This window comes from Corylus avellana, chromosome ca9 (assembly GCF_901000735.1).
Source record: "Corylus avellana chromosome ca9, CavTom2PMs-1.0".
Lineage (NCBI taxonomy): Eukaryota > Viridiplantae > Streptophyta > Magnoliopsida > Fagales > Betulaceae > Corylus > Corylus avellana.
This window is the reverse complement of record NC_081549.1, coordinates 4,670,232-4,738,644: the sequence shown is the minus strand read 5'-3', so window position 1 is coordinate 4,738,644 and position 68,413 is coordinate 4,670,232. Positions and strand designations below refer to the sequence as shown.

The 68,413-nt window shown below is 34.0% G+C and overlaps 5 protein-coding genes and 1 long non-coding RNA gene across 9 annotated transcripts; 3 read left to right on the top strand and 3 right to left on the bottom strand.

The window, feature by feature from the left end:
- Window positions 1–9,836: 9,836 nt before the first annotated feature.
- Window positions 9,837–10,479, bottom strand: LOC132162570 (uncharacterized). Its single transcript, XM_059572822.1, has one exon. It carries the CDS (start codon window positions 10,268–10,270, stop codon window positions 9,944–9,946), a length of 327 nt encoding a protein of 108 aa, XP_059428805.1. The 5' UTR covers window positions 10,271–10,479; the 3' UTR covers window positions 9,837–9,943.
- Window positions 10,480–15,349: 4,870 nt separating this feature from the next.
- On the top strand, window positions 15,350–18,356 carry LOC132191992 (zinc finger AN1 and C2H2 domain-containing stress-associated protein 11). Its single transcript, XM_059607163.1, has 2 exons — window positions 15,350–15,747; window positions 17,328–18,356. Exons 1-2 carry the CDS (start codon window positions 15,649–15,651, stop codon window positions 18,090–18,092), a joined length of 864 nt encoding a protein of 287 aa, XP_059463146.1. The 5' UTR covers window positions 15,350–15,648; the 3' UTR covers window positions 18,093–18,356.
- A 2,347-nt stretch (window positions 18,357–20,703) lies between these two features.
- Window positions 20,704–33,219, top strand: LOC132191888 (protein SEMI-ROLLED LEAF 2). Its single transcript, XM_059607009.1, has 20 exons — window positions 20,704–20,818; window positions 20,977–21,285; window positions 22,432–22,506; window positions 24,130–24,245; window positions 24,384–24,498; window positions 24,647–24,775; window positions 26,588–26,635; window positions 27,756–27,958; window positions 28,051–28,247; window positions 28,379–28,671; window positions 28,990–29,139; window positions 29,239–29,667; window positions 30,312–30,461; window positions 30,721–30,796; window positions 31,128–31,255; window positions 31,538–31,738; window positions 31,849–31,989; window positions 32,071–32,196; window positions 32,293–32,529; window positions 32,698–33,219. The coding sequence occupies exons 2-20, from the start codon at window positions 21,139–21,141 to the stop codon at window positions 32,860–32,862; spliced, it is 3,126 nt and encodes a 1,041-aa protein (XP_059462992.1). The 5' UTR covers window positions 20,704–20,818; window positions 20,977–21,138; the 3' UTR covers window positions 32,863–33,219.
- Window positions 33,220–34,147: 928 nt separating this feature from the next.
- On the top strand, window positions 34,148–36,382 carry LOC132192268 (uncharacterized). Its single transcript, XR_009441330.1, has 3 exons — window positions 34,148–34,257; window positions 35,557–35,657; window positions 35,983–36,382. It is a non-coding gene; the product is annotated as an uncharacterized LOC132192268 (long non-coding RNA).
- A 1,463-nt stretch (window positions 36,383–37,845) lies between these two features.
- Window positions 37,846–41,923, bottom strand: LOC132162539 (leucine-rich repeat receptor-like tyrosine-protein kinase PXC3). Of its 2 annotated transcripts, XM_059572782.1 has the most exons (3): window positions 40,862–41,922; window positions 38,750–40,402; window positions 37,846–38,532 (listed from the first exon to the last, which is right to left on the bottom strand). In XM_059572782.1, the coding sequence occupies exons 1-3, from the start codon at window positions 41,088–41,090 to the stop codon at window positions 38,207–38,209; spliced, it is 2,208 nt and encodes a 735-aa protein (XP_059428765.1). In that variant the 5' UTR covers window positions 41,091–41,922; the 3' UTR covers window positions 37,846–38,206. The 2 variants fall into 2 exon arrangements, with proteins under 2 accessions (XP_059428765.1, XP_059428764.1); XM_059572781.1 differs by having other exon boundaries at window positions 38,750–41,923.
- Window positions 41,924–58,801: 16,878 nt separating this feature from the next.
- On the bottom strand, window positions 58,802–60,012 carry LOC132192186 (protein PXR1-like). 3 transcript variants are annotated; one of them, XM_059607445.1, is made up of 4 exons: window positions 59,979–60,012; window positions 59,860–59,910; window positions 59,645–59,705; window positions 58,802–59,535 (listed from the first exon to the last, which is right to left on the bottom strand). In XM_059607445.1, the coding sequence occupies exon 4, from the start codon at window positions 59,482–59,484 to the stop codon at window positions 58,915–58,917; it is 570 nt and encodes a 189-aa protein (XP_059463428.1). In that variant the 5' UTR covers window positions 59,485–59,535; window positions 59,645–59,705; window positions 59,860–59,910; window positions 59,979–60,012; the 3' UTR covers window positions 58,802–58,914. The 3 variants fall into 3 exon arrangements, with proteins under 3 accessions (XP_059463428.1, XP_059463427.1, XP_059463429.1); XM_059607444.1 differs by having other exon boundaries at window positions 59,860–60,004; XM_059607446.1 differs by having other exon boundaries at window positions 58,802–59,530; window positions 59,860–60,004.
- Between the last annotated feature and the right edge of the window lie 8,401 nt (window positions 60,013–68,413).

The window sequence follows — 68,413 nt, the reverse complement described above, 5'->3', positions numbered from 1 at the left end:
GAAAGTGAAGTTTGTCAAGGTCCCTAAACCATCATTGTCATCACTAGGTTCAAAAGACAAAGTCTTTTGCTTCTTAAAGCTATTCAACTCCACAAACTTCACACAAGCAGTTAGATGCCTACTAAGGGTGGAGGTAGTACTAGATTTCCCTACAGAAAACAACCTCTTACACCAATTACACTGAGATTTTTTTACACCATTTATTTCAATAGAAGAAAATTCATTCCAGACTTTGGAAGTCCTTTGCCTTTCCTTCCTTTGGAAGGCAACTGACCCACCTTCACCCGCAGCCCCATCCCTAGGACCAGCCCCATCCCTAGATTCAACAATAGCAGGAGAAACCAGATTAACATGTTCATCTGGTGTGCATTCAGTGCAAGCAGACACACCAGATCCAGGAGTAGGGTCGGCAGTGGGTGAATCATCACCCAAATCAACATCATTGAGTTGAAATGTATTGTCCATGATAACTGTTAATAATTTGTAAAATTAAAAAACTCGATAAATAAAATAACATAATACATTAATGGAAAATAAAAAATCAATTAACAGAAACTATATTAACAGAATACATTATACATAACAGAATAACTTATGTTTTTGCTTTAACATAGACAGTGTGCATAACTTAACAGAACTTAATCAAATGCTGAATGCATAGCTTAGTTAGGCACATTAATGCATTATACTTGTACATAACAGAATATAACAAACATTTTCATCATTAATCAGAGAGCAAAAATCAAAGCATAAATTTTTTAGATCATGAATTAATGAGATGGGCAAAAATTCATCACATTGAGAATAAATGCATAACTTAACAGAACTTAATCAAAGGCTCAAAGCATAGCTTAATTAGGCACATTAATGCATTATACTTATACATAACAAAATATAACAAACATACATTACTACTCGGGGATAAAAAACATAGCATAACTTAATTAGGGTTTCCTATTAATTTAGCATAAGTTGTTAAAAACCTGAGCCTCCGACAGACAACTGAATATGTTGCAACTTGGAATAGGGTTTGTACTTTGCAAATACAAGTATACAACCCACCAATTCAAGGAGGCAGTGTGCATAACTTCCTCTCTGAAATGATAAAAACACACAACATAATTAGAAATTAACTAAACAAGTCACAACCAAATCAGAAAATAATTTAAGAGACCAAACAAGGTATGATTCAGGAAGTTAGGAGTTAGGATAAACATAACTTAGAGAGTTAGAGTGATAGAGTCTGCAAGCTTCACTCTTCAAAAGAATGAACAAGTTTGTTTTCTCGAATCGATAATAAAGGATAGAGCAAACAAAGTTACAGAGCACGTATAAAAAGGGGATGGGAATGAATAAAAAACAAAGCAAGAGACTGGAACTGGAAGCCCAATACTCAAGTTCCATATCCATCAAGACCATCACCGTCAGATCAATAGCCATCGGAATGGTATATGCTACGCCTAGGGGCTAGGGTTTGGAGAAGAGAAACCTGCCACACCACAACACACAGTCAGGGGCATAGGGCACACGGCCCACATTAGAACCACATGTTAACAAAAAAAAAAAAAAATCAGAAATCAATTAAATAACTCAAATAACTTAAATAAGCAAAAAAAAAAAAAAAAAAAGAAAGGGGGAATTGGCGGTGAGATTGGACAGCATAGCCGCATAGGTGATTCAGTGAACAATTGGTACTCTGGTAGTCTCTGGTATACACAAACTCAAGTCTTCTAGTTTGAAATGGAAGACTGGAAGAGATTCACGCGTTACCTCAAGAGTTTCTCTCAAAAATATCGTACGAATGGCTAGAAGCCATTAGATGTAGTGGAGAAATGATCAATCAACGGCTGGGTAGGCTTGATTGGGAAACTGGAACAAACGGGTTGTTGGGTGGGGGTTGAGAAGGATTGAATACGAGCATTCAATTCTTCAACCACGATGGGAGAGGGTTGAGACTGGCATTGAATGCTCACTGCAATGACTTCATAGTTCCTGTAGTGACCATTGCGAATCTGCAAATGAGATCGCTTTCTCCGGTTCTCCCTCAGTCCTTCTCCCTCTCGTCTCTTCATCTCCCTCAGACTCAGTCCCTCTCCTTCTCGTCTCTTGATCTCCCCGCCCCAGGCAGACGATTAGTTTTAGGGTTTTTTTTTTCTCAAAACGATTCCTAGCCGTTGAATCTAATAAATGTTTAAACAAAAATAAAACATAAACGGTTGGATTTAATCCAAAAATTTTGATTTTGTCCTAGCCTGCCGCGTGTCCTACTTTTAAGTTTTAAATTTTTTAATCCAATATGGTCGTGACTACTGCAATCCCGTGCAACCCTTTAATACAATCCGTAGATTATATAGAATATTTTATTTATATTATTTTAATCGTTCGATCAGGTGATTATAGGTAGCTTACTCTGTCTCGCGGAACACCAAATCACTCTCACGTTGGGCGTGGTTTACAGTTGTCCTCCATTTCATTGATCCAACGGCTGTAGTTTAATCTCAAAACAATGGACGGCTGATATGTGAGTCATAATTGAAGGCTCGTTTTCCCGTGCGTACGTGAAGAACGAGAAGTGGATAATTTATCCACCGCGTGCGTGAGTTGGTGAATCTGGTGCCATATATGCAAAATATTCCATCTTAACCGCTTAATCTAAAATTTATTTTTTGATTTCTTTTAGACGGTTGGAATAGTGAGCTCATCAGGCAAATCGTAACACCAGATAACTACCACGTGTAGGCGTGCGTGACAGTTGGCTTCCAATTTCTCAATCTAACGGTTGACGTTTAATCTCAAAAAAATGGACGGCTAGAAATAAATGTTGCATAATGGAGGGGCGTCAGTCTCGTTTCCAGTGTGTTGCGTGCGAAAAGAGAGTACCGGAAGTAATTCTCTACGGCGTGACTTAAGTGAATCCGGTTTCATTTGTGAACGTGATTTTTTTTTACCGTTGATTATGATCTTAAAATTTTCATTTAAGTTATGGCCATTCGATTAATAAGCCCATGGTGTTAGGTGAAACACCAGATAAATATCTCTGCGGGGTGGTATACAGCTGTCGTCCTCTTTGCAGATTGAACGGCTACGAAATAATGGAAATTAATTGGACGGATAAGATTAATCTAGGTAAAAGTTCAGATTTTTTCAAAATTCAAAAAAATTGAATTATCCCATGTGCACAATTATATGTGAGCTCGCCTCTCCGTTTTCCCATAAATGATGTAAATCATAGATCTTTAATAAAATTTCAATCAATTCTACCACAACCGTTTATTTAAGTTAACAAGTTGTTCGTTTTAGTACCCTAAAAAAACTCTAAACGTCTGTTTGGGATTTTTTTTTTTGTTCTAAAAAACGTGTGTTGTAAGTTGTAACTTGTGTTTGGTAGGATTAGTTTTATAGTTTATACTTTATAGGAATTATAGCATTATATTTATTGGCATTTATTTTGCAATACCATTAGACATTAGTTAACAAATTAAAACAATACTTAAAAGGTAAAAACTTAAATACTACTTAATACATTTTATTGCATTTAAGTAGTACCATATAATTTAATTTTTTAAATAGCTTATTAATTGGACATTAAACCTAATACCTATAAATTATTATTATTATTATTATTAAATTTATAAATAGCTTATTAAATCTTAATTAATTAACTGTACATACATTGAACCTATGATTATGATGATTGCTATTATTATTATTTTTAACTAATTAACTGGATATTAGACATTAAACCTAATACCTATAAATTATTATTATTATTAAATCTATAAATAACTTATTAAATCTTAATTAATTAACTGTACATACATTGAACCTATGATTATGATGATTGCTATTATTATTATTTTTAACTAATTAATTGGACATTAGAAATTAAACCTAATATCTATAAATTATTATTATTATTAAATCTATAAATAGCTTATTAAATCTTAATTAATTAACTGTACATAAACCTATGAATATGATGATTGCTATTATTATTATTTTTAACTAATTGATTGGATATTAGAAATTAAACCTAATATCTATAAATTATTATTATTATTAAATTTATAAATAGCTTATTAAATCTTAATTAATTAACTGTACATACATTGAACCTATGAATATGATGATTGCTATTATTATTATTTTTAACTAATTGATTGGATATTAGACATCAAACCTAATACCTATAAATTATTATTATTATTAAATCTATAAATAGCTTATTAAATCTTAATTAATTAATTGTACACACATTAAACCTATGAATATGATGATTACTATTATTATTATTTTTAACTAAGTAATTGGACATTGGACATTAAACCTAATACCTATAAATTATTATTATTATTAAATCTATAAATAGTTTATTAAATTTTAATTAATTAATTGTACACACATTGAACCTATGAATATGATGATTACTATTATTATTATTTTTAACTAAATCATTGGACATTAAACCTATAAATAATAACATTGTCTATACTATATACAATGTTAGTTAACTTAGTTGTACACTTATAGTATAAGTTATACTATACCCTTATATATTAATTAATTAATTGTACACACATTGAACCTATGAATATGATGATTACTATTATTATTATTTTCAACTAATTAATTGGACATTAAACCTATAAATAATAACATATTCCATATAATGTTAGTTATACTATAACCTAGTTAATTGTATACATATTGAAGCTATCAAGCTATGATTATTATTGATTAATAACATGGTTAAAATTTTTTTTTAGTGACATTGTCGTGTGGGTTGGGTCGGGTCAGATGATAAAACGGGTCGAACTCACGAGCCATAAACGAGTCGAGCGAGCCGGGCAATTATCTAATTAAACGAGTCGATCTCACGATCCCTAACCGAGTCGAGCGAGCCGGGCGATTAACTAGTCAAACGAGTCGAGCTCACGATCCCTAAACGAGCTCGGGCAAGCCTTTCGATCCCGAGTTAAACGAGTCGAACTCACGAGCCCCCGTCGAGCTTAATCGAGCGAGTCGGGTATGTGTCATTAGCTAATCGAGCGAGTTTCAACAGTAACGAGCGAGTTTTAATAGTGTCGAGCTCGAGTTCGAGTCAAGCTTAGTCGAGCGGGTAGCGAGCGAGCTGTCGAGTGTGTCGGCTCATTTACAGCCCTAGTCACAAGCTGCATCTCTTCACAAATCACCTCACTTGTCTTATTCAAATTAAAACACAACATCACATGCGGCTGACACTTCTATAGACATATACGTCCACATCTCACCACCAACCTCTCTTGTCCCACACAACAACACATCCTAATCCCAGATGTTCTTCCTCAACACAAGCAATTTCCCTCCTAATCCCTTCCTTTTATTTATATGCAAGCTATAGTACTCCACCGTCATCAGAAAACACCCTCAACCCCCTTTGATTCTTCTCTCCCAACACTCAAAAATACAGTTTCCATTTCGAACCTCTGCTCCGTACAGACCATTACTATGCCTTTTAAAGAGCTTCCATTCATCTCTTTGTAAAATCATATGAATGTTTAAGAGATGAGGGAAGCTTTTTAAAAGAGATAGTTATGGAAACAACATCGGCCGGCCGGGTGCGGAAGATATTTTTCTAGATTTTACAACATCCCACTTCTCTTCCACTCATATTCCTCTAGCTCAAAAATTCACTCGAGACATAATTTTTCATCCCTTTTTGTTTTTTTAATTTTTTGGTTAAGATTATGTAATGTTTTTTAATATTATTTTTTATGGCATATTGGTTGTTTTGATTGGAACACATGAGTACTTGAGCATATCAAAAAATTTTAAAGCCGAGACCCACTAACCCTTCTTCGTTCCATCCCTACATATTCGTCTTCTACATTGATCAAAGTTTGCCTGTGTACGTGGATGATTGTTACATTATGATTTAAGTGACCATCGTAGTTTGTTGTGATTTCGCCAATTTTTGCTGTGATTAATGGTTAAATTCATTTGGTAATTTGACAATAAAAGTTCAGTTCAAAGCTTTTAAGTTTTAACTGCCTTAGTTGGAGCATTTTTTTTTTTTTTTTAATTTTAGTTATTGAAACTTTTGTAGAACATCTATTCCAACTCTCTATTTTTTTAAATATTATTTTTTATCCTTACTTTTTCTTCCTTCTCTCTCCTCTCTCCTCCCTCTCTCCAAAACTAAAGCAACACCAAAATCATTGTAATCACCTGCCATGCATTCCACCAAAATCACCACCCAACATACCAAGAATTAATCAAGTAACCACACTTTCTTTTCTGTCTTTTCATTTTCTAGAAAACATTCCTGACCCTCCTTTTTTTTTTTTTTTTTTTTTTTTTTTTCTATTAATCATTCTTTGTTTCTGTTTTGAGTTCATGTTTGAATTCTAATGCTTTTGGTGCTATTTTCATGCTTGAATATCTGTTATGATTGGGAAAGAATTTGTGGCGGTGGGTTTTTGGTGGGTTGGTCGGAGCTTTTAGAGAGAGAGCTAGAGAAGAGAGAAAAGTTTTGAGTGTTTTTTTTTTTTTTTTTTTTTTTTAATACAGAAGATTTGAGCTAATGATTTTTATTTTGTAAGGCGTAATTTTCTGCCGATTGAACTACGTCAGAACAAAAGTTTTGAGTTTTGAGAGGGGGGGGTGAGAGAAAATAATAAAAAAACCCTAAAATGTGCTATTGTTGAAAAACTCTTTTATTTTAGATGATCTGCTAGAGGATGAAAATTGGATATAATAGCTAAATTTAACGTTAATCACCTATTTAAAAGCCGGAGGTGCCCTACAGGCTAATTAGATTGATTATCATCAATGTTGAATCAATTAAAACCGATTTGTGTATTTGTGACGACAATTAATTGGGTTCTTTTCAGTATGACGTATGGAATTTTTTACTGGATTTTTGAATACAAGCAAAACAGTCTTTCTTGGTTTTGTTTACCTAAGAGAGAAACGAAGCATGAGAGAATGACCTAAACAACCTTGAAAAGGGTGAAATAAGGGTCTGCATGTTGAAATCAGATTGGAGAAAGAGAGAGACTTGTTTTAAACTGCAGCACTGAAGCCAGATCCTCCCTCTTAACGTTTGGATCTGGGCTTGTAGTGAAGCAGATTCAACAACGTCATTCGACCTCCATGCGGCCCAATAGCAGCCCACCGTGTACTTCTGGATTTGGAGCGAGTACACGTCAATACTGGTCCGGCTTCTACAGCATAGATGCTGTAAACAAAAATTGAACGGCTTAGTTTTAATCACATTGCCTTTAACCTAAACATTTCGTTTTGAACTCAAAGTTTTCCCCATCGTCTTATTTGTTTTCACCAGCGAAGATGGAAGGGAGAAGTAAGAGGAAGAAGAAGCAGTGTTACCCAGTAGGTTGCTTCTGGTTTTTTTCGCTCTCACCATTCTTGTTCATTTTCTTCTTCTAATTATAATTCGAAAACCCCAATTCAGAGACCTAAATCCCTCTCCAAGATCCCCTAATCAGCCCCTAATGCAAGGGTTTCAAAGTTATCCAAATATAAGCCCTCGAGGGGAAACAAACTCTCAAAATCAACTATTGAAGAAAACCCATATCACAGAAAGCTCATAAAGTCGATAAAAACCCACCTTGCCTGTACCAGTGGCAATCTGGAAAACCCCGGTTCAAGAAACTGCGGAAAAGTTGAAAACTTATGCAGTTCTGAAAAAACAGTGGCTTCTTGTTTGAGGAGAGAGGGATGCTTGAGAGGGGAAGAGGGGGGAGAGAAAAAGACGTTAAAGAGAGGAGAAATATGATTAAATCTCAGCCGTTCAATTTCTACGGCAAAGCGGATCCCACTATACTATAGTCAATAGCGGCTCAATATTAAATTGAGGCGGAGGATAAAAAGTTAAAATGAAGCATTTTTAATTATGATATAATAATATAATGAGTTTTTATATTAAATATCAAATATATTATTTGAAAAAAAGCTTCTGTGATGATGAAAAATATATTATTAATGAGATTTTTGTATTCAAGATTTAATTAGGGATGATATAAAAAATAAAAAATAAATAAAAAAGTGATGCATGCTTTTGTTTGAAATATTGTGGGTTTTAAACATCACAATTCACATGCCACTTTTTCTTTTTGGAAAAATTCATTTTCCACTTTATCTTATGAAGTTTCGAGTGTTTTTTAATTCAAACTCCAATATTTAAAAATTGACAACATACTCTTAATGTTTTTAAAAATTTTAATTCAAACCCTAATCATCTCACGTGAGATTTTGATACCCTCTATTCTAATTTTATCCTCATTAAAATTTATGAGATTATCTAATTATCTTCATTAAAACTTATGAAATTGAGCGTAATTAAATAATTTCATAATTACCTAATTAGGTAATTTCATAAGTTTTAATGAGGACAAAATTAAAAGAATGTTGTATTTTAAGCAAAGAGGTTGCATGAGAAAAATCAGCAACCAGTCTTTCAAATCCCTAGCTCAAAAGCAAAATTGGGGCCAATGGTGTGAGTAGCCTGATATGGTTTCAAGCCATGGTGATTCGGCCACCGCCAAGGGCCCAACCATCATGGCCCTCCGAAGCCACACCCAGTGGTGGCCGGCCACCCCCTAGGGAAAAATGGGGTGGCCAGCCATAGATCAATTTTTTTTTTAAAAAAAAAAAAAAAAAAAAAAAAAAAAAAAAATTGGCTTTTGGGGGTGGCTTGGCCACCCCAGACTGGCCGGTCCAGGGTGGCCGGCCATCCCCAAGGTGGTAATGGGGTGGCCAGCCACCCTTTAGTTTTTTATTATTTAGTTTTTTTAATTTTTTAAATTATAAATGATATTTTATTATTATTTTAGTAGTGAGACATGTGTCTTATTTGGGACTTTAAAATTTCTGAAAAGCAATCTTAACTTTTAACTGGATATTCTCCAGTCTCTTTAGGACCGGAGAGGATCCGTTTCCAAGGCAAAGGTCTAAGTTGCCTATACTATTGAACCGACCCTATTAAATGCGAGATGAAGAGTTGCAAGATAATTTTTTAGAGTAAAAAATTATTTGGAGAAGAGCCGCATTCTAGCTATAAAACACATTTTAAAGTATTAATATTCGACTCTTTATTTTGTGTTTCTCAAAATAGTTTTATTTCATTTAATTTTTAAAAAAATATGTTAATATTAATTTCATATACACCGGTATCTTAATCACAATGAACCGTTGAAGTTCCGTTAATTTCCATCTAGTCAACACGATAACACCTATGTTGGATTTTGATCCCTAAAAGAAAATATATATTTAGTATTTCCAAGTAACTGTTTATGCAACTTTTATTCTTTCTCCTATTTTGTATAGCATATAGACACGTATAAGCAAGTCGGCCTTTGGTTAGGTGGAATATGATAAATGATTCAAATAATATAGAAAATAATTTTTATTTTTTAATGCATAATCATATGGTATTGATCTAGCTTGCGCATGTAATTCTTTCTGACAAAAGGAGTCGGCAACGGTTACTTCTTGAAAGCCTTTGAAAAACCAACGAGAAAGCTTGCAAAGGAATAGCTTTTGAAAAGCAACGTTTGGATTTGGTACGTTGCTTTTTCAGTAAAACTATGATGTTTCACCCACCATGTTCGTGGAGGACTGATCATGCAATGATTTCCCATGATCATCTATGGCATGCTTAATTAGATTATAAAACATAGAGAAAAAATAAATAATTAATTTGGTCATTAATCAGCTAATAGTTTTACCATAATGTTCTTTGTTAGTGAAATAAGTAAATTTTTATATTGGTGGAACTAGAAAGTAGAAATTTAGGACAGTAAAAAAAGATTAATTATAACTGAGAATAAGGAGCTACCACACATGATTAATTGCTTATACAGTCAATTACTATCTAATACTAAAATTACATGCTAATTACCAATTCAATCATCTCCATTTTTTTTTAATTTTTTTTTTTTTTTTACTTTTTTGCTTCTTCTGCTGCTGGCGGTGCTGCCGCTGGTGGCTTAGGCTCCACTGCTGCAGGCGGAACTCCGCCATCAATGCAACTCCTACACCTCCTTTCTACCCATCCTTCTATGTCGTTCTCCCCATTGTTGCCGAAATGCCGGCCGCCACACAGCCGGGCAATGATGCCTGCAATGACACCCACAATGGTGATCACGGCTAGAACTACCACCAGCGTCTCGATCGATCGGTGGCTGTAGCGGTTCGGCTCCACCGTTGGCGGTGCATCATCAACTTGTGGCCCCAGCTCGCCCGGTAACCATGGCTCTTTACTCCCCATGAACGCGGCCAAGATGATCGCGCGGTGCTGAAAAAATGAGACCCTGATGAGAGTGAAAATTTATGGAAATGGCAAAGAAGGAAGCAAGCTGTGCTGTGAATAGTGAATACTGTGGAAAGGCTGAGAGAGAATGGAAGCAAGTTGTTTTGAAGGTGGGAGAAAACTGAAAGAGGATTCCAATGTAAAAAAATACAAAACAAAACAATTGATTGCTACTCTAATTATTTGGGTCTTCTTTGGATCTTCTTTGCCTAATTATTACTTCTCTATCTTTTTGTTTGCTTCGCCTACTTTTGGCATTTCTATTTTAGTAATTGGTGTGGTTTTTGAGGCCCAATACTTAAATGGCTGAAAAAGATATATTGAAATGCTTATTTTATGAGTAACGGTTCTTATAGATGTGTTTTGGGTGTTATTTTTTCTATATATTTTTAATCCATATTTTTTAAAAAAAATTTATTATTGAATCATGACTTATAAGTTGGTCTTATTACATATTTAATAGTGAATTTTCATCAATATCTCATGAACTTGTAATTACTAATTCGAATCATCTTTCTCTTTACGTCATTTTATGTGAACGCGTCAAAAAAAAAAGAACAAAAGAATGAAACCAAATATTTATCGTTCAATAATTTTGATGTGTCAGTTTCAAATAACAATATTATTAAAAAAAAAAATTAAGATTTAGTTGAGACCTTCGTATCAATATTGTTTACTTGAAATAATTATGAAATAAAAATTATATATGTAACATTAGTCTTATTTTAATACTGGATAAAAGTTAAGAGGGTACTTGTAGGTTGTCAGAAGTGTATCTTGAATTGCTGTGTAGCCCAAGGTGAAAATGTTTTGATTTATTTTCCCAATTTGTCCTTAGTGATATCACATGTCTCTGTTCATTTTGTGAGCCCGAGAACCAGGTCTTGGAGACCTCTGTCCCTCGCACAGAGAGTGAGCGGGTTGGGTAATTTGTCAAGTTGTAGAGATATTAGACATGATGGCATGGATGCATCTGGAGACTACTCCACCCAGTACTGAGAGGACCTTTCACAGAACAGCCCTGACTAACCTGCCTGGACACCATTTGTGACTCTACGTACCCGAAAAAAGAAAAAAACTTCTTTGACTAATATTGAATTTTTCATAATTATTTTATAGGAAAAAGAACAATTATAAAATCAGTTTCATAGTTGTATAAATTTACAATAAGCATAAACGACAAATAACTCTTTATTTCGTCCGAAATTGATTAAAATTGTGGTCGAACAACCTCTCCAAATCTTTGAGAATGATTGGCTACCACTTTGACCAATTTGTGGTGATCCAGCTACTTTCTAACTTTTTTTTTTTTTTTCATTTTATATATTTATATTTAGATATAGTTTTTTTTTTTTTTTTTTTTCATTTTTATTCTTTTTAATATAGGAAACATGTTGTATTTATTATTGTTGCTATTGTGTCTAACCGAGTCAAAATTTTAATCGAAAGTTTTGGTGAAAAATTATTTGTCATTTATGCTTATTACATAGAGTTGTAAGTCACTTCTAGCTCTTTCTCTAGAGTGCCACACAGGTAAGGTAAACTCAGGTTTGGGGAGAAGGGTCGGCTATTAGATGCCTCCCTCCTCCCCTTACCCCCTCCGCATGGTGAGCTAGCCTATTTACTTGATGCCCCTAGCTTCGTTGCCTCCTCCTTCTCCCTTCGGCTTGTGCGGTTTTCCTCCTTCTGTGCTGCCCATTTCCTTGTTGTCCTGTTCTCTAGCGTTTTGCCCTTCTCCCTTTGTTGCTATGCTCACATAGCTGTTCTCCACTATGCCGTCTTTTTCCACCTCCATCTATCTCTGCCGCGCCTTGTCTAGATAGGGCTTGGCTTTGGATCGGCTTGCCTTGGCTCGATCTCCTTTCCTCCGTCTAACCCACCTCAACACGTGCCCCGCCTTCCTGCTCTCCGAATCCGTCAGTGTCCATCCCACCTTTCATATTGGATCTGTCGCTCTGGCTGTGGTTTGTTTCTGTTATGTTTTTGTGGCTTTTTTCCTTTCCTGTTTTTGCATGTTATTTGTCGTTTGCTTCTCATTGTGTTTGTGTTTGTTTCTTGTTGTTTTTGCTTGTTTGGCACACTTTGTGAGTGCCGCTCTTGGGATTCACTCAAACTCTCCCCCCAGTCTCTTTGAGTGCACCGCCAATCTCCTCCACGCCTACTTTGCCTTCCACCGTCAACTATCAAGTCTTTTCATGCGTCCCCCCGCAATGAGCTTCTAACGCCACCCTCCACGTCGGTTTCTGGCCAGCATGCGATCGGCCTTCTTTCGGCTGCTGTTTTCCGTTTTGTGTACTTCTCCTGTTATTTCACTGTATTGTGGGCTTTCTTTTGTTGTATTTCCGTTTTCCATGTATTTATTTTTTACTTTCTTGTTTTATTTCTCTGTACGTTTTATCTTTCCTTTTTTTTGTTTGCAATAAAGCTCTGTCCTTCCTTTATGATTTGCTCGTTTTGCTTTTGGTTCAGACCTTTGGGTTGTGGATGTTAACGTTATCCTAGCTGTCGGGTTGAGGAAGATGAGTTTCAGCATGGGGGTTTTTTGCTCTTAGGGTCGAGGAATATGCGCTACCTATGCATTGGATGGTATCTATTTGGTGCAGATCTGATCTTAAGCCTGATGAATAGTCATGGGTTAGCAGATGTTGTTACCTTTATTTGGCCCGATTAGTTGATGATTGTAACTTTAGCTTCGGCTATGATTTACTTCAGAGCTTTTTGCTCTGTTTGTAAGAGCTTTTGCTTGCGACCTTTTATCAGTGAATGAGTATGGAATGTTTTCCTTTTCCAAAAAAAAAAAAAAAAAGAGTTGTAAATTGGTACAACCGCAAGGACCCGTTTACTCTCTTTTTTTCTTTATTCTTATATATATATATATATATATATATATATATATATATATATATATGGAGAGAGAGAGAGAGAAGACTAAGAACATGTTTGAGATTGCGTTTGAGAAATAGAGTTTTTAAGTCAAAAATAGCTTTTGGGCAAAAACTTCAATTTTAAGCTTTCATCAAAAGTACGTTTTAACCATTTTTAGGTTTTTTTGGACTCTTAAAAGCACTTTTAATTCTTTTACTAAACGAATATTTTTTTATTCAAATGAATTTTTTGAGTGTTAAAATCACGTTTAAACCCCTTAAACGCATACAAAGAGGCCCTTTGAGACACATGTGACATATGCATGCAGCCAGAAATTAAGGGGGCAAAAAATTAATTTTTAAAGGTCAATTTATATATATATATATATATATACCCCCAAGACATAAGTTGGTTAAGCCCCTGTGCATGCAGCATGCATTGGGATTCATTGCAGTCTTATGCCTAGATTGCAATCTATCCAACTACAATTATGAGAGGCATCTGTTGGGTACTTCTCCCCATATTGAGCAAGTCTGTCTCATCCAATACTTGTCACAATTGTCTATTCAATTCAATTGCACTTCAATCGAGACAAACAATTCCAGGAAATCTCAAATCTGGATGCTTCTTTCTTACACACCCACACATGCATAGACACACAAGGAGCCATAGAGAATAGGACTCAATTGTTTCCCAATCCAATGTGGCATGTTAAAAAGCAAGCAAACATCCTACATTTATAGGATGACTATCAATCTTTATAATCTTATTGTTGCTTTCCAGACTCTCCAAATATTATGATGCTTATCTAACATTGCTTCATTAGTTTGTGTACCTCTTAGCTTTATTATAATTTAAACCAAACTAGACTTCGGCAGCATCTAAAAACCTTAAGCAAACCTTAAGCCCATCTCAATATTTGCTGGGTCTTCCTAGACCAAACAAACAAGCCAGTCAGCCCGCACTAAGCTCCAATCAACCCTGTAACCAAATATCACCCAAATCAGGGGGCGAAACTGAATCTTTGATGGGGAGGGACGAACTTATATAAATATATAGGCATACATTCATGTGAGTTAATGTAAAAGTAAAAGGTTAATGTAAAAGTAAAATCAGATGTGTCTTTTAAAAACAAATGATTGTATCATATTCCACATGTTCGCTCCAAAAATACATTTAAAAAAAAAAAAACAAATAAGTACAAGAAAAAATTGAGACTATTATAATCTATGGCCTTATTCTAGACTATTATACTCCTCTTGCCTGTGAAATATATGGAACTAAAATCCTAATGTTGAGAGAGACTTTCCTAATGTTGCAATTAAGTTTTGGTATCATATCAAATTAATATTTAATTTAAATGAGAAATAAACTGACAAAGTCAGAATTTGAATTTAGGATAATTGAGGGAAAATTGAGTCAAGAAAATATTATTTAGTTTTAGTTTAATCCCCTGCGGAATTTTAATTTCAACAACTATTGTTTGGACAGAGATAATTGAGAGATTATAAGTATCTTTGTGTTGCATATTAGGTTTTAAGGGTTTGGGTTTGGCCTGTAATCTTGTTCTTCTGATGCATAGGGTATATAGGTGGATGTAGACATTTGCATTCGAGTGAGGGAGCAAATGGGAGGCAATAGTACACCACGAGTTGTATCCGGATAATGTTATGCCAAATTATCTTAAATCTTTAATTTTCTCATATTCCTCATCACTCTCCAAAATATGCAAATTTTAGAAAACTCCCCTAAATTTTTAGTCATTTCGACACTAATTCCAAAGTTTAAAAATTATCAATTAGGGGTATTGAACTTTTAATTTTTTTCAATTATTCAATTCCACTAGGATTTTCCGTTAATTTTTGTCAAAATACCCAAAATAGTCATTTTTTTTAATAAAAAATTGCAAAGATGTTGCAAAAATATTTTTTTTATAAACAAAAATAAACATCTGAATATTTACAATTTTTTTTTATAATAAAAAACATTGATATTATAATCAATTTAATTAAACAGGTCACCTTTAACCTTATTAATTTTATATTAAATTTATGTATATTTACAAATCGTCATAAATCAGAAACATTGCCCGCATAATTTCTATTCGTTTTAACAACCAAAAAAAAAAAAAAAAAAAAAAAATCCAAAAACCGCGTAATATTTTCTGTTCGAATGGGTTGGAAATTTGGGACGACTTTGACTCACTTTTCTGTCTCTTCCCCCTCTCAAAATTTCGGTTCGGCGGTCTCTAATCTCCATCTAAATCCGCGGAATCCGAAAGCCTCCGGAGTCAGTCCGGACATTTAATCCCTTAATCCCGCAACAATTCCCGGGAAAAAAAACTCAAGCTTTCCGTCCCTCCGCGTATCTATTTGTTTCTTTTGTACGCCGCGACTTTTGCTTCTTCATTTTCCCTTGTTTTCTTTTGGATTTTTTTACCATTTTTCCACCAGCGTTGGAATCGGATTCCGATGGGAACTCCGGAATTCCCAGATCTGGGGAAGCATTGCACCGTCGAAGATTGCAGGCAGATCGATTTCTTGCCCTTCACATGCGATCGCTGCAGCCAGGTCCCCTCTACTTTCTCTCTTGCTTGAATTTCCTTTTCAATTTATTTGGTTCTATTGTTTTCTGGATTTGAATTCATCATTTCTTAGCTTGTTAGAGTCTTCACTATCATTGGTTACTTTAATTGGAGTAAAAGTCGTATTGGGGGCTAACTTTTATGAATGGGTTGACTCAAATGCTTAATCATTACCGTCTTGTTGAATTCTTGTACTTAGTGATACGGTATGGAGGCTCAGGCTCTGTTACATGATTTGAATAATTTGTATGTAGAGCATGTTAAGATATAATGGAAACTGTGTGAAGTTGTAGAATGAAATGCTCTTTGTTATCTTGCGAGTGGGCATTGTCCGCTTTGCAATTTGGATATCAGCTTGTATTGATCACTCACCATGCTGTGCTAAGATTTGGTTTTTAAGGCTTCACTTGGTCGTTCTACTATGTGTTAGTTTGGGAGTGATGCCTTTCTGTCTAGGGAACTATGGTTATGGAGCTTATGGTCTTTCTTCTGAAATGAAGTCTTCTAGTGCTTTGATTTTTCATTCTATTTATGGGGAAAATGAAGAAATCGCATTGAATTTTGCTTTTTTCTAGTTGTTTAGATCAAGTGATCTTTTCTTTGCCTTGGATTTCCTTCATTAAAACCATTCTTGACTTCGCCTTTTCAGGTAGTTGCTTGTTTTTTCTCAGCGCAAAGTTGCTGTATTAAAAATTTCATTTGTTGGACTTTATTGTGATGTTTTTTTTTGCATAAATAAGTTGGGAAATCAAGCCACTGCCTACTATACCTCTTTGCCTGTTGATCGACTTAGTTATTTAAATTCTTCTTTTCTCTCTGCTGTTGCTAGGTCATCATTTTACAATCAGTGCAATTGATATAAGCACCAAATAGAAGTGGTGGGCATGGTATAATATGCTATATTTCTATTTCCATCTTCTGAATAAGTTAAAGGATCCTGGTATACAAATTCTAGTTGTAACCTAGTTTGGTCGTCCAAAAACTACCTTTTTGGTTTAGATATCGTTGGAAGTTTTTGATTTGTGTTGAAATAACCGAGAAGAATAAGCATATTGATGATATGTTGGACCCTCTTTCCTTTGTGATACTATTTGTATTAAGAAATACTAAATCCTATGTCTTGAGTGGCATGTTCAATGCCTAAATAGCTTTTCTTTAAGGCTGCACGTATTACTGGCCAGTTAAGTTAGTAGCTGTTGTTGATTTTGGTGCCCGCTCTTAGCGGATTAGGCTAGTAATGCGTTTCATGTATGTTTATATCTTTCAAATCTTTCCTGCTAATCTGGCAATTGACTTCTGCTCCTTCATGTGAGTTTTATTTTTGTTGTGCTTATGCTTGATGTCTGTGAGCTTTATGGAGGTTTGGGGGTGATCCGTTCCAGGTAGCTTTTTCAGTTTTTCATTATGTTTATTAAATTTATCTTGTTGCCTGGGTTTATACAAGAGTTTAATTTTCAAATCTTCTCTCCGTAATCATCTCAAGTTATGGATCATTGATCTCTTGCAATGTCTGTTCCTTTGGGGAATTTTTTAGGCTTGCTGCTAAAATATGACATTTTTTTACAGGTGTTCTGTTTGGAGCACCGGAGCTACATTAAACACAGTTGTCCAAAAGCTGACAAACAAGATGTCACCGTTGTCGTCTGCCCACTGTGTGCTAAAGGAGTTCGTCTAATTCCTGATGAAGACCCCAACATTAGTTGGGACACGCATGTCAACACTGATTGTGACCCATCAAATTATGAGAAAGTAACAAAGAAGAAAAAATGCCCTGTCCCTGGTTGCAGGGAGATCCTAACATTCTCAAACACAATCAAGTGTAGGGACTGCTTGGTAAACCATTGTTTGAAGCACAGGTTCGGACCCGACCACAAATGTCCTGGACCGAAGAAACCAGAAACAGGTTTCCCATTTATGGGTCTTTTGAGTAGGAGTAGAAAAGAAGAATCAAAACCCAACCGAGCTCCAACGTCATCTTCCCCCAAGTGGGCTACAAGCTTTTTTAATGCAGCTTCAACAGTTCGAGCTTCGGCCGAAGCAGGCATGACAAGATTGGGAAATGAAATTAGCCAAAAGTTGCAGATCGCAAGGGATGGTGTGGGGCAGAGCAGCAGCAGTGGGGGTGGAATTGGACAAGAGGAGTGCCCACAGTGTGGTGTGAAGTTCTCCTCAGTTACAACTCTGGTGGAGCATGTGGAGAAAGTCCATGAGAAGAGTCGAGTGAAGAAGGTGACGATTGATGTCTGCCCAAAGTGTAGTAGAGGGTTTCGTGATCCAGTGTCTCTTGTGGAGCATGTTGAGAGGGATCATGGTGGTTCTTCAAGGGCTTAGCTTAACCACTTAGGTATGGTTGTGAAAACAGGGAAGTATACTTTCTGTGAAATCTTATTTCATTTTGCTCATTGCTCGGATTCAAGACTCTGAAAATGCAAATATCTTCTGAGCATTCGATCAAATATTGGACTTTTGAAATTGCAAGTTTTAATACAAATTTCAAAATGCTTTGTGAAGGAATCACTTGTTTACAGACAAATTGTATTTGTACACTTAATTGTTACTGGTGGCCCGTTTGCTTGTTAAGAGGATAGAAATTGTTTGGAATTTTTTTGATATTTCAAATTCTTCTCTTCTCCTACCTTGTGTCAGTGACCTTACTTTGAAGTATTCCGGGTGTAGTAATATTTTGGTTAGCAATAGAAATGGATTTTTTGATGTTTCAAATTCTCTTCTTTCCCTTCTCTTACACTAAAGTCTATAACGCCAATGGTTAAAATTTAGAACCTTCTTTGTCTAATATCATTTCAAATTGAATTCCGAAATACTCATTATTGGTGCATTTTAATATTATTAAATAAATGATAATTGAATTTCTTATCATTATAGTAATTTTTAAAGAAATTATTGAAAAGAACTCAACAAAAACAAAAAGGATCCACAAACAATTCTTCAAAATAAAGACAGCCTAAAAGTTAGAGGGGACCTGCAAAAAATGACAAGCAATCTACAAGATTACATTAGAAAAACCCCGAGACCAAGTTAAAAAGCGATTAACGAAAGAATCACGGACAACCTTAAAAGAAGTTGACTTTGGATTTAACTCAAAACAAAATCTTCAAAAATAATGTACTCGAAATTTATATTTCTTTCTCCCAAACAATCTAGTATTTCTCTCGCATCGTAGAGCATACGCATACATTGTAGCACTTACCATATTTCTAACCACAATGAAAAAGAAAATATTTGCCTCTAAAGTAGGAAGCCAAGGGCCACCTACCCAATAAAATCCTACAAGTTCCTACGAACCCAAAGAATATTACATATATTCCAAAGATCAAACCAAATACTTCTAAGAATGGCAAGCAAACAAAAAGATGGCCAATATTATCTTCACCCAACCTATATAAAACACATTTCATCTCCTAAAAATAAGCCAATAACGCCTCTCCAAGGTCCAAAATCTCCTTCCAAGACCAACTACAATTCTCAGGAGTCTTGACATCCCAAAACCTCCTATTTCTTAGAAGATTAGAATTAACCTAATTGGACCAAATAGTTACCATTAATGAAAGATAGCCACACATGGATTGAACATTGAAAAGTGAAAAAAGGTATTGGAGTTTTAATTTGTTGGTTAGGATTTATGGGGTTATAATCTAACTCTTTGATTTTTAGAAACTCCCATCATCAATTTCATAGCTCCTACCACATGAATAATAAACCCTCTGAACTTTGTGAAACTCCCCAACATATGATCAAGGAAAATGGGTCATAATTCCTATTATTGGATCCATAGAGCAATGACCTATTATGGGGGCATGGCTATTAAAAGTAATCTATAAAAAGCCCGTTGATCCAAAATTTTGTCCAATTCCTTGTACTTTTTCGGTTTGAATTTAGGTCTCTAACAATTTGCTCTTCAGATTGCTTGAAATTCGGGCAACAAATATGAGAATCTTTATAAGATCTACTTATCCAAATAAGTGAGTAGACAACCCAAAATTTGTTTGGGCAAGTGAACCTTTATATTAACCCTCTCATATTTATGGTCAAATTACTAACAATCCCGACAACAAAATTATTGAAAATATCTATCCGCTTATCATTCTTGCCTTTACATCAAATTTCAAAAGGCATTTGCGTGCTTCCACATGGAAAGGAGATTGCAACATATCGGTTAATTAATTGTTGAGCTTTCTTCAAGGAACAAAAAGTAATTATTAGCATAAATTCTCTTACTTTCCATAAATCTCTCCTAAACAATCTCCCTTTGTTTATTTAGTAGTTTATTATTTCCCAAATTTATCACCATTTCCGATCTCATTGCTTACCATAGTGAGACAACTTAATGGTTAGCTTTCTCAAAAATCAAAATATGGATCTAATGAAACTCTTTGGTAAAAAAAAAAAAAAGCATAATGTAATCATGGGAAATGATGGTTAAACCGACATGCAAGCACATAAATATCAAAATTTCTACAATTTATAGGGTATTTTATCATAATAGATTTTTTTTTTTTTTTTTTTTTTTATCAAATTTCAACGATTAGAATTTTGCTATACCAACATTTATTTATTTTTAAATACAGAAAAATATGATAAGTGTTATAAAAATTCTTTAAAGAAAAAAAAAAAAAAAAAACCGTTAAAGTGGCAAGGGCGGGTAAAATAACTGTCAAGACATCACGGTCTTCGGTACAAGACATGTCCTGCAAAGGCATCGTTGACCCCAGAAATCTAACGGTTCAGCTTGCGTCTCCATCCAATCAACCGCACAGGGGACGAGGCCCATTAATAACGTTGAACCATGATGTTTGGGGGCCCGCACGTTGAATGCCGTTTAACGTGCGGACATTTTCAATCATTATTGGCAGGCCATTGAACTGGCATTCTAATTTGAAATTTCTTTCCACATTTAAAGAATAAAAATAAGGAAAACAGAGAGACAGAACATTAATTATAGCGGTAGAATATGCTGGAATTCCGGTATTTTGCCTTTGTTTACATGGCCTAGACGGATTTCCAGCCTCTGTTCTGCTCTTGTCAGACATTGATTCGAGGTAATCCAATCTTAATTCTATTCTCACCCCATTGCAGTTTTGATTCATTCTTCACAACCCCTTTTCTTTAATTCTGTAAAAGATTTTCTTTTTACGTTTTTTTGGTTTCGGATTTGATGCATTTGAAGGTTATGAGTGACCCACATTTTGGATTTCAGGCTGGTCCTTGAATTTTGGGAGGCGCCCGTTTGCTTGGGAGCCTTTCTTTCCCTTCTCGAGCATCGGAATCCCGAGTTCGCGATTCGTTTAGAAGGGAAAGAAAGCAAACTTTTGAGGCCAAGTTGAAATATTTCTGATCATATACATCTGAAATTGGAGAAATGAGCGTCGTTTCGGGAGTCATCTCGCGGCAGGTTTTGCCTGCCTGCGGTAGTCTTTGTTTCTTTTGCCCGGCGATGCGGGCCAGGTCTAGACAGCCTGTCAAGAGGTACAAGAAGCTCATTGCCGACATTTTTCCTCGTAATCAGGTTAGTGTTTTTGGGTTATCTCTATTTTATTATAGTTGCTTGTTTCTTGTCTTAATTGTCATTATTGAGGAGGATCTATTTGGCCGACCACATGGTAGTCTGTTGATTGGTGTGTGTAAGACAGGTATTCACCCACTTAGTGTGTACTAGGCAAGGCAAAGCTTTTTAGTGCAGGGGACTAAAATTCAAAGGAAAATTTAGTTTCTTTTTGAGGGAGAACACATGGTGATTTAGTAATTTCAGGATCTGAATTGCTTTCTCAAGTCCTCCTATTGGGAGTTTGTTTATGTATTAGAAAATGTTTATTTGGCTTCTTGATTTAAGCTTCTAAATAGTTATAGGCATCGAGTATCAGTTGAGTTTTCCTGGCAACCTGCCAACCCATTGTCTGATTTTGTAGACTAGATATACTGAAAAGCAGTCTAGTTGCTTGAGCTTTGGCCATCCGATATTTATTGTGGTTTTTCAAATGTTCTAGCATTGTTTAACTGATTTTAGCATGGATATGTGAGTGGCAGATGATTTTCCTCTTTGTTCTAGTAAGTCTTTAGTATTCATTCAGAGGAATGTAGTACATTCTTGTAAAGTGAACATGGAGATTTAAAAAGTGGTTTTATAAACTTATTCTAAAAGTTTAAGTTGATAGAAAATAGTTGGTTTGATCATGTAGATGATATTCTAATGATCTCTCTCACATGGAGTGATTTACTTTCTCAACCGTCAATTTTAGTTCTTTGCATTCAATAATCACTTAAAAAAAATCCTTTGTTGTCTATCTTTTCTCTCTCCTCGTTTAAATTTTTTGTCTTGTTACACCCTATGTCGATCATTCAGCAACTTAGTCTTCTAATTCTTCTTTTCAAACATGCGTTCAATTAAGTAAACATAACACACTGAAATGGCACAGAAAAAATAAAAGATAAAAAATAAAGAATAAAGAGATGCATCTGAAATGAAGAAGAAAAAAAATCCTGTATAAGCATTGTTAGTATCAAAAGAAAGAAAAGATTTCTTTTATAAGCATTGTAGCTTGATTAAGTTTTGCACTACCAGGTTGTTTCTCTTACATATTCGATCATGCAATCTTTCTTTGTTCAGTATCCTTTGTATATTTAGTATGAATATTGTTTCTTTATATTTTGATAGGAGGAAGGACCTAATGATCGGAAGATAGGAAAACTGTGCGAGTATGCAGCTAAAAATCCTTTGCGCATCCCAAAGGTAAATTGGTTCATGCAAAGCATTGTATCTAAATTATGCTATACAGGTATAATGTGCAAGTTGAAATATACTGAAATTTTGTCTGGTATAAATTAGCCTTATTTTCTAATAGTTGTTGCAAAGAGTTTCCCTTGGATATGATGAATTTAAGTCATATATTCCATACACTCTTATACTGGTTTATGGAAATTATATTTGTAAGGTTTGTTCCCACTGTTGCCCTCTCCCAGTATCTTGATTCAATAACTCTGTTGTGAACTTCACTGTAGTTATAAACTCTAGTGAAGCACAAAGTAACAATTGATTAAAGGCGAATCACAAAAAAATAAAGAAATTGTTCATGATGGGTAATGATCAAGGACACTCCCTCAACTGCATGAAAAAATCACGAACCCTTCAAAGATCAAGAAGTTAACTTTTGAAAAATGAATACAAGGATCCTTGATTTCAACAAACTTCATAGAATGGTATGGTTTTTGATGATATTAGTTCTTTTGTTGTGGAACGTTGAACCAAACCCAACACTTAAGCCAAATCCCTTCAATATGATCAAATCATCAAGAGGACAATGATGACTTGATTGCTTGTATTTTAATGCTAACTAAATTGTTTGGGGAAACTACATTACCGACCTCTAACTACAAACAAATTTGCAATCCCCCCCCCCCGATGTTTCAATCTTTTGTGACCCAAAATGATAAAAATACTTCTAATAAAAAAATTAGAAAAAGGAATGATATTTTTTTTTCCATTTTTTTTATCTAGGTTATTTTGTTAGTTTTGCCACAAAAGGGGGTCATTTCAACTCCAATGGAAAGATTGGGATAAATGTACTTTCTGCAAATTGTTTTATTTACGTTAACATGCATCCCTATCCAATTATGGTGGAAATGCTTAGAAGTGAATGTGATAGATGTTGAAGGCTCAAATATCATGTTAGAAAATCAATTGAAGATAAGAAGACTTATCAATTCTAATAGGGGAAAGTTTCAAGTACCCATTATAGTCTTACAGTAACAGACGTTATAAAGTAATGTCTTGTTACATCAGAATGAGATACATGTGGCATGATCACTAATGAGTGAGCACTGATCAAGGTTTAATAGGTATAAATATTTTCACATTGGTTTCTTCATATTGCCTTGAGTGAATCATTCAAATTGTTAAATCCTCATACCATTCTCCTATTTCGCTCCTTTGTGGCTATTGGTGATTTTTTTTGGTGCAACAATGTGTTGGAAATTTCATGTTGCCAAATGCCTTTGGGGTCAAAAGACACTTCCACTCCCCAAAAGAATGGGCTGTTGGGTGAGGTAATGGGTTCAAGTCCTATGAAGTGAGTGAGTTGCTTAACATTTTTTTTAAAAAATCATGTTAATATATTCTGAAACTGAATTTAGAAGTGATGTAATCGAAAAAAAAAAAAAAAAAGAACAACAAAAAAGGATTCAAAGTTTATGCCTTACTTCATCTGTTTCATTTGCAATGTCTCCGGTCACGCGAGTTTTATTTTTTCAAAAACCAGATTATATGAATAGTTCTGATTAATTTTTCAAGATCATACATAATTAATTAGTTGAAATTTGTTGCTTTGTTGATGAAAGTTGCAAATTTGGTGATCAGATTACAAATTCTCTTGAGCAAAGGTGTTACAAGGAATTGAGAAATGAGAATTTTCAATGCGTAAAAATTGTCATGTGCATTTACAGGAAGTTGTTGGTTTCTTGCAAGGAACAAATGTGAGTTTATCCTTCTTTCCTTTGTACTTTCTTTTACATCTCCTGAAATAGTAAAGTTCTGTTGGAGAAATGCTTAACTTCCGGAAATTGCATGACTGCCTTAAAAAGTCGGCTAACCCAAGGTTGAAAATTTCATAGGCCTCTGTTTGCAAGTAGCTTACTAAGCGTTATGCACACTCTCCTGGATCAAACTCGGCAAGATGAAATGCGAATTATAGGATGCCAGACTCTTTATGATTTTTTAAATAATCAGGTTGGTGCCCTTGGTGTTTTTTTCGTTAAGATCTTCAAAATTTATTCATTATATGAAGGATATTTTGGCTTCATGTGTATTTCATTTCCAGCTCTCAGGTTTTTGTATAGAGAAATTTAAACTCTTTTTGTTATACTGGATTTGGCAGAGCGATGGAACTTATATGTTTAACTTAGAAGGCTTTATTCCAAAACTGTGTCAATTAGCTCAAGAAGTGGGGGAGGATGAAAGGGAACAAAGTCTACGTTCAGCTGGGCTCCAAGCCCTTTCTTCAATGGTATTTCTATTCATCCTATTGTATTTTCAAATGCAAGATTGTGATCACTTTCTTTCTCTGAGGAAACAAAATTTTGAATCTTATCGGTTCCTTCTTTTTTCCCTTAGTAAATTTATCAGGAGATGAGTGGAGTGATTTTCAACTAAATAAGATTTAAAGATTCTAAATTCTGATTTCTTTTGTATTCCCTCAATCTCTAAGCAACAAAAGGCAGTAATTCTGAACTTGATGGCATTTCTACCATGGTAATGATGCATGGCTTCAAGTTGTTTTTGTAAGCAAAATTTTTTTGGTTAGGAATTCGACAGTAGACTGGGGGACTACTTGACTAACTGTTGTTTTGATATGATGGTTGTCCATGGCTTGAAAGTGTCAGCCTTGATTGGGCTAAAAGTATGAATGCCCTCAATTTAGACATGAAGATAACTCAAGATAGTTCATTGACTTAGGCTAACCTTAGGAAATGAATATCAGGGGCTTGCAAACGTTCAGAGATACTCTTACAACTTATTTCTTTACATGGCATTTGTTCTCTTGTCTTGGTGATATTAGTAAGAACAAGTAGTTGGTGTTTTTGGGAGCACTTTGAGATGGGGATTCAGGCAGGTAACCCTTGTTGCATTGGGATTTTGCTTGTGTGCGGAATGGATTCATTATGAATATCCATACAAGTTTTGATCTATCTCTGCTGTGGTGAGTTGCACTGGAAGGGTGAATGTTTTTCTTAGCCAAGATCTACTGCTTTACATGTAAGATTGGCCATTGATTTTTGCTTTGTAGATCAGCCCTCTTTGTGGTGCTTGAAATTCGAGGATCTGGAGTGATATGTAGAGAACGAATCTCATGAAATGTTGTGAGTTGAACCTGTGACTTGGGAATACTATAGAGACTTTGTCACTACTGTGGCTGGTGGTGGCATTTGAGGAATATGACACGTGCCACTCTTGATGGTTTCCTGGTGTTGGGGAATGTTGTTTATGGAATACATAAACAGCTTGTAACACTGGGACATGCGACCAAGTTGGTGCACAGCTGGCATTGGTTTAGGCTGGAATAGAATGGTGCAGGATGATCATAATTTTTCCTTACACTTGGTACAAGTTTGACAGTCGTACTTTTTTTTTTTAATTCCTCAGTGGGTCAATTTAAGAGTTAATGCTCTTCTTTCTAGATATGCTGATATGTTCTGATAAATCCTCTTACTGAGGGGGGAGGTGTACTCCTTACTTTAGAACGGTGTCATTATTCTCTCGCATTTGCATTTTGTTTCCATATGCCTTTTTGTTTTTATTGATAGAAACATTAAATTCCATGTTTCAATTCCTTTTAACATGTGATAAATTATCTATTTAATGTTAGTTTACATATGCCTTTTGGCATCCTTTTGATGTCGAGATCAAAAGAAGCATTTCTGAGACAGATTCTAATTGTTTCCATCTTTTTTTTTTCCCTCCCTTCGCTTTGAATTTTTATCTTTTATGTTCTCATGAAGTAAAGATAAGGACATCTTTCATGGGATTCTTTAGTATTGTCCCTTGTTTTTGTCATCAGCAGTAAATTACTTTCATGTCTCCTTGTCCATCATAATTATTGAATTTACTCCACTAATTTTAATTTCTTTGTTTTCTTCTTGCTTGGAAATAGGATCCCTGTGTATCGTTTACCATAAAAATATGTTGAAATGATTACAGAACTAACCATATCTTCTGTTTCAATTATTGTTTTCCCCTTTGTATATTTATGTATACTTCCTTGTAGTTGGCCCGTATATTATGTTCTAAAGGTAATTGGATTGTCTATTTTGCTGTGTAGGTTTGGTTTATGGGTGAATACTCTCACATCTCGGTCGAGTTTGATAATGTAAGCAGATTTTGACTTATTCAAATCTTAATAAAGTTTGTCTACTTGTTTGTAGTTTTTGTGTAGTAGGTATATAATTTTTGAACTGCACAAAGCAGTTTCTCGGTAATTAAGTTGTTTTGTGTATTTGAAGAGCTCATTCAACCTGAGACATGAAATATGAAAGTTACTTTCTTGAGCAGTCTTTCATTTTGTGATGATATTATACCTGCTATGGTATTTCTTTTGTTATATTTAGAGAGAGAGAGAGAGAGAGAGGCTGGCCAGAACAGTGGTCCTAAGAAGAATAGAAACTGCTAAGATGGTGTATCTAGCGGGGCATTTTAATGTGTATATATATATGGACTGCCAAGCATTCTACCTTTTACTGGCTATTTGCTATATGACTAGTGCCCTTAATTTTGTCTGAGGCGATAAGAGTTCAACTTTTAAAAAATCTTATGAGCTTCTACCTGTCATCTTTCCCTTTGTTCCTAGTTCTGTTTTGCGGCCTATTAGATGGTACTCAGCTATTTTTAAAGTGGTTTTGTTGTATCCTCCTTAAAAATATGCACCTTCATAGGGTTTTATGTATATGGTGAACAATGAATTTTTTGGAAGATTCCTCCATCCATGGTCAAGATTGTTGAACTTTGCTTTCTCTTTTTCTCAGTTTCTCAAATAAATATCACAAATTCCAAATTTTATGACATACACTTACATTCTCCACATCCTTTCTACATCACCTAACCTACATACTTTGACATTTATCTCCAGATTACAGCTTGAAATGTATAGGTGTTACTGGCGTTGCAGGGTCTAGTTCAGTTTAGCTCACTATTTCTTGTGAATTTCCCCCTATTTCTTTATTGCAATGTTGACAGCGAGAGAGAAAGAGAGAGTATGAATAGATAGTGAGAGTTCAACCCTAGATTGGCAGGCTTCTCAGTTAATATGTAAAATTATAAGCTTGCCCTTCCTTACGTATAGTAATCTTAACATTTATATTTTAATGAAATAGCTTTGTAAATGTGTGCAAGAGAATCACCTCTTAATTTTTACCATGTGAAGAACTATATGCTAGTTGATAACCTATTTGATCTTTTGACATTTTTTTTTTCTTTTTATATTCAATAAACAGCTTGTTTCAGTGGTATTGGAAAACTATGGAGCTCCCAATAAAAAGTCAGAGAACATGGACCCTGACAAGCAATGTCACCAGAGTCGTTGGGTGCAAGAGGTGCTAAAAAATGAGGGTCATGTCTCTTCTTCACCAGATGTCTCAATGAGGCTTCCTTCTTGGCAGGCAATTTTGAATGATAAAGGCGAAGTAAATGTGACATTGTAATCTCATGGGCACCATATACTTCAAATACGTACTTATTTTGTGTTTAATTCTTTACCTGTTGATGACTTTTCTTGGGTTTCTCCTGCAGGGAAGATGCCCAGAACCCTTGCTTTTGGTCCAAGGTCAGCCTGTATAACATGGCAAAGCTAGCCAAGGAGGCTACAACCATACGGCGTGTTATTGAATCCTTATTCCGTTACTTTGATAATGGGAATTTATGGTCACCTGAACATGGTCTTGCCTTCCCAGTCCTAAAAGATATGCAGTTTTTAATGGATACTTCTGGTACTTTTGTATCTCTAAACTTATTTAGCATTTTGAGGTCGTTTTAACCATCAATGGTGTTCTGTTCCTCCTTTTTCAGTTGTTCTTTGATGATTAACAGCACCAGCATTTTTCTTCTTTACCTTTTGCAGGGCAAAATACACATTCCTTGCTTTCCATATTAATTAAGCATCTTGATCACAGAAATGTCCTTAAACAACCCAGTGTTCAGCTTGACATTGTTCGGGTTACCACCTCCCTTGTTCAAGACGCAAAGATCGAGCCTTCTGTGGCAATACTTGGTGCATTAAGTGATGTCATGAGGCATTTGCGGAAGAGCATACACTGCTCCCTTGATGATGCAGATCTGGGAGCTGACGTCATAAGATGGAATAAAAGTTTTAGGGAAGCAGTGGATGACTGCCTTGTACAGTTATCACATAAGGTGGTAGTAGTCCCCTACAGTTCTTGAATTAATTCAGTATCCAAAATTTCATGGTTATCAAAACTTGAACCAGAACTTCTTTCTTTTTTGATGCTTATGTTTTTGTTCTTCTCATTTCAAATACTTCACTGAGTTCATATTGGATTGTTCATGGTTATCAAAACTTGAACCAAACTACTTTTTTGTGATGGTTATTTTAGGTTTTTTCTTCTCAATTCAAATATTTTTCTGAGTTTTATATGCTTTCTATATATTCTGCAGACATCTACCACCATTATTGGATTTTTCAAATAAAACTGAGTTGCCATTGTCCAACAGGTTGGAGAGGCAGGCCCAATTCTTGGTGTTATGGCCGTGATGTTGGAGAACATCTCAACTATAACAGTTATAGCCAGAACTACAATTTCAGCTGTTTATCGTACTGCTCAAATTGTAGCCTCCTTGCCCAATTTGTCATATCAAAATAAGGCAAGAAACAGAACCTATTGTTGTACGGTTATTTCATCTTTCAACTACTTTTAGTTTTAAAAAACTGATTTTTAATTTAAAATTTCTTTCTTGCCTTAGGCTTTCCCGGAGGCTTTGTTTCATCAGTTACTCCCAGCTATGGTGCATCCAGATCATGAAACAAGAATTGGAGCTCATCGTGTTTTTTCTGTTGTTCTTGTGCCGTCTTCATTTTTCCCTCGTCCCTCCTCACCTATTCCTGAGTCAAATAAGGCCTCTGATCTTCCACGGACGCTGTCAAGAACTGTCTCTGTCTTTTCTTCTTCAGCTGCTCTTTTTGAGAAGCTAAAGAAGGAAAAAATTTCTTCAAGGGAAAGTTTTTCTTTGGATAGCAAAGAAAATGGTGCCAATGAAGAGGATCCAAGAAATACTGATAACGGGATGCTGAATAGATTGAAGTCATCCTACACTAGGGTATATAGCATGAAAAATGCCGCTGCACCTATGACAACTGATGGAAATTCTGTGAGCTATTTAAATAAAGAAACAGTAAGTTTTTAGCAATGCTTGACCATCTCGGATATTCATACCTATTGCATCATAGGGCTTGCTAGTTTTGGACTGTCCTGGTTGGCCATCCAGTCATGGTATAGTTTTTGGCTGCTAAGGGTGACCTGTTTTGTGTCGGATGACAATAGAAGTAGAGGGTTATAAATACGAAAAATGCTACACATTCTAAATTTTCTTCCTAAAAGTTGGTTTCCAAATGATATGTCACTATCCCATGATTTAGTGACACACTTCTCAAAATAATAAATCTCATGAGATGATGACACATCATTTGGGAACTAATTTTTGGGAGGAAAATTTGGGATGTGTATAACTCCTGTATAACTACATGTAATATAGATCTGGTTCAACTCTGCTATCAAAAATGATACTCATTATCTATTGGTCTAGGCATCAGTTAAGAGCCAAAATTTTGGCTGGACCAGGGGCCCAATCTATATATATATATATATATCAAGGGCACTGGGCTTGGATAAGACTCTGGCAAAGTGCTGGCCCTAAAGTATATCCAAGCACCTCTGTAATTAGAAGGTCCAAATGTCCAATGCTATCACTTGTTTAAAAATGGTCTTAGTTTGGTTCACCTTCAAATCTGATGACTGTTTTTTCATATTAAACCTCAGGAGGCTAATTTCCTCAGGCTGAGTAGCCGACAGATTACTCTGTTGCTTTCATCAATTTGGGCTCAGTCCATCTCACCTGAAAATACACCTGATAACTATGAAGCAATTGCTCATACATACAGTCTGGTATTGCTGTTCTCTCGAGCCAAGGTAATAATGTTACAATGATTTTATGCTTTTGCTCTGTACTTTTGGTCAGATTCTCTTCTTTAGATACTTTGGTATCTGTAATCACTGGTACTTTTGTTCTAGTCACATAAATTGAAGTTACACTGGTATCTGTAATCATATATTCTACTTATCAGAAACAACTGTGGATGAACTTTCTCTGTTTGCTACATTAATTATGATTTATTTCTTTTAATGAGCTTTATTTTTCCATTATATTGGAGTTCATCTTGTCTTGCAGAATTCCAGTAATGAGGTTCTAGTTCGAAGTTTTCAGCTAGCATTTTCTTTGCGAAACATTTCTCTTGATGAAGGAGGTCAGCTCTCAACGTTGTTCTTCTACTTTCAGTCCCATACATCTAGATGGATTAGATTTGAATTTTTTATTTAAACTAGCTGACAGCTACATGTATTGCATGTTCTTGTGACCTTTTGTACTTGGGGCTTAACATGGGGAGAGTAGAGTAAGAAGCTATGCAATGCTATTTTTTCATAAAGTGGTTGGGCATAATTAGCTTTGAAATTATTCAAATTTTATTCGTCTTTCTTAATTACATGCATACTCATGAAGCAAAGAATGAACAAGCCTTGTTTTTCATAAATGGGATCTCAACTCCTCAGCTCAAGCTGTATTCCCTTCTATTGCAGGGCCACTGCCACCTTCACGTCGCAGATCACTCTTTACCTTGGCAACGTCGATGATTCTCTTTTCGGCAAAAGCATACAATATTTATCCTCTAGTTCATAGCGCCAAGGCAGCACTTTTAGATAAAATGGTAGGTATGAGTCATTGCTGATGAAGTGATGATCATTGGTTAACCTTGTAAGTGATATACTTAGTACAAAAAGGCCTCAAAAGTTCCTATATTTTTTTCAAGGAATAGATATTTTTTTTCTTGTTCATGTGACTGATTGCTAAAGTGATGAATATCAAGCACATAAAGGGCAGTGCTTTGTCTGATAAAGAAGAGTGCCTTATGGCTTCTTGCCATGTGACTTGTGGTGATTAAAAACCTCTAAATTCAAACTTCTTTGTCTTCATATCTTGCTTGAATCAGGTTGATCCATTCCTATATTTAGTGGAAGATCATAAGTTACAGGCTGTTAAAACTGGATCCGACCATCCCGCAAATGTTTATGGATCAAAAGAAGATGATGGTTCAGCTTTGAAATCTCTTTCAGAAATAGAGTTCATCGAAGACCAGACTAGGGAGTCCTTTGCTTCTGAGATTCTGAAGAGCTTGGAAAATTTGTCAGAAGTAAAGCTTTTATACGAATTATTTAAGCATCTTATACTACCATTAATGTTTAAAGAATTAATCATTCATATTGTAATGTTCTACTTTAATAAAGTTTGGCATTTTTGCAGTCTGAACTGTCCATTATAAGGGAGAAGCTACTCGATGAATTCTTACCTGATGATATGTGTCCGCTAGGACGCCAGTTGTGCATGGGTAGTCCGCATAAAATACATCAGGTTGATTCGAAGATCAATGAATCTCTTACGAAGGTAAGTATCTTCCATGTCTTCTAGCTATGTCTTTAAATGCTTGAGACTTGCATGACGACTGACATTATTGTTGTCTTGCAGGTTACTCCAATTTTTTCAATAGAAGATGATTCATTTGCAGAATCATTTGAAATTCAAACTCAATATGATTCAGAGTTGGCCAGAGACATCCCCAATCTTTTGAGTGTCAATCAACTTCTAGAATCAGTATGCCGGCCATTTCATCCTCTCTTATGTAAAGGAATGGTCAGACTTAGAATGGGTTTCTCACTTCATAATTATTGATATGCTTCATATGCCCAGGTCTTGGAGACAGCGCATCAAGTTGGACGAATTTCTGTCTGTACTACACCTGATGTGCCTTACAGGGAAATGGCTGGTAATTGTGAGGCACTACTCATGGGAAAGCAGCAGAAGATGTCTCATGTGATGATTGCCCAACAGAAACAGGAAAGTAGGATGAGCTTCACTTTAGAAAATCATGAGCTTGAGGTGAAGAAAATGGCAAGCTATCCCCTTCTTGATTTGGGTTTTCATGGGGTACTTTCTTGCTCTAGAAAACTTAAAATGAGCACATACTTGAATGATAAATAATCATATGCACCGTCTAGTTGGAATTAAGTCCTGTTTTATGCCTAAGGCCTTCACTTTTTTATAGCATTCCTTGTGAAGCTTCTAATAATATTGTGAACTCAAATGAAAATGCAGGCTGGCAATCCTTTCATTGACCAAAACTTCATTGATGATTCATCCCAACCATTTCCGAGCCCTGTTCCAATGCCATGTGCGACAGAGTACCAACAACATCCCCACTCCTTCAGACTACCAGCATCGAGTCCATACGACAACTTTCTAAAAGCGGCCGGCTGTTGACCGTCTAGAAGTATAAATACACCTTTCGCGGGATGGATGAGAAAGTATCAACACTCATGAGCTCATGATCCTAAAGCTCAAAGGCTCCCAAGCTTCTTGGCATGTTGCAGAGTGATTGATGATTTTGTTACGTTTCATATTCTTTCATTCTTTTCCACTCCTTTTTACACATGAACACATTCAGGAAGAGGTCTTCTTGTTTGCTCCCCCTTGTTGTGAGGAGTTTCAAAGCTACGGTTCAGAGTTTCCCATTCCAAGTTGAATTGTTATAATGTGAAAAAGAATATTAATGTGTTGTAGTGGAGGTGTATGTAAACTTCAGGCTTGATCATGGATTATAATATTATATAGTTCGGGATATCAGATTTATCTTATAAACTCTCTTCAATTATTTCTACAGAGTTGGGATGAAATATCTTGTGGTTGGTTTGTAATACCATCTCTGAACTAGGGAATTCGGTTAAATATTGCATTTTTGGTTGTAAAAAAAAAAAAAAACTGTTGCACAAATCCGATGGCTACATATTTCTTACCACACTATGGTTACTAAGCGTGTCTATCACTATAGTTTTCGCGTTGAGTAATGCTAAATGTCACCCACAAAGAAATACTAAGCGTGTCTAGCACTATAGTTTTTTAATTGAGCAATGCAATGTCACCCTTATTTCTTTGTATTTTCTCAAAACTGATGTAATTTTTAAAATTATTATTTGATCGAAATTTAATAATATTATATCACAAATGTAATGATAATTTGTTACCAAACATGTGTAATATGAAAGTGACAGAAATTTTTGCAAAACCAGTTTGGAGGAAATATTCTCCAACCCATTTAAAATAGTGTCATGTGTCTATAAATATTTAAAGACATTAAATTCTTAATGTCATTAATAGCAGTTTACTAATTTAGATTAAATTTAATGTGTCTTTTAAATGTTTATAGACACATAGCACTATTTTAAATGGGTTTGAGGATATTTTCTCTAAACAGATTTGGAGGAAATTTCGGTCCATATAAAAATTATCAATTAGTTAATATGAAAATTATCAATTAGTTATCAAAAATGTGTTTTTTTTTTTTATTTAAAAAATAAAAAACCCATTCATCCAAAAGTAACTCTTGCTTCATTTTAAATTTTTAAAAATATGAAAAAAAAAAAAGTTTTTAAAAATAAAACAAACGAAATAATAATAATAATAATAATAATAATAATAATAATAATAAAAACACGTTTTAAAAAAATTCAAAGACCAAAACGCCATCGTTGATATGTACGACAAAAATTAAAACTTCTCTCTCTGTTTTTTTTTCTTCTCTCTGTTTGGTAGAGAAGAAACGGGCCTTGGAAGGTTCAAGGGAAACACCGAAACGCTCCGTGGACGATCAGCCTCCAGGTGATTTCCTCTCTGGCTCTCTCTGTTTCTTAAAGTTTTGAATCTATAACCCTTACGGCCTGTTTGGTTCCTCGACCTACACGGATAAAAAATGATAAGAAACAGCCTAGGGCTCCGACTCCTTCTCATTTTTCTTCAATCTGTTTGGATGCTGATTTCTGTGTGCTTTTTATGTTTTAATATAGTTCCAATTTAATTCAATGTTTGAATTTGTTTCACCGTAGATCTATGATTTGGTTGTTTGGTTGCTGAGAAAATATTAGGGCAACAAGTTCCAAAGAGGGTTAGAAATTCCAAGTGTCGTCTTTCATTGTCGGGACCTGAGAAAAGTAGAAGCTCAGCCTAATTATGCGAGTGTCAACTATTTGTCTTGGCTGAGTTCTCCATTTTTTAAATGTTTGTAAACCAAACGGGAAAAAGAAGTCGGTACTCTAAAATGAAAGGAAAAATATAAAAAGAGAAAAGAGGACAAATTAGTGCAGGCGGTACAAAAGTTGAGCTTAGTAGAGACAAATTAATTAGAAGGCATGAGATTATGGTTAAATATCAAGATTTAGTGAGGTTTACTTTGCAAAGATTATGAGAATTAAGTGCTCGATGAAGATTTAGATGATTTTGTGTCGCTTTTAGTGTCAATTTCTTAACTTTAGTTTGGAATAATTGCTTGGTTATTAAAGCACATACGAATTTTTTTTTGGGGTGGGAGGGGGAGGAGTGTTTATGATCTTGAGAGAGTTAGGGATTACAAAACGTGCAGGATTGTGAGGACTGAACTTGATGTACCACTAAAGAGATGGCAGGATGTTGTCCGATAATTTAGGTGCTCGGGTATACACAAATCGAGGATAGTGGTGCTCCCACAGATATCGTCGCGTCATCGTCGATGAATTTCCTTGTGATGCAAGATTGATATACTAGAAATTTTATTTACCACCTTAGTTGAAGTTCGTTATCAGTTTCTAAATGGGAGAGCATATTTATCAGGAATGTATTCATATATCATGTTTCTTTCCCCTGTGATTGTTTAGATTATTTATCAGTCTGTCCTTTATTGTAAATTTAGAGCTCTAACCTTTAACATGTGCAAAAAATATGAGCCAGACAATTTACTTCCAGTTGATAATTGTAACTGGGTTATATAGCTGAGACCTGTGGTAGATATGCGGACCTTAAAATAAATGTAGCGGGCTGTTTATGGTTGGTTATGCTCCCCTCTTTTATTATTGTGCATTTCACATAGGCATATTTGTTTTCAGTGTCATACCTCCCATGACATTGGGTTCTCTTTCGTGGATGCAGTTTGAACATGGCTGCCAAGTACATCGTACCTGCTATCATGGGATCATTTGCAATCGCATTTGTATGTGACCATTATCTTGCTGATAAGAAGATATTTGGAGGTGAGGTTTTTTTTCCCCCTCGCCCTGATGAATGACAAAATTTTACTGAAAATTGAACTACACTATTACATGGGAGATAAGTACAATCCTTAAAAAAGAGAGGTTTAGTAAATCTAAGAAAGATGATAAAGAGAAACACTTCAAGGACCATATCCAAGAGAAGGAGTGTAGAGACAGAAGCTTCACTTATATAAATGTGAAGCCATTTGGGCATTGCCAAATTCACCAGATTAAGTAAAGCACGATTACTTGAAGCTTCAGTCCTGTTAAGTTATTGTTGTGGCTTGATACGATGAGACAATTGCTGATTTTTCTGATGATCCAGGTACTACTCCAAAAACTGTTTCAAACAAGGAATGGTGGGAAGAAACCGACAAAAAATTCCAGGCATGGCCTCGTACTGCAGGTCCACCAGTGGTCATGAATCCCATCAGTCGCCAGAATTTCATTGTTAAGTCCCGCACTGAATCTTGAAGATTTCATGCTTTCAATTAATTGGTTCCCTCCTGCTCTGATAGAACTTCCTAGTCCTAAACTATGTTCTTCCTTTTTGATGCTTGGAAAGATAGATCTGAATAAATGTCAGAAAATCTTGTGTTTCTTTCTTTCTTCCAATTTTTATGTTCGGTGTGCTACTTGTAATCTAATTACAATAAGTTCTGCCTAATAAATTTTCAGCCAGGTGTGATTATGACAAACAAGAATGAGTGAGTTTCTTCTGTTTCTCTCTGATTTTCATGTTTGGTTGCAATTATATTTGCCTTGTGATTATGTTTTAATTTCCTATGCTTTTTTTCTTCTTCTTCTTCTTCTTCTTCTTCTTCACTTGGAATGCGACATTAACTTCAATACTTCGTTAGAAGAATTGTGGGCATAGGCATTATGCAAGGCGAATTGTATTCGCCTGAGCGTAAAATGCATGTCTAGCATTATCATGTGCCTCCTCGATTCCTATCTATTTCAGCAGATTTATTCCACCAACCTTGGTTTTTGTCTATTGGACAAAGAATCATGGTTTTCTTTTTTCTTTTTAATTTTAATTTTTTTTTAATATATAGATGAGTGAAAATAAAATTGCAACAGCAAACCAAAGACCAAAGCAAAAGAAAATTACAGAGAATCAAAACAAAGATCAAAAAATAATACGATCCATTATATTGTATTTGAAAATTCGTCTATCTTATTACCACCATTGACAAAACATTGTAATCCTTTCTGAGCTGCAATTTCACACCGAGTAATGAAGCATACTGGTGATCTTCTCCAAAAATGAATTGTTTTGTGCAACTCCCAAAAACATATGCAGCCGATTAGGCCAATATCCATTGGTCCCTATTCTTGAATTATTGGTGTCTCAAATTTTATACTCATTCTATCCCCACATGTTTTCCTTGAATGTTGCAAAATAAATGGAAGTTTTTTAAAAAGTGAAAACATTTATTTGTTTAACTTCTTATGTTATCTCTTAAATTTGAACCTATCTTTTTTCTTTTTCTTAAATTTAAACTCACAATTTGTTTCTTTTCAAATTTTAACCCATGTAAAAACATTTTAAAAGTTTTTTTTTTTTTTAAGTATTATTTGTAAACTTTCGTTTACTATAAGAAGGCAGAGAGAATCAGAGATAATATATTTGTTCAAAATTCTTGCAATTTAGTTATTCAAAAGAATAACAGTTACATTATTGGTTAAACTCAATCAAATCTAGAGACTTGTGAGTTGCAATAGACTTGATGCTCGATATAATTAAAAAGCATCCGTATAATAAAGTTTAAATTCCGATTCTTTGGCTTTGGCTTTGTTTGATAACTTTTTTTGTTTTCCTTTTTCAAAATAAAAAAATTAACAGACAACTCAAAACACAAATCATTCGTATTATACTCAAAACTATTTTTACCTTTATGTCATATCATAACACTTCTTTAACAAAAAAAAAAAAACAAAAAACATCATAGAAAAAGCATCAACAAACCGAACCATTTGCCGTGTTTGCATAATAACATAAAATCTTAAGACAGCCCCCCCCCCCACAAATAGTCATATATATACTTTCACTTTTTCATCTTACTTCCTACCGAGCCAAAAAGGAAATCACCTTATGTTTTCATGTAAATAAAAATTCAGAATCAAACATGGAAAGGGGAGTTGCGCAGAATACAATGGAAGATCTTAAACACAGTTTTAAGTATAAGAGAACTTCACTAGCAAATTGTAATTGACTTTCAGAAACTCAGTCTCCTTTGATAACTCTCCTTGCATTGACCCACTACCTAGTTTCATTTCCAACTCAAAACAGATTACAAGCTGCCATTTCCCAATAACCCTTTGATACAGAAAAAGCAGATAGATGATCCAAGAGAACTATCCAGCCTGAACAAATGTAGAAGGACTGCCACCTCCACACCTCGTCCTTTGTGGAAGATAAAATCAGGAATGAGCTGAAAATTTAAAACATGATTCCCATTCCTTTAAGATATGAAGATTTATCATCAGTTTCCAGAGCCTTGATCCTATTGGTTCCCTACATAAAAACTCATGACAATAATCCATCATTTGTGCTTTATTTCTTGAAGCATTTCCACCACCTTTTTCATTTTTGGCCGTTTTGCTGGTGTGCTGTCAGTGCAGAGTAATGCGACCTTCAAGGCTGCAAGCATTTCCTTCCTCCAAGCAAAAGAAACTGTACTAAGCCTTGCATCAAGTATCTGCTCTGGAGTTTCCCCTCTTGCTGGAGCACTATGAACCCACTTCACCAAATCTACCCCTTCACCGAACTCTTCATCAACTGGTAGTCGGGTAGTAAGGATCTCAAGCAAAACTACACCGTAGCTATAAACATTTCCTGGTGCTGTAACTTGCATTGTATATGCATATTCTGAATGCAAAAACAAATGGGTAGAGTCAAATATGAGAGAAAGGATCAGGGGTGTGATAGTTTCATAAAAGCAACGGTTATACAGACACCGAACTCTTTACTGTAGAATTGACTGCAGAGTGTTAAATACCACTTATCACAAAAGTTTTAAGTTTATAGGAAGAGATAAATTTAATCATTTATTTATGTTCTAACATAGAGTACCATAAAAAATTACCTGGTGGAATATAGCCAAATGAGCCTGCAACTGCACTAATACTTGCGGTGCCTCTGGATGGATCTAAGAGCTTTGATATCTCAATCTCCCCAAGCAAAGGCTTGAAGTCAGCATCCAAAAGAACATTACCTGAAGAAATATCAAGGTGGATAATTGCCACATGATGAAGGAAAGCCAACCCTTCTGCCACTCCTACCGCAATGGAAAGTCGTGTGGGCCAATCAGGTTCATATTCAGGTTGCTTGGTAGATTCATGAAGAAGCTGGGCTAATGTCCCATTGGGTAAGTAATGGTGTAGTAAAAGAGCAACATCTTCATAGATAACAAATCCAATGGGTCGCACTAGATTATCATGACAGAGTTTGCTCAGCCTTTCAAGCTCTCTAATCATCTTATTCTGGTGATGAATTATAGTCCGGTCCATGGATTTAAGTCTCTTCACCGATAGAATCAGCCCGGAAGGCATAACTGCCTTGTAAATTGTGCTGAAAGTGCCAATGATGAGTTTATTCGAATCCTTCAAAGTCGCTTTTACAACAGCGTCAAGATCTATTGCTTGTCTAAGATTTTCAACAAAGACATTGCCAGCGATTATCGTTGGTCGGTTATTGTCTACGTCATCTTCAACCCCTGTGGCATTGGCTGCTTTTTCTTGTCTCTCTCTCATCATAAACAGCAGAACAACTACAGTTACTGATACAAAAACTGCCAAACCAGAACCAATAACAGCTAGTATGATCTTGTAAGAGACCTTATGATGGTCATTCTCATGCTCAGAACCACTAGAGCCTCCACATGAAGAGGCCAATGGCACTCCACAGAGCCCTTTGTTTCCTAAAAAGCTTGAATTTGGACTCTTTTGGAATGGTACAAAGTTGGGTATTGGTCCAGTGAGCAGATTATTTGAGAAATTAACCTCTATCAAGCTCAACATGCCCTTAAGAGCAGATGGGATATTACCAGAGAGCCGATTGTTACAGACGTCCAAAGAAACCAACTTGTCCAGTTTCCCTAACTCAAGGGGCAATGTCCCATGGAGATGATTGAAGCTCAAATTTAATGCTATCTGTAAGTTTTTTATATGACCAATCTCCGGAGGTATTGTTCCAGTTAAGTAGTTACTACCCATCTGCAACTCAAGCAGTTTCAAACAGTTTCCAATCTCATGAGGTATCTCCCCTTTTATTGAATTCTGATTCAAGAGCAAGTATTGCAATCTCGACATGTTGCAGATTTCATTTGGTATAGTGCCATTGAATCTGTTATTGCTTAGATCAAGCTTGTTAAGACTCTTGCACCCGAGAATCGATTTCGGAATATCACCGAACAAACTGTTGCCAGAGAGAATCAACTCCTGCAGACTCATGAGCTGTCCAAGCTCCGGAGGAATAGTTCCACTAAATCCATTAGAGGCCAAATTTAGGAGGCTGAGATTAGAGCATTGAGCAAACTCCGGGACAATCTCACCAGAAAGCTTGTTGCTATCGGCTTCAAAGTATGTAAGGCTGCTAATATTTCCAATTGTTTTAGGAATCATGCCTTCAAGATCATTGTTGCCTATTCGGACACTAGAAAGGCCTTTGCAGTTCCCAATTTCTTCAGGAAGATCACCACTTAATTTGTTCTGGGTCAGCACCAGAACTTCCAGCTTTCCTAAAACAAAAATGCTCTTAGGTATCGGACCTTCAAGCTGGTTTGAATGCAGATTCAGGGATTGAAGCTCAGAAAATGAACCCAGATTATCCGGAATTCTACCCCCTAAATCATTCTCATAGGCTGCGAAAATTCTCAGATTGGTCAAATTTCCCACCCAAAGTGGGATAGAACCACTCAATTTATTACTAGAAATTTGAAAAGCCTGTAACATTTCTAGACTCTGGAGCTCATCTGGTATTTCTCCCACAAGCATGTTATTGGAAAGGTTCAATGTTCTAAGGTTTCTGAGACTGCCCAATTCTCTAGGAACCGAACCTCCAAACTTATTCAGTGACAAATCAAGAAATTCAAGCTCAGATAAATTTCCCAAAGCCCAAGGAATTGATCCATGGAAATCATTATTAGAAAGGTCAAGCCATTTCAAAGCTTTGAGTTCAGAAATTAGAGTCGCATTACCTTGGAGGTTGCGCCGAGAAAGATCAAGCCTTTCCACCATTGAAAGGTTCGAACCGCAGCCAATGCCGGGCCAAGAGCAGTAATCTGAGTTGTTGATTCCCCAACCAGGTACTCCGAGCTCTTTGTTTATGGCTAGTAATGTAGTTTGGTCATGGAGCTGAGCACCCACGAGCTGGGATTTTGATAGAAACCCAGCTAGCAAAACAAAGAAAAAGAACAAAATCGCCATTGTAGGGCTGCCTTCTTTTGCTGGGGCAGCACTGGTAAAATAATTAAAATCTATTCTCCAGACTCCAAAACAGTGATCAGAAGGCCAGAATATTTAGAATCCCACTTCTCTCTACAATCACTTTTTCCTCCTCACAATTTTTTTTATTCTTGCTGCTTGTATCACCCACTTCAACAAAGGGATTCAGAGACCCTGCTGGGAACCATAGAAGGCATTCACCAGATAAAAAAAAAAAAATCCCAGAAATCCAAAACCCCGTGTCCCCCTCGACCGTTTCAAGAAACCGGATTTCAGATTCCTTGAAACACGAGCATTGCAGAGCACACCAAATCCCTTACAGTCAAGGAATAAGTGTACCAATCAAGATTTAGGACCAAAACTCACAGACCCATATCAAAGGAAGTGCTTCAAGAACCAAAACAAGAGGAAACAAACAAAAGAGATGCAAGGCCCGCATTATGTAACATGGGTTGAGCATGGAATGCCAATCCTTTTATCAAAAAAGAAGATGATTTTAGAGACAAACAAAGAAAATACCAGAGAGGCAAGGCTGCTGGGAATGAATGAACGAGAGTAATGAAAGATGAGAAGGAAAAAGAGTACCGCGTACAAGGTTTTGGTACAGGCTTCACACGGTCCAGGTGCTTTTCTTTTTCTTACACCATGGACAGAGAGAGAGGAAAAGCAGAGAGAAAGAGAGAGAGAGAGAGAGAGAGGGAGATTTGTGGGTCTGGAAAGTGGAAACAAGTCGAAGAAGGAAATTCTTTCTCACGTAGGCTTTCACGAGAAATGGGCAGTCATGAGTGACCGAATTTAAGGCTTCATAAAAACTCCCACTGACTGCAGCCTGCAGGCATCTATGGATATCATGCCATATTTACTATCAATGTCATTTTCAAGCATTTAAGGATAGCCTACATATTTTATGAACCATAATGGTCGGCACAATTTGAGAGTTTAGGTATAAATATATTAATAAACGTAAAAACAAAACCTTTTGAGAAAAAAAAAAGTTGTTTGCTTTTCAATATTGAAAATTGCAGAGGAAAAATGGTAGGTTTTTCTTTACTCTAGAAAAAAAAAAATCATTTTTCCAAACCCAAGAGACGGCTCTGTGGATTTTTGTTGATTCGAGAAAGAAACAAAAATTTACCCTTGCAGATTCCATACACAAACCTAGGAGAGCATTTCTGTCCTTTCAATTCATCTTTCCCAAACCGTAAGTATATATGCCCTTGCCATTAAAAGATAGTATATTTTTATTAATATGTTTTTTTCATTATTATTATTATTGTTTTTGTTAAAAACAAAGTTTTCTGATAAAACATAAATTGTCTACTTTAAGAATAAACAAATATGACCAATTGTCGACAGACAGATAAAGTGGTATTGCGATACAGCGAGCGCTGCTCTACAATGTGCAAAGAGAACTTTTGAATACGTACGTAGGTAGGCAGGTGTATGGACAAAAATAAAAAGGATACATAGAAGGAAGGAAGGGTGTAAAGTTGTGCTTCTTTTTTCGAAATGGGTTTTATCATCTTTTATATTTAATGGGAAAGGATGTTGACTTCACAAAGCATCGTAACCCTCCTTTATTTTTAGAATTATCAATCATATTATAAGATAAAGCAATGTAGAGGCTATGAATATGGTTGCAATCGAGCCTAGTCGAACTAAGTATTTAATGTTCAAATTTTGTTTGCTTAATTATTTTCGAATACGAGTCAAGTTCGAGTTTGTCATCAAGCTAAATAATTTGTTCAAATTCGGTTCATTTATTTTTTGAACACACTCAAGCTTGTTTTCAAGCTATTCAATTAACTTATTCATTTCATATATTACATAAATGTCGTGATTGTTTAATTATTTTTCGCCCTAGATACTAATGATCGTGCAATTTTTTGGCCCATTTCTTGTTACTTATTTTGTATTTAATTCAAGTACAGTAATTCTAGTTAGGAAAGTTGTTGGAGAGCTTACTGCTTCTTCATTTGTGCTAGGGTTGTACATGTGGATACAGTTATTGGCAATATCCGCATCTGCACGATTTTGTAGTTATTTTTTGCTTTCTACCTATTAGGTAATGGCCTTTTTGGTTTATTGTAGTCTTTTTGGCCTTCTTTGAATATCTATTATAGCTTATTTTAAATGATTTTCAAAATAATTTGGACTTGTTTTTAGTATTTTGGGTCTATTTAATAATTTTTTTTTTAAGCCCTAGTGTCATGGTGTGGGTGTAAGTACGTGAGATATGAGATGAGATTAAACAAAATAACCTAAACATAACTCTATACCAAATGCAAAACGACATCATTTTGGCATTAAACGCCAAAATTACGTCATTTTGGTGATTTTATATATATATATATATATATATATATATATATAAAGAGAATATGCTAATGCAGTTATATTAACAGTATCCACATACTCTAAAATCATTATTTGTGATCCGCATATGTTAGTAGCGAATAGTACATAACAGATAATTACCGTTAATAAATTAATATCTGCCCATATGTACCACATTAATTTGTGCTTCCTAGTAACCATCTTTCCTGTATTGAATAAAAATTAAAAATAAATAAATAAATAAATAATTCCATGTGGAAGAGGAAGGAAGACAATGGGAGAATGACGAATTAGGATCCTCTCTATTTCAAATGAAGTGAATAATATTCAGTTTGTTATAGTGAATAAGTATTTTTGTTCCCTCAAAAAGTGAAATGACAAAAATATACACCCATTATAACTAATTAGATATTATCCAGTTTATTTAAAATTGAGAGATCATGTTCCACGACGAATTGGAACAAAGAGAAGTCCAAGCCCAAGGTATTGTAGTTAGGTTATTGTAATTGGGTGGTCTTAATCTCTTATCTTAATACAATCCTGTTACCCTAGAAATGCCAATACTTTATACATATTTATTGTCCTAGTTTTCAAAGTTCACTTTGGAAAAGCAAACTTTGTCCTCTAATTGTCCCTTGTGTGTTATCATATATTCCCCCTTTTTAATTTAATATTTAAATGTTATTATTAACGCACTGTAAACAATAGTCTTTACTATTTTATTGAGTTGAGGATAAAGTATGATGGTTCAACCTAATCTTCACTTTAAGTATCCGAGAGGCTTTTTATATTTGCTTTTATTAGCCGAGGTTAGGGGATCGATAGATTTTGGACGTGAGTCTCTTTAACAACATATTATTCTAAATTTTCGCAAAAGCCTTGTACAATAATTTCGAGTGAATTTGTTCCTAAGATAGCTCAATCGATTAAGAATATGTTAAAATAATAATAATAATTTCAAGTGAGTTTTGGTCGTGTTTTACCGCATCAAACATGTATTTTTAAATAATATTTTAAAAAATTATTTAATATATTATTATATGACGGTCATATAATTTAAATGACGTGACCGTAAAAATTAATTTTTAATTTGTTTTTTTAAGTATTAATATAAAAGCTAATTTTCATTAATACTTAATTAAAATACCTAGCAATCGAATATGAATCCATTTCGGTTGCCCCAGTAGCATACTGTTGTTTTATTTATTTTATTCTAGGAAAAAATTTACTTTACTTTCTGAAGTTTTAGGAGTTTTTCAATTTGAACCCCAAAGTTTAAAAATTGAAAATGTACCCCATAATGTTTCAAATGTTTTCAATTTAAACCTTCCGTTACTAATTTTCGTTAAATTTGACAGAAATTTATGAAATTATATAATTACCCTCAGATTTTTTTTTTTTTTTAAACTTCCATCAAATTTAACAGAAATTAGTAACGGAAGGTTTAAAGTTAAAATTTTTGAAACATTTTAGAGTACATTGCCAATTTTTAAATTTTGAGGTTCAAATTAAAAAAATCTCTAAAACGAGAATAAAGAGAATTTTTTTTTTTTTTTTCAACTAGGTATACCGTAAAAATATTGTTTTTTTTTTCTTTTCAAATTTTGTATTATATTTATAGGAAGGCGTGAAAAGATAGATTGTAACTGTTCCAATGACTACTTACTGAAAAGAGTTCAATAACGCTGCACCCCGTGCACAGATCGTGCCACCATGATCGAACTGTCACATCTCTTCCCTTTTTTTCTTTTTTCTTTTTTAAAGGAAAAAATAATAATAATAATTGCAACAAAAGACTCTTGTCATTGGCAGGTTGAATTATGCGCAATTAGAGCAATTGTATAGGGCAGAATAGAAAATCAAAATCCCCCTCTTTATGTAGATATCTAAATTACATAAGTCACTCAAATTTTTGGTTAGTGATGCAATACCTTTGTCCTATTACTTTGCAATAAGATGGAGTACGTGAGCGAATGGGTGGCATCACTTGCTTGGGCAAGTGCTCCGACAATCCGAACAAGTGGAGTTTGAGTTGTCTGAATACCTATCTAGCATATAGGTCTCAAACTGCACTCACTTGTTGACCATAGTATTACCCATTGATCTTAATAAGCAATTTAATAAGATACGGGTGTTAGCCCGTTTAAGATTAGTACTTTTGAAAAAAGTTTTAAAATAAAGTTTTTAATTTTTTTTTTTTTTTTTTTTGTTTCTTAAAAAACTCCTTACAACTTTAAAAGTTATATTTCTTAATACAATCTCAAACATGAACGAGACATACTCTTTTGATTTTTATTTTATTTTTTAAGAATTTTAATAAAGTCCAAACATCTCTCACTATTGAAGGCTCACAATTCACTAATCTCAAAAAATAATAGCATCAAATCAATTATGTTTTTTGTTTAAGCACGAATTTTGTAAGCTTGTGAATCATTGAGGACTCACGTCGTCCCTGAAGTCCAAACTGAAACAAAACAAACGTGAAGGGAATTATTTGATATGGGGGGGTGTGGGACCCTGGCAATGGGGCTAGGGCCTAGGGGTCTGGCATCTCCAAGACATGTAGGGACTAGAGATGTCTAGATGACAGTAGGGTGACCCACCCCCTACCAATCACTAATCACTACATATTATGATAATAAAGACCAAAATTAACATGAATAAAAGAAGTGGTCGCAACATTAAACATCTCTGCTTCAAAAATCTTTCGGCTACATTATACAATTAACTTTACAGAAAGAAACCCAAGACAGCATCATAAATGTATGCCCCGACACCACCTTTTCCTCATGACTATTCTGAATGTTTTTTCAACCAACACCTTGGATTTCAAACTTCAATTATCAAACTTATAAAAAAAATATTGGTCTTTATGAATTAATTATGCTACTTTTTGAGTAATCACAGCTTTATAATCAAGTTTAACAAACAACAACAACGTAGATCAAGGCGGGAATTTGTGCAAGAATCAAGGATTTTTGTAAAAGGTGGAATATAACCCATTTTACGTGTAATGCCATCATGGGACCACTTTACCAAAAGATGGGGTTCTAATAATGATTTTCTATCATTTCTTTTCTTTTCTTTTTTGCAAATAAATTTTGTTGTTTGATCTTTTTTATTAACAGTTTTAGTATAGGTTTTATTGAACAATATGAATCTACAGTCATTAGGTGTTCGAACGGTTAGTAATTTAAAAAGTTAATGCGAACGAGTAGTGTATATATAATTTATTTAGATGCATGTATGCTGTTGTTTAAGTAACTGTTAAGATTCAATCTCAAAGTTGACTTACTTTTAAAAACTTTTAATAAAAGAGAGAAAATGAAGAGAGATTTTGAAATATTTAATCTTGACCGTTGATTAAACTATAACATACATGCTGTTATTAAAATAACAACATGTATCTGTTTGGAAGGAGATGCCAAGACTGTGGTTGATGCGATAGCTGCTGGGGAACAAACTTCTCGATCCTTTGGTCAACTGATTGATGATATACGGGTAATCTTGGCCTATATCCCGAAGTGGTGTATGTACGATGATGTGGTAATAATGCTGCTCATGTATTAGCCAAAGAGGCTATGAAGCGAGTCATAGATAAGGTTTGGATCGATGAAATTCTAAATTGTATCTTTGATATTATTTTGGAAGAAGAAATTGCTCTTTCTTTTTAAGTTTCCATGAAATGCAAGTGATGCTTTTATTAAAATAATAATAATAAAATAAAAATAACAATATGGAAGTCAGATTCTATAATTTATGTCCAAATAAATTTAAATCGGCTCAAATCCGAACATATTCTCCTCACATGAGCTATCTCCTATTAATTAATTAAAAAAAAGGCTAACAATTATAACAAATAATTAGTAGAAATCCCAACGTGAATGAATGGTGATGAGTTGAGATGCCGCCTACGGCTTAGAGGAAAATGATTAGTAGCACCCCGGCATTGACCACATAAAAAGGCTCGCAGGATTTGGCTTTTCGTACAAAGCCATTGTCGATATTAATATGAAAGTTGAGAGTACGTGGCTATGTGCACTGTGCAAGTTCATCATGTTAGGTGCATTACTTCTTGAAGACAGCAAGTTCTGTTCATGTTAGGTGTGTGTAACTTCTTTGAAACATTGCTGTCCTAAGGAATAGATTTTATTAATAAAAAATAGATGAGGAATGCTGCAATGCATTCTACAAAACATCTCCCCACCATCTTTTCACTTTATCATTTTGAGTTTTTCATAAAAAAAAAAAAAGAAAAAGAAAAAAGAAAAAAGAGTTAAGAGAGTGGAGATGGTGAAGAGGTGGTTTGTAGAATGAAAAAAAAAAGAATATTCTAAAATAGATTATGCGGTATAAAAAGTGAAAAAAGTGAAAATATTTTAATGTTAATTTTTTTTTTTTTTTAAAAAAAAAAATGAAGTAAATAATGTTGAGAGGAAGGGAAAGAGTTTAACAAACAGTGTATATGTACCTGTGAAGACGAGTAAAATGTTCAAATAGTTTTAGATATGTCGTTCAAAATGAAAAGGTTAGTTCAAACTCTATCGTCTCTGCGGTTTGCAAAATGAGAGAGAGAAAAGAGATAGAATTTTGGGGTTTGGAGTTATACATTTACATTTACTACTAAAGAAGAGTTCAAATGACTATATTGTGCTCTTATTCACTTAGTTGATTAACAATAAAAATGCATCATATTTATAAGAAAAAAGGGATAAGTAAAAAAAGAATACAAATAAGGTAATTAAATACTTAGGATTTGATTACAATCAAACAAAGATGAAGGTAGAGCAGGGCTGATATTGGCCATGGCCCTCCCCTTCTTTTGAAAATTTGAGTATAGTTTCTTGCCACACCCTCATTCCTTCAAACTCATATATACTTGGTTTATTAAGGAGGAAATTTACGAATAAATTAGGCCATGGTCTTGGCTTAACACTGAATTTATCATAAGAAGTTTGATACAAACTTTTTATAGAACTCACCCTTAAAAACTAAATTGTAAGAAGAAGGTGCTTAAGAACTTATATACCCACTCATGTGGGACACAAAGATCGTAATATACCACCATGTTTCCGCATATGCTATGCAGCCGACATCCATAGTAGCTTACTCTATCGACACTCACCCCATGATAGCCCTTTCTCTTTTGCCGACTTCAATCATCTATCAGTATTTTAATCCAACTCACATGTCATCCCCTCCGTGACTCAAACCCGTAACGTGGTGTTTGGCTTTGATACTATAAATGATACAAACCTTAAATATAACTCACCCTTAAAATCAGCTTGCAAAAGAACACCCAAAAGCTTATATACATAATTAATGCATTAGACTTAATTCATGTGGGACACAAGTATCGTAATAAAGTTAAAACATTAAGTAATGATAAAGGATCCAATAGAAGTTTATGTTCAAAATTTTATCCAAAGAAAGTCATGAACAAAAGTTGGGAAATCTTTGTAACTTACGAGTTTTAGTTAATTTAAAAAATATTAATACAAATATGTATTTCTATATTTTAAGTTATGAAAAGATATACAATATATATAATTGTTATATATATTTCTCATTATTCATGCTTTGCTCCCCTTCTCTAAACCTGTTACAAAACAAGACATGATGGACACGTTCTGCGGCTTCTGCCGCATCCAAAACTAGATAATGTGTTTGAGGAATTCGGCTTATGATATGATTTGGTAAAGCGCCGAAATACGGGAGCATCATATGCTTTAGGCAGATACCATGTGCTTGTGCTTGAAATGAGTATATAATTCGATGGAAAAGTACTTAACATTTTTCAAATTTTCAATATGAAAGGACAACACTCTGGAAAATTCAATAAAAAAATAATGTCGCTTTAGTATAATTTAATTGTAAATTTTGTATAAATGTTATACAAATTTATTTTCAAAAGTTTACTCGGGAAAACAAATTTTGTTTTGTCCTTTTCTTTTTTATATCAAGATTTGAACAAATTTGGATTTTGTCCATTTGGAACATATGCATGTCTCAATAATTTTCTTCTATACTTTTTTTTTTCTTTTAAATGTGAAAATTCTTATTGTTAAAGTATTTAATTAAATAATTAAATTTATCTTTTCATGTAAGAGAAAAAATAACGGCCAGTAAAATGATTAAGGGTTTGTTTGGAATTGCGTTTGAAGGGCATAAAAGTGCTTTTAACACTCAAAAAGTCCATTCAAAGAAAAAAGTATTCACTTGGTAAAAAAATTAAAAGCGCTTTTAAGAGCCCAAAAAACCTAAAAATAGCAACAACGTACTTTTGGCAAAAGCTTAAAAATGAAGTTTTTGCCCAAAAACTCTTTTTTACTTAAAAGCTCTATTTGTCAAGCACAATCCCAAACAAACTCTTAAATGTGGAAATGCATGTCTCGATAACACATATTTTTCATTGCCCTCCGCTTAAACTCACGAAGAACATATACTATTAGATGATAATGAGAACACCAAAAAACAAGAGATGGCGAGGGAAATATTTCTGACTTTAGAAATGAAAAATAAAAATGATTCTATGAAACAGTCCATTTCAAGTTGTATAATATTATTCACTTTGAGTCTCAGCCCACACAATTTTGTTATTAGGTTTATCCCAAAATACCTCATATCATTTAGAGAAAGCATGCTCCTATATGAGACTATCACAGTCAAGTAATATAGGATGCCACACGCACACCTCCCATCTCAGGTTGGACTCCAGCTCTAATACCATAATCACAAAGTGAAGATGGGTGTTAACTTTGAATTCATCAAACACTTATTATAAATAGGAATCACTCCCTTCATTGCGCAATAAATAAAAATTTTTAAATAATAATACTAAAACCAACACTTTTCTTAAAACTGTTCTTGAATGGACCAATTAGAATGATGACAATTTTTTTTTTTTTTTTTTTTTAAAGAAAAATAAAATTCAAAACCCTAAAGCACATAATTAGCCCATAAATAACATTCCAATAAAACATGCAGCAAAACCCTCTTTTTCCTTGTACTAAGGAACAACTAAACTAGATCCAACCTTTTTTCACTTTCTACAGACATGACTCCACTCCCCACCCCCCACCTTCTACCAATGGCATGTGGAGGGTGATGGGTGTGGGGAAGCCACTTTAGGTAAGTGTCATCCATATGACCACAAAAAAGGGTCTGAAAAAGCAAATGGGATTTCCCTGTAGAATCTCTATTGATTGAGATTGGGCTCTCTCTTTACTAGACATGCATCATGAGCCTTGTTTCACAATTTGTCCCACCTCTCTGCTCTCTGCTCTCAGCTGGGGGCATCAAGGGTCAGCTCACTTTCATTCTGTCATTCATGCCTACCTTTTCTATTGGGTGTATTTGGAGGTTACCTGGAAACCAAATTCTCATCCCCACTTCACTTGAGAGTAATTAATACATCCAAGTATTTTGATATGGGAATATATATATATAAGCATGGGCGTAGAGCTCAGGCCCAATTAACACAAAGGCCCACTTTCATTCTGTCTTTGCATGAAGCTAATCGATCGGGTTGTATATCTTAAAGCATTTATGTATAGCAGATAGTGATTTCCAAAACCCAATATCTTAAAGAAATTGCTATATCGAAATGTATAAAAATGATTAGGTGTTCTTTTACAATGTATGAGAACATTTATGCGCATAGATTATAGAACAATATCTTCTTCATAAGCTTGTCATGCATGTCGTTTTGAGAGAGCTAGAGAAATTGTTGGGAACCTTTTTTTCCTTTTCTTTTTTTTGTGGAAAGAAAGTCTGGAATATTATTCATGCTCAAAAGAGCGAAAATCAAAAGGAGGGACTAGGGAGGAAGTACTTCCTTCCTTTTGATGTTGGGAACCTTTTAATAACCTTACAGTTGTTTCTAAGAAGTAGTTTAATCGGCTGTGAACCACGTTTCATAAAGCGGACGTCACTAGTTCAAATCCCAATTTCTCTTCCCTTGTGTGGATATGTAAAAAAAAAAAAAAAAAAAATCCTCACAGCTCATCAATTCTAGATATAGACATTTAATGTTAGAGATAAAGACCATATTAGAGAAGATCACCTCAAAGATAAGCCACAAGAGGAATTAAGATCAAGAAGGAGATAATATTTATCTTCTATATTATCTCCTTATATATATATATATTTATCTCTTCATTTATCTTATATTCTAAGAGATAATATTGTATTCTAAGTAGGACTCTAGTATCACGTTCCAATTCTCTTGTATAGATTATATAGAATTCAAAGTGTACGTTACTCTATATAATAATCGTAATAGTGTGCTGTTTAGGAATTAAAACCTAAAGCACTTACAAAATACTTCACTTAATACTTCTTCATCTCCCTTTCAAAGCAGTCTAATAAACACGATGCACTACGGATGCCTTCATAATTCAATTCCCCAAAACAATAACGTATGCAATGCATCTTTGTAGGGGAATGTTCGTGTTTATGAACTTTGAGATGAAATGGGTTATGGAAAAGGCAGTGAAAAAGATTATGGACAATGCACATCTCTATATCATATAATTCTATAAAATCTTCACATATTCCTAGTGTTTCTTCAAGGCAAACATGATTGTGACTCTGATCAAGTTGGAAGACATGAGGGCTGGTAGGGAGTAAAGTGGGACTAAGAGAGAAAGCGGTAAGGTCATTGCCATGCCCTAGGACAGTCAACTCCATTATAACCAACATAAGTTTTCGGATACATTTCCTAGCCATTAAATTTCAACTCACACTCTAGAAATTTTTTTATTTGGGAAATCCTCTTATATACTTATTTAAGAATTGTAGGTTTTGGAAATATGATAATATTCTAGTTAAATAACTTTTTGTTTAAGTAATGTCTTTTGCTAGGACCATAAGGTTTTACGAAATTTTATTATGAAATTAGTACGTGATTCTTTGCAAAAGCCAACTACAATGAAAAAATAATTTAAGAGAATAAGCGAAGAGGTATCATTAATTAATATTCACACCATATTAGATGGTAACCTTCATTTGAACAATATTTGAAAGAAATTATTGGTTAAAAAGAAGTTGTAAGCATGTAATTAATGATGGAGTTTATAGTGTAAAAAATTATATTGTTCATTTATGTAAAGAGAATATAAATGGTGAAAGTGACATGTCAAAATACCCACATCAATTTTAAAAGACAACGGATAAAAGAAATTAAAAATGAATTTTAAAAATTATGAAGAGGCATTTGAAGTCAATAGAAAGGAATCCACATGTGACCGTAGAAGGGGTTAAATATGATCAAAAGGAAAGGAGGTGAACACAAAAGTTAGGGGTAATTACTTTTTGCCCCCATGAATTACAACACTTTGGCACTTTTTGCTCATAAACTATCAACTATGACACCTAACCTCATCAAACTACCATCTTATCACAAAAAACCTCATTTCGTCAGTCAAATGGGTTAAAATTGACGGTCAATGGTCATGTGCAAGTTATGTGTCATTTTAAATTTTTTTCTTCCATTTTTGCCCTCACTTCAAACCAAGAAAATGACGCTTATACCCTCCTAAACATATTAACTTTATTTGTTTGAAGTGAGGGTAAAAGTGGAAGAAAAAAATTTAAAATGACACATGACTTGCATATAACCTTTGACCGTCAATTTTAACCCCTTTGACTGACGAAATGAGGCTTTTTGTCATAAGATGGTAGTTTCATGAAGTCAGGTGTCATAGTGGGTAGTTGATGAGCAGAAAGTGTCAAGGCGTTGTAGTTCATGAGGGTAAAAAGTAATTGCCCTAAAAATTAATTAATAATTTGCTAAAATAATTGAAAATTTAATTATTGTAACGTCCCACCCTAAATTACAAGGACAGACGTGGAAATAATTAAATTTCTTGAGATGGTTGCAAATAACGATATATATCATGGTAATAGTAGGGTAGTTCAAGGCACCTTGAATCTCTCAAAAAACTAAATTTGATAATATATATTATTCATTAAACGTCTGCTTAAATATGCGTCCAGAGGAAGGAGAAAGAAGAAATTATCCTAAGGAGATATCCTCTTATTCTTGAGTCCTTCTTCTATACGACCACATCTTACTTTGCAACATATTCTCATCTTTCTTGCTCTCTACCTTTCAATTATAAAAATCCACATAGCAACAAATCATCCCACTGCCAAATAATAATAATAAATAAATAAAGGTATTGAAAACGTGCAATAGATATATGGTAGTGAATGAAACATTTTACTTAGCCTAGGGTTGAGCTACTACTTAAATGTCTTGTTTTGCTTTCAATAGTTATGGATTGACTTCCATCAAAACTATATCATCAATATTTCTGGTTTTATACCAACTGACTTTAATCAAACAATGCAATGATTTGATGTTGCTCTTGAACTATGTATAGATGTCAATTAAATATAAATGGTAACTTCACTTCCAATAATGTCAACACTTAAATCCGATCTAAATATTTGGATATTAATATGTTTTAATAAATGAGAAACAGACTAATGTAGATGGGCAAACAAAAAAGCTTCATACCTTCATTCCATTTACACTTGGAGGAAGAGCAATGTATTCATGTAATTTGTATTCATGCATTCCATTCTATTTTCATGCATAATCCAATCTGTTTTCTCTCTTGTTCGATCACTGTCTAACGAATTACAATATTTAAAAGGATACTATGGTATTTCGAAGGAAAGCGCCATGCATGAAAGATCACCAATTGAAAAATGTACGAGAGCTCCTCTAAATAAAAAGGGCAATGGCAATGGCAAGTAGGTACGGAGCTTGTGTTTGTAGATCAAAATTGATTAAGGTTACATAATATAAAACCATAATTGGTGAGAGCCTTCAAAGTGAATGAATTTTTATTCTTTTCCAATGGCATTGCCATTCCCGAATGTTATCATTGAATTTGATATTTACAGTGAAGTGAAGAATAGCTATATTCTTCCCGCAAAAATGATAAATATTAAAAAATCTTATAAGCTAAACCCTTGTTACAGAATTAGGGTCACCTCACCTTCCCATATCTAACATTAATGGGTTTCGTCGCCGTGTTAATACTGACAAGTGACCGACAAAATTAAATTTTATTTAATAAAAGGTTTTTCTAAGCGAAGACATCTATTGTTTTGTATAGATTACATCATACACATTTTAAATGACTGTCAAAACTTGTCAAATATACATAAATTCTTATACCATAGGAATTAGAAAACAAAAGCCTAATGTTACCTTGTCTTTGGTTTACTCCAATATCTCACTAACATTAAACTCAAAATCCCAATATATCAGAATTATGAACATTTGTATCATTCACCCAACAATTGCAGCTCTATTGTTATATTTAATATCAACAAGTCATGTAAAAATAGTGTTTATAGATAGTCATTCAACTTTACCAAGTCTGTAAAAATAGGAACTGAATGATTAAACACATAATTTTTGTTTCGAATTTTATAATTTAGTTTTAATAAACATATATATTCATATACAAATATACATGTACTAACGTACACCTTATGTACATCAACACAACTTTAAAATCTCATATTTATATTAGTACGTTTATATTATGCTTAACATCATAACTTGGGTGGTTCGTGTTTATAACTTTATATATATATATATATATATATATATATATATATATATATATATATATTATTGGAGAAATTTGAGCAGTAATCAACCTAGCTAGAGCCTCATTAGAGATCAAACCCGTCTATTACAAATTTACAAGCAATAGTAGCATATGGTTTATTTTTGGGAAAAGTTAGCATACCCCACTAAAAAAACACCCGATTGTTTGTCCTCCTTCAACTACACACTCTAATAATAATAATAATAAATAAATAAATAAATAAAAAATCAATTTTCCTGCAAGGACAAAAATATCCTTACTAAAAATATTTTAAAAAATCTGAAGTTTTTTTTTTAAAAAAAAATAACTAGAGTGGCCAAATCCCCTCGGAGAGTTAGGGATGGACAAGCCACCCCCAAACACTTGGGTTTGGTTCCACAAACACCTCTACCTTTTTTTTAAAAGAAAAAAAAAAATTGTAGTTTCCTTTTTCTAGTTTATAGAAGTATTTTTGTCATATTTATAAAATAAAAATAAAATAATTTAAAAAAAAAAAAAAAAAAAAAAAAGAAGAAGACATTTTTACCTTTTTTGACTTTGAGAGACATTGGTGCGAATTAAAGTTTAAGAGAACATTAACAGTTGATTAATAGTTTGCAAGAGTATGCAAACTTTTTCCTTTCTCTTTGAGCATTTTTATCGTTGAATATTTTGCCATTTGTTACTTTCTTTTTCCCCAAAATAATTCTTCATCAAACCCTACATTACTTTCTCATTGTCTCCTAAATTAACTTATAAAATTATGCAAAAGGAATGCCTTTCAACAAGGATATGGCTCTTGACCCATTGGAAGAAATATATAATGAAAGTTACTGGATTTATTTTTGTTTATATAATAAATCAATTCCAAGCCTACACAACTGCAGTTTAAGACGAAAACAAAGAAATTATATAAGAAAAGTTGATGAAGACATTGATTTAAATTGTACGGTTGAGATTTTGTTTATGGCATTTAACAATGACATTTCACGTCATTTAAAATTCTAAAGAGAAATGTTATATACAATACCACTATCTCACAAAAATGTCAATCCACCCTTAGATAAATCATTGTTTTTTGTTAAAAAAAAAAAAAAAAAAAAAAACCAATAGTTGATTAATAATGCCACGTCAATAGTGTAGGACAGTCCTGAGATATGACATTACTCATATATATTATATACCATGTAGCAATATATACACTATTATATCTATAAAACTATAATCTAAATCAAATCCTTAAAATGGAGATCTTCCATATCCATGGATGAATATATTAATTGGTGCTTAGGCAAATTTACTATAATGATTCAGCATCCACAGATATAATCCCTTCTAGATCGCCATCACTTCAATTATAAAAGAAAGGGCTACGCAATAGCTAACATACACCAAATTATTGAAGGATACAGATCTTTTGTGTTTAGCAACCAAGAGAATCAAAATATTCGGAAGAACACCATAAATCAATATGCTCTGGGGTGCAACCAATTCTCAGCTAGTAGCCAATGGCACCAGCTTCTCAATTTAGCTTTAAGAGTTTCTGTCCAGGAAACAAAATTAAGGCAAACTAGAATGTTTTCTACTTGTACTTCCAGCATTAAATTAGAAGTCCACATAAATCCATAAACCCGGAATAGAATCTCTCCATTTCTAATGAAATGGATTTGATTATCAAGATTTTAAAATTAATGCATCTAATGGTATACATCACGTCAATGTTAACACGTCTTTTAAAAAATTTAAATAATGTATAATCATGTATACTATTAGATGCATCAACTTTAAATCCTGACTATGAAATTAATACTATCAACTTCATTTGAAATAATGAGGATCCTTAAGTCACAGACCCAAGCAAAAACTTCCACAGTACTGGGTATTGCATCACAATACAGAAGCAATTACCATGTCAGCAGGACTTTTCTATTTACAACGTCAAGAACAACATATCATTTACAGACAGGAGCAGTTTAGGAACCAGAGACTCAAGATGCTAAGAGAGGATCCTAATCAACCACAGTTAATATACTTCAAATCCATGTTATTACAAGTCTTTGATATTTAAAGGCATATTTGATATGAGCCACAAGAGCCAGGTTCAACCATGGGTTCAGTTATTAGGACTCACAAAAACCCTAAGAAATTCCAGAAAGCATTTTAACCAAATTTATTGATCACTAACGCGCCTCATCAAAACCAACAATTGAATAAAAAAACAAAAAATCAAGCTAGACAGGAAAATTGAATGTCTAATAACACAATAAAAAGCATCAGCACAATTTAGAGACACAATAGCTGAAAACAACTTTCACTGGATCAATTTTCCAGGGTTAAAAACTGCAACCAAGAAAGTTATGGATCGCTATTTTAAATGAAAAAAAAAAAAAAAAAAAAAATCGACACTTGTAGAACTTTAAATATACATTCTTAAAGCAAACAAACAAAAATATTACAAATAGAAAAGCTTGCTACCTCAAAGTAGAACTAGAAAATCGAACTAGTAGCTCCTACAATGCGTGAAGAGTAATGAAGCAGTATTCTATTTTTCAGGGAACTATAATATGAATGGTAAACGAACGAAACCTTGATAAAATGAGTCTACATGTCTAAAATCTTAAAAACCTTGATAGAAATATTGAGATTCACCACACTCACGTTACCACCTCCAATCTCATATTTTCAACAAGTTTTCCGCCTTCCATACAAACCAAGGAACATGATTTTTCACTAATTCCCAATCTATTTAAATTAGTAAGTGATTTTTATCCTTGTTTGAACAAAAATGAAAATATTTTTTTTTAAAAAAAAAGACTGCATATGTGCATCTCTGCCTCTATACATTGATGATATAATTGAAACATAACTACTAAAAGGCTTGTAAAAACCTAATTGGAATAAAACTTCTTGCAAAAATCCTAGTGTGTGCAAAAAATAAAATCCTGGCATAAAATCCAATTGATATAATTGAAACACCGACGCAGGACAATAAAAAAGGTCCTAGTGTGTGCAACTCCTAGCAAAAAAATTGTAGACAGGAAGTATTGCCAACATCATGCTAACAAAATGAAAAATCCAAATAAAACACCTCTAATAAGACATTTTAGAAGAGAAATCCCTGCATATTGATCATCATCTAAAAGAAATCACAGAACGAAGTAATTTGTCATCCAAAATGTATGTATATCGGTCATCAAATCGCCAGGCATTTCAAGCTTCAAAGGTACCTCTAAGATGTTAACAGAGAATTTCAAGCATTGCTGACAAAGCATTCTTCTAAACTTTAATCACGACTAAAAACTTAAATTAATAAAGATGATGAGAACATATGCAAAAGGATTCAACAAGAGCCACTTCAAAAGAGCAGCCCTAAAAAGTAAAATTGCAAAAACGATCAAATCACACTCGTTGGGATTGTCAATAACATTACAAGGAAAAACACTTCAAGGCACATAAGACAACACATAAGACAACGCAATGTAAGAAAAGCAACGATCATTGAAGAATAGCTATTTTCTGCCATATCGTGGAGTTTTTTTTTTCTTCTCCACGACATTTGACATTTGACAGTGCGTCTTCTTCCTTCTTAAATTCATTTATTACAGTGATTTTTCCCATATTGGCTTCTAATTATGAATTGAATATTCAGTGTTCATTTTGTTTTTGATTCCTTCCCAGATTTGCATATAAAGATTGAGCCTTTCATCTCCGTATTAGCATAATATTTGGTTGAGTCCTTCGTTGATCACAAGAGAAGAGCTAGAAAGATATCGGTTGTAGAAACAACATAGAATCATATTTGAAGCAAATGCAAGATTTTCAAGCAAAATCATAATTAAGCTTAATAAAAGTGATTACTGGTTCTTGCTCTTGCTCTTGTTGAGCATATCGTCGGGAACAACCTTGAGGAGCTTCCTCTGCTTGGACTTGGCGATCTTCTTCAATGTCTTGGGATTGGTGATCTTCTGGAGTTTGGTCCCAGACCTCAGAATGTTCTCCTTCTTCTTCTTCTCCCTCTCCTCCCTCTTCTTCCGCTTGTCCACCTTGTTCTGTCTTATCGCCTCCTTCAGCTCCGTTATTCTCGCCTTGTACGCCTTCTTTATCTCCTTCTGCTTGTCCCTTTCCTCGAAGTTCGTGCCCTTCAGGCTCACCTTCGATGCCGACGCTCTCTGCTTCCTCGCCTGCTTCCACTTCCGGCCGGAGACTTTCCCGGATATCACCCCGTTATAGCTCGGCTTGTCCGGGTTCTCCGCCGACGCAACCGCCCATCTCTTCGCCGCAGGTGGACAAGTATCCGCCTCCTCTTCCACCTCCATGGGAGCCGGGTCTTCATTGATCAGATTCTGGGATTCCTCTCGCTTCCGCTTGTAGGTCTTGCCACCGAAGCCCTCGTCGAGGCAGCGGAAATCGATTGTGCACGCCATGACTGGGTTTTAAGGTTTTCGTTTGCCGAATGAGGCAGTGGGAGGGCTTTTCTATTTATATCGCATTGGGCAAAACGGGCCGGTATATAAGAATTATGAATATTTGTATTATTCACCCAACAATCAACAGCCATATAAACCAAAATCAAATGTAAATTACCTTAATTGGCTTGCAGCAAGAAAACAAGAGAGGCAGAGATGATATGAGGTCACGACTAAACCTGAAACAGAGACATAGAATGAGATTCGCACTCCCCAAAATCCAACCCAACCCAAATCAACCAAATAAATATACAGAGACAGAGACGAGGTGAGAATCGTGAGATGAAGACAAGAGAGACCAAAATCAAAATCAAAATCAAGTTACTAGCTTACTTGGCTTGGCTTGCAGCGAGAAAACAAGAGAGACAGAGAGCTCACGACTACCTGTTTCAAAGAGAGGTGAGAATGAGCGAGAGAGAGACGAGGGAGAGAGACGAGAGACGGCAGAATACCTTAGGTTTAGGGTTAGCTGAAAGACTGAAAGTCTGAAACTAAAAGAGATAGAATATATTGAAGTTCAAAACGACGTAGTTTTGACTAAGAAATGGTTTAAAAAATGGTTTAAGCGTAAAACGACATCGGTTTAATTTTTTTTGACATGACATCGGTTTAATTGTAAGAACTAAGAACTTCAAAAAATTGTTCAAAAAATGGAATAAAAAGATTATTATATATGTATAATTATATGTTAGGAATAAATGCAAAATTGGTACATTTGTAACTAAATCCCTATAATTTATAATATATATGGACTTATAACGAACATTGAAACTAAGATCATTTATATTGAGCTCTTCAAATAAAAGTTAAATTTGAAGAGAAAAAATCACATTTTTAAAATTTGAATAGTCACTTTTAAAATTAACCAAATATCTTCTTCGTTTTTTTTTGGGGGTAATAAATTAACTAAATATCAAACTCTCTATATCGGCCTCTACTTTAATTAAGTATTATTATTTTCTTATTTTCTTATTTGTTATTTTATTATTATTCTTGGTAGATGAGAGAGAGAAGGAAAATGAATATAGAAGATTAAAAAACTAAAAAACTTTCACTTTTTGACACTTGGTTTTTGGAGAGTCTTGTACTAAAGTTAAATTTGAAATAGAGTAGAGAGCTTGTTAAATGACTCTTTTTGTGAGTTTTTTCAAATTTAAAGATCTCAATAAAAATGCTCTAAAGTTATATTTAATATCAACAAGTCATGTAAAAATAGTGTTTATAGATAGTCATTCAATTTTACCAAGTCTGTAAAAATAGGAACTGAATGTAAACCACATAATCGTTGCTTCGAATCTTATAATTTAGTTTTAATATATATACTAACGTACACCTTATGGTAGATCAACACAACTTTAAAATATCATGTTTTTATTAGGACGTTTATGTTATGCTTCACATCAAGGGGTTGGTTCATTAGAGTTCAAAACCGTTTATTAGAAGTACTCGTAGCATATAATTTATTTTTGGGAAAAGTCAACATTTCCCATTAAAAAAACACCCATTGTTTATGTCCTCTCTCAAACTACAAAAAAATTTCAATGTTCCCCAATGACAAAAATACCATGATTAAAACTATTTAAAAAAATTCAATTTTTTTTTTAGAAAAAATAAAAAATAAACAGAACTTGGATGGTCGAATCACCTCAAAGCATTTTTTAGGGTGGCTCGGCCACCTTTGTAGGATTTGGGGATGGCCAAGCCACCCCAAACACTTAGGTTTGGTTCAACCGACCACCTTTACATTTTTCTAGTTTTTCAATTTTTTTTTTTTTTTTTTGAAAAAGATTGTAGTTTCTTTTTTCAAATTCTTAGAAGTGTTTTTTTGGTCATTTTTGTTTTTTATGTTTTGGGGGAAATTGACAATTATTGATAGTAAGAGATATTGACGCAAATTAAAGCTTGAGGGAATATTGACAATTGATTGGTAGTTTATAGGAATATGTGAACTTTTTTAGGTTCGTGGGAGTATGTAAACTTTTTTTTCTTTATTTTTTATTTTATTTTTTTTCTCTTTGAGCAGTTTATCGCAGAATATTTTGCCATTTGTTATTGATTTCAAAAGGTGGTGCTTTCTTTTACCCTAAAATAATTATTCATCAAATCCTAAATACTTTCTCATTGTCTCCAAAATTAACTAATAAAATGAAGCAAAAGTAACGACTTTCAACAACTCAACTCATTTCAAAAAATAAAACAAAACAAAACAAAATAAGGATATGGCTCTTTACCCATTGGAAGAAATAGATAATGAAAGTTACTGGATTTATTTTTGTTTATATAATAAATTAATTCCGAGCCTATACAAGTTCAGTTTGTTAGAATATATGGATATATTCCATAATTATGCTGATATTGAAATATTCTCTATTTATGGATTGATCGTAATCATATATTGAAATTGTAATCAAATCAAGGAGATTTGATTACCAAACTTGTATTTAGACATTACCCTATAAATATGGACCTTTGTATTGTAGACAAATCAAGTTAATGAGCACAATGTAGCCCTTAGGGGTATTCTGAGTGGTGGACGTAGGGGTCTAACACCGAACCACCCGTAAGTTCTTTGTGTTTATTTTCTCTATATTGCTTTCGCTCATTCCCCCATATTTATTATTTCAACATGGTATCAGAGCAATATAGGCTAACGTCAATATTCGATCCCGTGGTCCTATGAATTTTATTTTTCTTTCCTTTCCATCTTCTGGTTTATTGTCTTGTTCATGATAGTCAATACTTTTGCAAATCTCATCACCATAGATCTTGCATTGTATTCGACCAAAAAAAAATTAAAAAAAAAATTCAGCGATTGCGTCTTTTGGCTTTTTGTTATTTGGGACATTTTTGTTATTTGGCGTGATTTGCCAAATCTGATGGCACCTTTGGTCCTCAAAGGCTTGGAAATCCCAAGTGCTGCCAAGATTTCCTTTCATCACCTTCATTGTGCATGAGTGGCCGAAGCAATCTAGAGATGTCCACTATATGTATGCAGAAGAAGCAAATTGGGCCGTCTATGTCCGTGAGCCACCCATATGCTCCTTGTTTCAGCAACTCCATCCGTTTGAAGAACCAAACAAGCCACCAGCAAGGAAAGATTGACAACAAATTTTTTCAAAGCAAAAGCAAGTAAGATCATCAAGAGAGACTACGACAATAGTGCTTTGATTTTTTCGGTTGTCTTTATATTTTGTTTTGGTGGTGCGATGTCATTCTGTAGAGAACAAATTGAAGAAAAAAAAAAAGAAAAAAAAAAAGCAGTCCAAGTGGACCACATCACGAGCAGGTCAGGTTTGGTGCGCCGATCTGATAACCGCCCAAGTGGGCTCATTTTCTTTTTATTTTTGGCCCAAGTCGGCCCTGGCCCGTTGTTGGCCCGTTGTTGAAGTTTGGCTTATTGTTAGCCCTGGCCTGTTGTCGGCCCTTTTTGAAGTTTGGCTCCTTGTCAGCCATGGCCCGTTGTCGGCCCCTTTTTGGAGTTTGGCCAGTTTTCGGCCCTTTTTTGAATTTACATTCCCCAGGCACCTGCCGTTGTCGCTGGCCACCCGCCAGCCTCTATCTTCTTCGGCAGCTTCCACCATCTACGGCCCATTCCCCACCTCCACCACCGCCGTCATCATTGTTTCGGATTTCAAACTCAAGGTTCCAAAATATTCCACCTTGAGTTTGAGGGGGATGTTAGAATATATGGATATATTCCATAATTATGCTGATATTGAAATATTCTCTATTTATGGATTGATTGTAATCATATATTGAAATTGTAATCAAATCAAGGAGATTTGATTACCAAACTTGTATTTAGACATTACCCTATAAATAGGGACCTTTGTATTGTAGACAAATCAAGTTAATGAGCACAATGTAGCCGTTAGGGGTATTCTGAGTGGTGGACGTAGGTGTCTAACACCGAACCACCCGTAAGTTCTTTGTGTTTATTTTCTCTATATTGCTTTCGCTCATTCCCCCATATTTACTATTTCAACACAGTTAAAGAAGAAATTAAATAAAAAAAAAATTGATGAAGACAATGACTTAAATCGTAAGATTGAGATTTTGTTTATTGCATTTAATAATGACATTTCATTATTATTTAAAATTTTAAAGAACAATGTTATATACAACATCACTACAACATTGTGTCATTGTCAATTCACCCTTATAAATCATTGATTAAAAAAAAAAATCTAATTGTGGATTAACAATACCCATCAAAATAGTGGATAGTCCTTAGATATATTACTCATATATACACTATTATCTAAATCAAATCCTTAAAATGGAGAATGAATATATATTAATTGGTAGTTGGACAAAATTATTATTATTGCACAAACTACTATTGTCCAGAACTCAACGAATGGTTTTGCACTCCCAAATGGATATGGACGATTTGCACTCTTCTTTTTTCAGTTCGCTTCATGCATCACTTTCCTTCCAAATAAAGTGAGGGACAACAATTCTGTAGTGTGTGCTTGCAGGTGCAGACTAATTAAAGATTAAAAAAAAAAAAAACATATAGATAGACAAATTAGGATGAACTTGTTAATAAATCAGCGAATTTGAAGAAAAAAAGATTAGTTAGTGTAGTGTTACTTACGAGTGAAGTACTGCGGATGGTAGTAGTGAACACTAAGCTCATAGCGTATGAGAGGAGGAAAGCTCTCATTAAAGAGCTTGGCATTCAAGTAGCAATGCAAGTCTTCATCGGTTGGGACAAACCAAAAACAGGGTGCTAAAGATCCGAAATAATTCACTGAAGCAAGCTCAGGACATCGATTTTCCTCCATTATTGATCCTTCAGAGAAAACTTCAAAATTAAAGAGCTAGGATATAATGTACATTGAAATATTATTTATATATTGGTTATGTTTTCCAAAAAAATAAGGTGCCATAATCCTATAAGAATTCTAATTCTCACTAATTAATTCAATCTAAATTATCATCAGGGATATATATATATAATATATGGAAAGATTAAAAGGAAGAAAACGGATAAATTTATATAAATTTTAAATTGTATTCATTTCATATAAGTTGCATATTGTTGAAATCTTAAAGAAATAGCTTCATCTAAAATTCTTTATAAGAAAAAACTTCACCTAAATTTAAAAAGAGTCTATCAACACATAATATCTTCTACTTGTTCCTACAAGACTTAACTTCTACCATAAGGTGCTAATAAGTTCTTGCATCTCCTATATATATATATATATATATATACAAGAAATTCGGACTTTAGCCACAAAAGTTGTCAGTAATTAGTGACAACTTCAAAATGTTGTTGAAAATATGTCGTCGCGAATGCCAATTGACGGCCTAAAAAGTCATTGCTCATAATTATCACTAGCAATAACTCAAAACGGTGTCGCTAATATTAATATTATCAACGACGACTGGCTTTGTTATTCTTAATCATGAATTTTTTTTTTTTTTTTTTTTGGCCGATTGATGTCTTAGTCTCTTTTTTTTTGCCGACGACTGGCTTTGTCTTGGTCTCTTTTTTATTTTTATTTTTTTTACCATTCAAACAAATTGCAAAACAATTCTAACACATAGTGCTTTGATCAATAAAGCATTCAACAATTAAAATATCAGTCTCGATAGGTTGATTGGGAAGTCATTAATAGAACTTGGAAACGAGGAAATATATAACAATGATTCTCTCTAGTTAGTAATTTAATAGATAGTTGTGGGTGAGTAAATTTATGTATGATTTTCTTATATTGAAATTGTTATGCAAACATTTGATTTCTTTCAATAAATCAAGTTTTAAGTAAAATTTTGTGTTTTAAAACTCTGTAAATTAAAAATTTGCATTGTAAAGCTTTTATCATACATATCTATAAAACTACAACACATAAACCAAATATTATTTGCAAAGATTCATTACAATCATTTTGTTGTGGTCAAGTGGAACACATTTATTGTTTTCATAGATCATCTTATACACATTTTAGATGACCATCAAAACTTGTCAAATGTATATAAATTATTAGAAGCTTATAACCAAAGGAATTAGAAAACAAAAAACCATTACAAATTTTATATTCTTTGTTGTTATTTATATCTTTGTAACTAATGAGGCTTATTTTCGCATGGTCGAAATGGATTGTAGATACTGTCAGTATGAAAGCCAATGCAGAGCTTACAATGATTAAGTCAAGTATACTAAAGAAAAAAAAAAATGAAATAAGGGAAGGGTCATTGGGAAGAAAATGCTACCTTATCTTTAGTTTACTCCAATAACTCAAAACCCCAATATATAATAATATGAATATTTGTATCATTCATGATTCACCCAACGATTGCAGCACTGAAGTTGTTCTATTTAATATCAACAAGTCATGTAAAAATAGTGTTTATAGATATAGTCATTCAACTTTACCAAGTCTGTAAAAATAGGAACTGAATGATTAAACACATAATTTTTGTTTCGAATTTTATAATTTAGTTTTAATAAACATATATATTCATATACAAATGTACATGTAATAACGTACACCTTATGGAACATCAACACAACTTTAAAATATCATATTTATATTAGTACGTTTATATTCTGCTTCACATCACAACTTGGGTGGTTCGTAGGTGTTTATAACTTTATAAATTATTGGAGAAATTTGAGCAGTAATCAACCTAGCTAGAGCCTCATCAGAGATCAAACCCGTCTATTACAAACACTAGTAGTAGCATATAGTTTATTTTTGGGAAAAGTCAACATATCCCATTAAAAAAAACATTAGACTGTTTATGTCCTCCCTCAAGGCTCAAACTACCAAAAAAAAAAAAAAAATCAATTTTCCTGCAATGACAAAAATACCCTTACTAAAAATATTTTAAAAAATTTAAAGTTTTTTTTTAAATAACTAGAGTGACCGAATCACCTCCGCCCATTAAAAAAAACATTAGACTGTTTATGTCCTCCCTCAAGGCTCAAACTATCAAAAAAAAAAAAAAATCAATTTTCCTGCAATGACAAAAATACCCTTACTAAAAATATTTTAAAAAATTTAAAGTTTTTTTTTTAAATAACTAGAGTGACCGAATCACCTCCGAGGGTTTTCTAGCCACCCTCATATGATTCGAGGATGGACAAGCCAGCCCCAGACACTAGGGTTTGGTTCGATGACCACTTCTATTTTTTTAAAAAAAAATTGTAGTTTCCTTTTTCAAGTTTATAGAAGTGTTTTTGTCATATTAAAAAAAAAAAAAAAAATCATTTATATCTTTTTTTGACTTTGAGGGACATTGACAATTTTTGATAGGAAGAGACATTGATGAATTAAAGTTTGAGAGAACAGTAACAATTGGTCAGTAGTTTGCAAGAGTATGCAAACTTTTTCCTCTATTTATTTACTTTTTTTTTTTTTTTTTTTTCTCTTTGAGCATTTTATCGTTGAATATTTTGCCATTTGTTACTTTCTTTTACCCTAAAATAATTCTTCATCAAACCCTACATTACTTTCTCATTGTCGCCTAAATTAACTAATAAAATTATGCAAAAGGAATGACTTTCAACAAGGATATGGCTCTTGACCCATTGGAAGAAATATATAATGAAAGTTACTGGATTTATTTTTGTTTATATAATAAATCAATTCCAAGCCTACACAACTGCAGTTTAAGACGACAACAAAGAAATTATATAAGAAAAGTTGATGAAGACATTGATTTAAATTGTACGGTTGAGACTTTGTTTAAGACATTTAATAATATGACATTTCACATCATTTAAGTATCACTATCTCACAACATTGTATAAATCTTTTTTTTTTTTCTTTTTAAGAAAAAAAAAATCCAATAGTGGATTAACAAGATAGTCAAGAGATATAACATTACTCATATATATTATATAGTAGCAATATATACACTATTATATCTATAAAACTATAATCTAAATCAAATTCTGATCTTCCATATCCATGGATGAATATATTAATTGGTGGTTAGGCAAATTTACTACGATGATTCAGCATCCACAGATATAATCCCTTTTAGGTCGCCATCACTTTAATTAGATCCACTGATATAATCCCTTCTAGGTCGCCATCACTTAAATTAGAAAAGAAAGGGCCACGCAATAGCTAACCTACACCAAATCTAGCACAGTATTGAAGGATACAGATCTTTTGTGTTTAGCAACTAAGAGAATCAAAATATTCGGAAGAACATTGGAGCAGCAGGGCACACCATATATCAGTATGCTCTGGGGTGCAATCAATTCTCAGCTAGTAGCCAATGGCACCAGCTTCTCAATTTAGCTTAAGAGTTTCTGTCCAGGAAACAAAATTAAGGCAAACTAGAATGTTTTCTACTTGAACTTCCACCGTTAAATTAGAAGTCCACATAAATCTATAAACCCGGAATAGCATCTCTCCATTTCAAGTGAAATAGATTTAATTATCAGGATTTTAAAATTAATGCATTTAATGGTGTACATCACAGAAATGTTAGCACGTCTTTTAAAAAACTAAATAATATAAAATCATGTAAACCATTCAATGCACCAACTTTAAATTCTAACCATGAAATTAATACTATCAATTTCATTTGAAATAAAGATGATCGGTAAGTATCAGAATCTTGCAAACCCAAGCAGCTTCCACACATTGCTAGTTACTAGGTATTGCATTACAATACAGAAGCAGTTACCATGTCAGCAGGAATTTTCTATTTACAACATCAAGAACAACACATCATTTACAGACACGAGCAGTTTAGGCTGTTTAGCACCCAGAGACTAAAGAAACTCAGAGAGGATCCTAATCAACCACAGTAAATAGACTTCAAATCAAATCCATGTTATTACAAGTCTTTGATATTTAAAGGCAGATTTGATCTGAGCCACAAGAGCCAGGTTCAACCAAGCGTTCAGTTATTA

Coding starts and splice junctions, on each gene's coding strand:
- LOC132162539 (XM_059572781.1), bottom strand. CDS start 41,090: ATGGCGATTTTGTTCTTTTTCTTTGTTTTGCTAGCTGGGTTTCTATCA. Junction 38,533..38,749: donor ATTTGGCTATATTCCACCAG/GTAATTTTTTAT, acceptor TTTTGCATTCAG/AATATGCATATACAATGCAA.
- LOC132162570 (XM_059572822.1), bottom strand. CDS start 10,270: ATGGGGAGTAAAGAGCCATGGTTACCGGGCGAGCTGGGGCCACAAGTT.
- LOC132191888 (XM_059607009.1), top strand. CDS start 21,139: ATGAGCGTCGTTTCGGGAGTCATCTCGCGGCAGGTTTTGCCTGCCTGC. Junction 24,246..24,383: donor GTTTCTTGCAAGGAACAAAT/GTGAGTTTATCC, acceptor AAAATTTCATAG/GCCTCTGTTTGCAAGTAGCT. Junction 31,739..31,848: donor GCTTGGAAAATTTGTCAGAA/GTAAAGCTTTTA, acceptor GCATTTTTGCAG/TCTGAACTGTCCATTATAAG.
- LOC132192186 (XM_059607445.1), bottom strand. CDS start 59,484: ATGGCGTGCACAATCGATTTCCGCTGCCTCGACGAGGGCTTCGGTGGC.
- LOC132191992 (XM_059607163.1), top strand. CDS start 15,649: ATGGGAACTCCGGAATTCCCAGATCTGGGGAAGCATTGCACCGTCGAA. Junction 15,748..17,327: donor CATGCGATCGCTGCAGCCAG/GTCCCCTCTACT, acceptor ATTTTTTTACAG/GTGTTCTGTTTGGAGCACCG.